The 53,699-nt window shown below is 40.6% G+C and overlaps 1 protein-coding gene across 6 annotated transcripts; it reads right to left on the bottom strand.

The window, feature by feature from the left end:
* Positions 1-14,544: 14,544 nt before the first annotated feature.
* On the bottom strand, positions 14,545-52,300 carry LOC140104822 (activating transcription factor 7-interacting protein 1-like). 6 transcript variants are annotated; one of them, XM_072128556.1, is made up of 16 exons: positions 52,176-52,300; positions 29,735-31,122; positions 27,862-27,954; positions 24,973-25,118; positions 23,751-23,885; positions 22,266-22,331; positions 22,007-22,101; positions 21,163-21,248; positions 20,903-21,040; positions 20,223-20,816; positions 20,044-20,117; positions 19,602-19,671; positions 19,288-19,443; positions 17,120-17,311; positions 16,517-16,620; positions 14,545-16,367 (listed from the first exon to the last, which is right to left on the bottom strand). In XM_072128556.1, exons 2-16 carry the CDS (start codon positions 31,113-31,115, stop codon positions 15,951-15,953), a joined length of 3,747 nt encoding a protein of 1,248 aa, XP_071984657.1. In that variant the 5' UTR covers positions 31,116-31,122; positions 52,176-52,300; the 3' UTR covers positions 14,545-15,950. The 6 variants fall into 6 exon arrangements, with proteins under 6 accessions (XP_071984657.1, XP_071984654.1, XP_071984658.1 ...); XM_072128553.1 differs by lacking the exon at positions 52,176-52,300 and adding an exon at positions 44,355-44,467; XM_072128557.1 differs by lacking the exon at positions 52,176-52,300 and adding an exon at positions 44,134-44,258.
* Between the last annotated feature and the right edge of the window lie 1,399 nt (positions 52,301-53,699).

The raw sequence follows: 53,699 nt of genomic DNA, 5'->3' as shown, positions 1-53,699 counted from the left end.
CTGTATACAGCCAGCCCCCTGTATACAGCCAGCCAGCCCCTCTGTATACAGCCGGTCCCCCCTGTATACAGCCAGCCCAGTATTTAGCCAGCCCACCCAGTATACAGCCAGCCCCCCCCCAGTATATAGCCCACCCCCCAGTATATAGCCTGCCCTCAGTATAAAACCAGACCCCCAGTATATAGCCAGCTACCCCAGCATACAACCAGCCCTCCCAGTATGTAGCCAGCCCCTCCAGTATATAGCCAGGCCCCCCTGTATACAGCCAGCCCCCCAGTATACAGCCAGCCTCCCTGTATACAGCTAGCCACTTCCCTACTTCCCCACTTCCCTACAAAAAAATAATAAACCATGAGCTCTCCTTTCCAATGCTCCCCCGAAGCTCAACTACACACCACACCAGCCCCAAGTCACCGGGGAAAAAAAAAATTAAAAAATTTGTTCCCACAAATCACCGTAAACTTCAGATTTGTGACGAACCGAAGTTTTCCTGAAATTCAGAACAAATTCCAATTTGGTAGAATCAATTTGTGTGAATTGTTCATTATTGGAAGTTACAAAAGTGAAAATTATTATTTTTTCAAAAGAAATGCTCTGACCATGGTCTGGATTCTCTGTTGTGTTTTTTTATATCTTAATTTTCATACCTTTTCTTCAAGAACCTGCTCTGTATTTTTTAACTTCAACCTGAAACATTGTATGATTATTCTAATTTCTACATAACCATGTCATGGGATGTTACTCTCCACATGGGGAGGATGACAAGATGGGGAGGATGACAGGATATAGCCTGCCCTTCCTTTTCTTTTTTTTTACAAATTTTTCCAGATGTATGCCATGTGTATTATTAGGTAAAGAATTTTATAGGGGTATTCCCACGAAGACAAGTTTCTTAAATGTACTCAGGATAACAAAATAATACAATCTCTATTTTACTGTTATTAACAAAAATACAGCATTTCACACGACCCTGTAACTTCTGACTTTAGGACATCCTGGAGCTGAGTTTCTACAGCTTTCTGCTCTGTGTACTGTAGCCACGCCCCCTGCACGGAGCTCAGAGACACATATACTGATTACTTCCTGCCAGGATATTGTGAGCAGAGAGGAGCTGCAAACTACAATGAGATAAGTAATCCAGGGGAAGGGGGAGGCAGGCACACATGTGTGAGATGTAGCAGTGCTCACCGTGTAATAGTGTAGAAGTCTGTCATGCTTCTGTCTGTCAACCTCTGTCTGTCAGCCTCTGTGTAATGTCATGCATCTCTCATCTGTCTCATCTCTCTTTCTATTCAGAGAAAGGGAAAAAAAGCAGAAACGCGATACGGGCGCCACATGTGTGAATGCAAATAGGCAAGACAATATATTCTCTTTGCTTTAAATGGAATATTGCTCACCTATTTGGGTTGTACTATCGGTACAGCACGAGGAGAAGGCTTTAAGCGGCGTCTCGAGTGGTATCAGGCGGCTTTCCTGGACTTCATGTCAGCGGGATTGTTCATGAAGAAGATGCAATGTCCAGAATATAGGGTTCCAGGATGATATGTAATTAAATTATGTAAATTATTATAAATTATTACATAATTGCACAATGAAATTTGAGAATTTTCTTTTGTGGGAAAACCCCTTTAAGTAGAGCACTATGGAGTTAATGGTGTTCTACAAATAAATAATAAAAATAATAATAATTAAGTGCAATAGCATTTGTTTTATTGAATGGGGTTTTTCTCATATGTTGTTTACACATTTAAGAAGATATAAATGACTTTTTGTATTGTATTATACTGTAAAAGCAATAGTTTCCACTTGTCGCCTTTTCCTCTTTTACACATATTATATCAGCTTTTCATAAACCTGCAATGGAGATGTGTCTCACTAAGGGGTTACTTCTCATTTAAAGCTCACATATCGACAAATCACAGAACACATAGTTCATATTCTTGCTTATATCCCTTACAAAATGTTACACAATTCAACACGTAGAAAATTTCTTGTACTACCTCAGTCTCTTAAAGCGAACCTGTCACCACATTTTCACAAATATAGCTAGTGACAGGTTCCTATAGAGCCCTAGTAACTATGCAACACCCTTATTTTAGCTAAAAATAGTTTCCCTCAGATCCCCATAAAATCAGAGTTCTAATCTTGCCATCCATATCTATGCATCTTTTGAGCAAGTCAAGGAGCTTGGCCTAATTTCATCAGGGTGACATCATCACAGTTCCTTAACATTAGTAAACTGTACCCCATGTACATATCTGACCACATAAAACAATCCCAGCTGCTTGAATAGACTTCTACTCCTCTCCATGCAGGATGCTCTGATTTTATGTGATTCAATATGCTGTGATTTCATGAGCTATAAGCTTGGTGTAGAGTTTTCTAAAGCTAAAAAGCTGAAGGACCTGCGATGATGTCACCCTGGTCCCATGACATTACAATTGCATACAGAGAGAGAATGGAGAGGAGCTGCTGGATTCAGCCTGAGGATGCCATGCCCACCTCAACTTGCTGTAGCCATGCTTAGATACCGGATAAAACTATAAAGTTGAATATATGGGAATCTCAGGGGAACAATTTTTAGCTGTAAGAAAGGTGTCAGTTAGTTACTGGGGCTCTATGAGAACCTGTCATTAACCTGTATTAGTGATAAATGTGGTGACAGGTTCCCTTTAAATAGTCCATTTCTTGAAGTAAAATCATCTTGCATCAGGTTTACTAGCTTTCCCTCTTTTACCATCAGCTAATCATAAGGGTGGAGAGTAGGGGGGGTTACTCCCTTTTTACCCACATAAGTACTAAATTAGTATTTTAATGGTGTATAGGTTAAGAGGTGTTTCTTACACATCAATCTATTTATCTGCTCCTGTTGTAATTGCATTTGTGAAGCGATAATAATAAAGAGTGAAATTTTTATACACAAATTTACTGGAGTGCTGGATGGAACTTGTATTTTCTATTTATGAAGACCTCCAAATATATTTATATGCAGCACCTTTCTCAAATATTTAAAATGTATTTGTATATTTTACTTATTTATACTAGCCACGCTATTATAATTCGTTGTGCACTGTACCAGCGAATATATTTACATTTGTACTACACCTCCCAATATATATTTATTAACATATATAGTTGCCCCCTAATATATTTATTAATACACAGGAAATCCTAATATATTTCCTAAAATAAAATATTGCCATACTGGGTTTTTGCAGTTTTAGCAAATGGCCTATTTAACTGCAAATAATGATTACATTTGTAATTCAATATAAATATTAAAAATTTTCCATTTTTTTAAGGACTCATTAGACTTTTGTTTTAGGCAAATATATGATGCATGCAATAATATACTTTTTTAATAGTGAACAAAAAAGATAAAAAAAATGTCTATTTTTGTCATTTATTTTTAAGACCATGTGGTCTGAATAAAATCATCATCAAAACAAGGATCTCTTACTGCTAATCTTAGAACTCTTTCACAGGATCCATGGAGTCATCCAGCATGAGGCTGGATCTTCCATGGGCCTATAACTTACAATTTATCCCACACTTCCCTTACTGACCCATCTCTTCTCACTAAAAACATAGTGAATGGAAATAATTACACTTATGAAGCTGAGTCTGCATTTTCTGAGCTAAAAATGTCATTTATATCTGTCTCTGTTCTTCATCATTCTGATGTCTCCCAACTAGTCTTCTTGGAGAATGATGTCTCATCCATTTGTGCTATAGCACTTCTCTTTCAAATGAATGCTAAAGGGAAAGCAGTGTCCTCTGCCTTCTTCTTCAAGATTTTCTCTCCCGCTGAAAATAGCTATAGTATTGGAGACAGCAAGCTTTTGGACATCAAATTGACTTTGAAGGAGTGAAGATATCTGTTCGAGGGATCTGCACACCCAGTAATTATTTATATAGACCACAAATGTCCAAAACTTTTTCAAGGTCGGTGGTCCCTGTTCTTTGTTACATTTGATTTTGACCGTTCTGGTGAGAAAAACATATAAGTGATCCTTCTTGTCAGTTGTTTCTCTTCAGTTTAAAGGAAAACATTTTTTTGTTCTGCTGACAGGAAAAATATTCTCTCCTGAGAACACAATTCTATGTTGGGTGGTTAATCTGGGACTCGTAGGGTTAAACTTTTTTACCCTTCAATATTGGTAGCCTTCTATCTTCAAGAATGTACGTGAATAGTTCCATGTATGTTCGAAGTGTGCCCAGAACAAGAGTTCCCATTCTAGACATAACCCTACTAGTTCCTAATAGTTCCTGGTAACCGTTAGAGTAAGGCTCAACAGGTAGGTTAAATTATGTAACTACCGACAACAAAGACACAGACATTGTTTGCTGCGTTTTAGGGAGATCTCAAAAGTTCTCACTCAAATATCTTTTTAATACACATCCCTATGATGCGAGTTTCTCAAGTAGACACAGGGAGGAGTTCTGGGTGTTAACAGGTGGTACAATTATACGTGGCAAATTACACAATTTCCTGTGATTTGGTAATATCTTGGCAATATTTAGAAATCTGGAATTCTTTACTTTTCTAAAGTTAGACCTAAAAAGGAGACATCTGATGCCTTAACCCCTTCACGCTCCATGCTGTACATGTACGGTGCAGAGGTGCAGGAGGTGTATGAAGAGGGCTCACGGGCTGAGCCCTTTCTGAGCCCTCTTCATACACAGGTGGGGTTTGTTGCATATTACAATAAACCCCCTCCGCTAATTCCCGTGGTCGGTGCTTGCATGGATCACGTGTATTAACTCAACCGATGCCACCAGCAAAGCTGCCAGCGGCATTTAAAAGATGGCAAATAAAAAAGGAAGAAGAGAGACCATACTGGCGCCACCTGTGTGAAATCAATTTGAGCTCAATTAATTTTTATATTAATATCAGTGCGCTCACCTTTTTTGGTTGTACAGTCGGTACAACACGTGAAAACAGCTTTAGTGTTATGGTGGTTTAGGCGGCCGTCCTGGACTTAGTGGCGACAGCGTTGCCACAAAAAAAGGTAAAGTGTGTGAATCGCGGTTTCCAGGGTTATGCATTTCCTAATCACTCGTATTCCATCCTTTTCATCAAGTAGTATCTTTAATAATGAGCTATGTAATACGCGTTTCGAGCCTGACCTAGGCTCTTCCCCAGTTACATCAAGCTTAAAATTGTACAAAGGTATGTCTTGCTTATAAACTCATGCTTTTGGCGCGAAGATCAGGGAGAACTTACGCCAGCATGACATCAAAATGTAAACAACAACATATATATAGTATTGTCCATTCATAAAAACAATCGGGAATTCCTGTTACCGTATATATATTTAAGTTGAAAGACCTTAAAAAAGTGCATAATAAGAGACATATAAGAGGTATGTAAGCAGAATAATGCTTGATAAAATAGCAACAATCATATTAGAAAATTCATAAAAAGTTAGTTAAAACCACGAGGAAAGTAGGTGGAGCAAAAATGCTTGTGGTCTGGTATGTTTGGTTTTATAAATATACCTGGGGTAGCTCAACTGGGTAATAGATATATTTTATATGATACCTTACCTATTTAAGAGGTAACGCTGTATCATAGCGTAGAAATTGAGAAGGCTACGGAAGCTGAGATGGTTCAAGGGAAAAACTCGAAGTTACGTAATGCTTCACTATAAGTATTGCGGATGCCCAGATGGTGGAAAAGGCAAAGACTCGAAGTTCCGTACTGCTTGACTACAGCCGGATCCTGGCATATCTGGCAAGGTAAGGAGGACCTATAATCTAGTATTTTTATGGAGTGTGAATTTGTGAATGCTAGGGAAAAAATTGGCCCTAAGCTCGGTGGGATGATTTTTCATCAGGGTGAGAGAGGCTTTCTGTTTGGGTAACTAGTCTTGCCTGCTTAACAGCGTCCGTAATGATCACGTTTGGATACTTTTTTTCCTTGAATCTGTTTTCTAAAATAAGACATTGTTCATTAAAAGTTTGAGTATCAGAGCAGTTTCTTCTCAATCGCCTAAATTGGCTGTATGGGATATTTCGTAACCACTTTTTATGACTGTTGCTTTTAAAGTCGAGATAACTATTCACATCAACATTTTTGAAAAATGTTTTTGTGGTAAATTTATTCCCATGGTGCCCTACTATGAGGTCAAGGAATCCTACTTGTTGTGTGCTCTGGTTGAGAGTAAAAGTGAGGCCCCAATCATTCTTGTTAATTTTTGTGCAGAACTGCTGGAGACGTTATCACCCTGCCAGATAATGAACAGATCATCAATATATCTTTTATACAGCTTGAGAACTACATCTAGGAAAACTCAATGAAACTAAATTTCAAGCAATGAAAACGTCGGCTCATTTTGCAAAAAATGACACCTAACACAGCTTTGTACGCCAAAGTATGAAAAAGTAATTAGCGTCAGAAGATGGCGAAAAAAAAAATTCTTTTTCATACACATTTGTTTAATTTTTGAAAATGTATTAAAACACAATAAAACCTGTATAAATTTGGAATCACCGTGATCGCACCGATCCAAAGAATAAAGCAGACATGTTATTTGGAGCGAACGGTGAAAGTCAGAAAAAACTGAGCCCACACGAATGAGACGTAAACAGGTTTTTTTCCAATTTTCTACATTTGGAATTTTTTGCCTTTTTCACAGTACATGGCATGGAATAATAAACAACGCCATGGAGAAGAAAATTTGTTAAGCACAAAATAAGCCCAGAGCATACAGATCTGTACACGGAAAAATGAAAAAGGTGGAGAGCGAGAAATGAGCGGAAAAATCCTGCGTCCTTAAGGGGGTAATAATATCATGAAATGTCCTTGGCATTCTACAATTATTATAACTGGATAATTGTGCAACAAATGGGGTAAAGATGATAACACACTTTATAAGTGGACAATATGGAAGCATAATAATAATAATAATTTTTATTTATATAGCGCCATCATATTCCGTAGCGCTTTACAAATCATAGGGGACAAATACAAATATAATAAAACATGACAGAGCAAAAACAATCGTATGGAACAAGAGGAGTGAGGTCCCTGCTCGCAAGAGCTTACAGTTTATGAGGAGGAGTCAAGTCATTCTTCTTGAGGGAATAGAACAAAATATTATTCGTATATATGCATCCTAATCCTGTATATATGAATATGCAGACATTAAAATAAGTTCTGACCATTATTCTCACATAACCTATTGCTATGGATTTCATCACTTATCTTACTTCCTCTGAAGGCTGCAATACTGTCTGGGTCATTGTGGATCGCTTTTCCAAAATGTTTTCTGCGTAAAAAATTGCACTTCATAGTGATGGTATTTATTATTCCATGCCGGGAGCTTTGCCAGCAGGGATGTGATGGTTGACCGATCGTGGGTGTTACCAGTAAGCCTTTGCTGCAATATGCAACTAAGACTAACCAGCTATGCAGAGGGCTCGGCCCGCGAGTCGTACCCTGCACCTCCTATTAGTTAGCTCACTTTATGCCAGGAAATTGGGACAAAATTCTGTCGGGTCAGCAGTATTTCTTGTGCACTGACCTATTTTGGGGGGGAAGGGGACACGAGGCCACGCCCCAGTCTTAGGCCAAACCCCTTTTATCGAGCCCTTTATAAATGTGGTGCAGATCGTTTTTCAGTGCAAACTATGACAGAATTCTGTCGTGGACAGAATCTCCCCCATTGTGTCTGCACAGACCTCCCTTTCACATTGGGGAGAGGTTCTAAGCTGTTTGCCAGAATTCTTGAGTTAAAAAAAAAACCCTGTCTGAAATGCTTTATGCAGCAGATTTATTATAAGTCATCAGATACCGATGAAGACTGGTCTAGTCCTACTATGCAACACATTAATAGATCTCCCCCAATTTTGTCTGTCCAAGGTGTCCAATTTACTTCAAAATTCTGGAGAGCCCTGGATCAACTTCTAACAGTAAAATTGGATTTCTTTTCTGCCTACTATCCAAAATACAACAGTCACGTGGAACATGCCAGGCAGATCCTTGAGAAATATCTCCATCTCTGTTGAGAACTGATAACTGGCTACAGCTACTTCCTAGTCATACGGGTGAGTCTACTCCTGCATCTCTATTCATACTTTCGCTCTACATATGTTGGTGAACTCTAAAGTTCCTGCAGCTAAAAAAAACAAAACAAAAAAAAACCCAAAAACCATTATGAAGATTTGCCTTTGTAAAGCCAACTTTACAGTCTCAAAGGCCATGTATGTTCCACTGAGGATTCTGAGTAAGGGATATAGAATTTTTCGACATTTGGGAGTCTATTCCTTCCTTGAAAGTTTTTCTATTAATAGTATTCATGAAAGTAGATGCCTTATTTGTGTAAGTACTGATGCAAAGGTTTCCTTTGGAAAACCTATTTGCATATCCCTATATCAGGATCCCCAGTTGAGCATGAAGTCATGATATTCAGGACTATGCATGGCTGTAGAGGTAACCTATACAAAATCTCCATATGGAGCGAAAGATAACCTGTCAGTAGGATTCGGGACACAATCTCCCACAAGGCACTGTGTATTGGTGGTTTAGGGTCCCAAATTGTCCTGTAGTTTTTGATCCAAAAAACTATATACTTGTATTGATCCGGAGCTCTCAACACATGTGCAGCGAGGTAACAAAACCGGCATAGTACATCTTGGCGTCACTGCGCATGTGTTGTTATTATGGCATATGCACAATTCATGCAAAAAATGCATTTGAGTGAAAAAAAGCAATCGTGCAGCCCACTGCATTTGAGATAGCCTAGTCTCCATTTCCTAATAACCTCTAAAAGTTGGCAGTCATCCATGAAGATGAAACTAGATCATTGTTGACTGGATTAACAAAGTTATTCAAGTAGTATGGTCTCTCACCTCCCTTAAAAATGCCTGGAGTTGTGTGTCATTATTTGGTTTCAATGGGCATTGGTCAAAATGAAGCAGTCATAAGTGTGGGATGTGGCCAAAAGACGTCCATTTCTATGTCGTTCTGTGACTCTTCCAGTCTCTCTGTAGTAACCTGCAGAGGATGTTTGTTAAGGAGATCGCACTGAATAGCCAAATCCCTCTGGCAATATGCACAAAATTTGTCCTGGCCACAGGAAAACAAAAGCATAGTACTGGCCACTAAAACTTTTACTAGTAAATTTAAAAACCACTTCTTTCTAAATAATAGTACACACATAAACATTAAAAAATTGGAGCAGTCTTACCAGGTCGGGTGTCAGGCTTCAGGATAGATATCCTTATGAGACCTAAGGAGGGAATTGGTATGCACTCTCCCTACATGCTAAGTAGTCCCTATTGCCCCAAATGCTCCAGTCCTGACAAGGACAGTACCCATGTCGTCCCTAGACCAGTGTACTGTTTTGCCCTAAAGGTACAACCAAAAAAGTGCTCCCCGTCCCTCCCTTCCCTACGCGTTTCATCACCATTCACGGTGAATCATCAGGGGGCTAGTGAGGACTGAAAAAGACTCCAGGAAAGGGAGAATAATAGTAAGTCTGGGGGCCCTAGGAATCCTGGATATAGGTTACACGCAGGCCTTCCATGGTGATTCCCCAGAGAGGTCTGGTCCACCTTTTTCTAGTGGTATACCTTGGCTAGTGAGCATTAGCCTATTGTGGGCACCTCCTTTATATACAATAAGCCCCACCCATGCGTAAGCTCATAGGGTGGTGATCAATTACCTGCATGTGACTGTTTATCACTATGCTTCCGGACGCCATCAGAAGTATCCCGGTTCAATCCGCAGGGTGTATTTGGAGAAGCGTGCCATTTTCCGTGTGTCGCACATCATCCACCTCTGCTGAACCGGAACCTCATACTATGCGCCGGAAGTCATCAAGGTGGCTGTCAGGAGAGATGCGCACATGCGTATTAGGGGGCCCTGCGGTTCAACCTGTGGAACGCACGTTACCCATCTCTATGCGCATGCCACCGATATATCTATCTTGCTACGGAACACTAAGGTGTAGCAACACCTTTAAACCATTTAGCGGCGCTTTAGTTATTGCGCTGTGTGTCACCCTATAATCAAGGAGATTGCACTGGTTTCAGACAACATCTTGACTACTGTCTGGGATTTTAAGTATTAGCCAGGGGTCACGCCGGGGGTCAAGCACTGTCCAGTTAATGTCACGATTCAAACTTCATTATTTTGTAACCTGCCTGAAAGAGTTTCTCCTTGACACTTGAGTTTCTCCGATATGGGTTTCTATTGGATATCCCCAATTCGATCAAAGAAAGTTTGGCGCGGTCCGTTCCGTTAGTATTTTTTTATTATATACAAAATCAAAATATAATAAAAACATAAAAAGCAAAACGCGTTTCGAACCCGTAACGGGTTCTTCGTCAGTTGCATTACATGGTGTGTATTGGTAGCTCATATATAAAGCAATAGTGTTTGGTGGGTTGATGACCCGGTAACCAGGTGACCTAGCAGTATTAACAATAGATTGCCGAACAATCAATGAGGGACTCCTCTAAAACAATCTAAAAACCACTAAAATTAACATTTTTTCTGAATATCATGGACATAAAATGCTGATCTATAGGTGAAAGAACCTTTATAGTGTATTGCTGTACTTAAATTGTGTTGATAGAGTGAATACCTTGCTGCATGATTACTCACTATCCGCTATGCAGTCTGGATCCTTAAAAAAACTACTAAAATGGCTTCCCTCTGTTGTGAGAACTACAAGTACGGAAGCACATAGGGACCAAAATTTCTCCTACGGAGGCTTTGGGAGACCAAACTAGTTCCATGGTTTTCACTTCAGAGTTTACTGGATAAGGTAAGTGGACTACATGATATTGAATGCGCTGCGAAGAGCCTATATACTTGTGTATGTCAGTTCTTGCGTTATAAACTCCAGGGTAAAGCAGTTTAATAGAATGGGACAAAAAAAAAAAAAAAAAAAAAATTGTGTGTTCAGATTTTAAACTAAAATCGTTTCTGTGACCTCATTTAGTCCATCGGGTTTTAAGGTTTTTAATCTGTAGATCCAGTATATTTCCCTTCTTTTTAAAACTTCGAATCTACTGGATACGTCTTCAGTTATGTGGTCTATTGGTATGATATTAAACTTTCCTTCATTTTTATGTTTTATCTCCATGTGTCTCGACAGGCTGTGTTTTTTATTTCCATGACTGATGTTAAAACGATGTTGGTTTAGCCTGCAATGTAGGGGTTGAGTTGTTCTGCCAACATATTGTATTCCGCACTGGCATTCAATGAGGTATACGACAAAGCTTGTCTGGCAATTCATGTTCATATTAATACTGAATGTTTCTCCCGTTGATTTTGAGTGGAACATGTCTGAATTATGGACAGAACTGCACAGATATGGACACGTATGTGAAGCAAGCAAAAATAATTGAGGACAGACTCCTGGAGAAAAAATATCCAAAAGAAATTGTCACCAACGCTAAACAAAAAGCAAGCCAAAAAAGCCAACAGGAGTGCCTACAATCTGTAAAGGAAAAAGTAAAAAAGGATAACAGTAATAACACCAGGTTCATCACAACATACACTACCAACCATAAAGAGATAGAAACCATAATTAGAAAACATTGGCATATCCTTTTGAATGACCCTTATTTAGAAAAAAATATTTCAAAAAATCCACAGTTTACTTACAGAAGGGCCAAAACTTTAAAACAACGGCTAGCCCCCAGCATTCCTAAACAGCATAGGAAAACTAATCATACAAAGACCATAATGAGCAACACAAAAGTCTCGAGATGTAACAAAAAAAGATGCCTATGCTGTGAAACTATCAGACATAATTCAGACATGTTCCACTCAAAATCAACGGGAGAAACATTCAGTATTAATATGAACATGAATTGCCAGACAAGCTTTGTCGTATACCTCATTGAATACAATATGTTGGCAGAACAACTGAACCCCTACATTGCAGGCTAAACCAACATCGTTTTAACATCAGTCATGGAAATAAAAAACACAGCCTGTCGAGACACATGGAGATAAAACATAAAAATGAAGGAAAGTTTAATATCATACCAATAGACCACATAACTGAAGACGTATCCAGTAGATTCGAAGTTTTAAAAAGGGAAATATACTGGATCTACAGATTAAAAACCTTAAAACCCGATGGACTAAATGAGGTCACAGAAACGATTTTAGTTTAAAATCTGAACACACAATTTTTTTTTTTTTTTTGTCCCATTCTATTAAACTGCTTTACCCTGGAGTTTATAACGCAAGAACTGACATACACAAGTATATAGGCTCTTCGCAGCGCATTCAATATCAAGTAGTCCACTTACCTTATCCAGTAAACTCTGAAGTGAAAACCACAGAACTAGTTTGGTCTCCCAAAGCCTCCGTAGGAGAAATTTTGGTCCCTATGTGCTTCCGTACTTGTAGTTCTCACAACAGAGGGAAGCCATTTTAGTAGTTTTTTTAAGGATCCAGACTGCATAGCGGATAGTGAGTAATCATGCAGCAAGGTATTCACTCTATCAACACAATTTAAGTACAGGCAGTCCCCGGGTTACATACAAGATAGGGTCTGGAGGTTTGTTCTTAAGTTGAATTTGTATGTAAGTCGAAACTGTATATTTTATAATGGAAGTTCCAGACAATTTTTTTTCTTTTGCTCCAGTGACAATTGGAGTTTCAAAATTTTTGGTGTAATTGGACCAAGAATTATCAATAAAGCTTCATTACAGACATCTTACAGCTGATCATTGCAGTCTGGGACTATAGTAAAGCATCCAGAGAGCTTCACCAGAGGTCACAGTGGGCAGAGGGGTCCGTCTGTAACTATGGGTTGTCTGTAAGTCGGGTGTCCTTAAGTAGGGGACCGCCTGTACAGCAATACACTATAAAGGTTTTTTCACCTATAGATCAGCATTTTATGTCCATGATATTCAGAAAAAATGTTAATTTTAGTGGTTTTTAGATTGTTTTAGAGGACTCCCTCATTGATTGTTCGGCAATCTATTGTTAATACTGCTAGGTCACATGGTTACCGGGTCATCAACCCACCAAACACTATTGCTTTATATATGAGCTACCAATACACACCATGCAATGCAACTGACGAAGAACCCGTTACAGGTTCGAAACGCGTTTTGATTTTTATGTTTTTATTATATTTTGATTTTATATATAATAAAAAATACTAACGGAACGGACCGCGCCAAACTTTTTGATCGAATTGGGGATATCCAATAGAAACCCATATCGGAGAAACTCACTGTTCCCACACCGGACGGGTAAACCCACCGGAACCCCAAGAGGCTGCAGACCGCTCCAATTTTAACAATACCTGCTATATGTGTTGTGCCATTTTGCGCAACTCAACAAGGTGAGTGTACACCTATACAAATTATTGATATCCAGCTTTCCTGAGTTAACCTACACATTCAGCGCCCTTTTTTCTTGTCTCCTGTCCCCACTTTATCTCCTTGACACTTGTTATAGAGCAGCGATGGCGAACCTATGGCACCGGTGCCAGAGGTGGCACTCACCAGAGTCCTTTTTGTGGGCACCCAGGCTGTCTCCCCAGGGCAAAGTTCACCAGAAAGGACTCCAATCTTCCTGCAGTCCCAGACAACTTGAGATGCTGCTCCCTAGGTGACACATCCTTGACCGATTGGAACTGCAGGAAGAGTGAGGTGGTGTGAACAGGGTCGGATTATCTTTGGAGGTCCCCCTTGCTGGCCCCATGATTCTTCCTGTATAGAGAGACCCTGGAGAGAAGCTACAATAATAGTCTGAATTTGCCCTCCTGCTTTCATCTGTATTAGTGTCCTGAGGGGGCCAAACAGTTGAATGTTGTGGAAGAACAGGGAGCAATAAGTTACTGTATAAATTATCATGTTGGCACTTGATAGTAAATAAGTGGGTGTTGTAGTTTGGGCACCCGGTCTCTAAAAGGTTCACCATCACTGTTATAGAGGATTGTTCTCTTGTTCTCCAACATTGCTTATCCCTTGTTTTGGTTAGTAAGGAGCTTAACTTTTTCCCAGAATGTGCTGGTGAATTCATTATGGCCAATAGCATTGCAGTATTCTATTCACGCCTCTTTGATGACTTTTATGTCCTTTTTTGATATACGACTGTGGTTGTGAAATAAAGGGGGAAGAAGAAGATTTTTACATGCACTAAGAGACTGATGTGTGTCTTGGTTTATGTTCAAATTCTGATACCGCGACAACCATGAAATGGTTAATTTGAAAGCCCTAGATAAAAATCTCTAACAATGTTCTAGGACACCAAGCTCAGTGGCCAACTGCATCTTAGAGCATCCTTCTTGAAGCCTCTAAAAGGCAAGGTAATGATGATCAATTGTTAGGGGTCATCTTGGTCTTGAAATTATTGGGTTCATGGACTAAATATCCGTTATGAATTTTGTTAAACATCTTGTTAGAAAACAGCAAGTTGTGCAAAAAGTAATGAAACATTGACGTGTGGATTCAAAGGTTTTGAGAAGGTGACATTACATTTACTATAGGTTCCACTAGCCAAATAGCCCTTACTTTTTGTGAGGTGAATTTCAATTAAAACTAAAAACACAGAAAACATTGACATTTGTAAAAAAATATTTATTTACATACAACGTAACAATATCTTTCAAGCAGAGTAACAACTAGATAACCAGTGCTTACCTTCTTAGAATTATAGATTATTACATTGAGAGTTGAAGTGATATTTAGAATGGAAGAATTTGCCAACTGCAGAAGTTCTAATGTAAAGTTTCTTAGTAGCAGCTGAACAAGCTTAGTCCTGGTGACATAGTGTGTACTGCAATACCATTAAGGATTTAAAATATGTAAAGGGGCTTGCCTTGCACATTGAAGTCGTCACCTGAGTTGCCGGAACTAACAAAACTAATTCCTATGTTGAAATTCTGTGTAAAGATTTTGCAGCTGGACAAAATCTATATGTATACAAAAATACTTCTCAGAAAAAAAGAAAAAGCAAAGATACACTGTACATATGCAATTTCTCCAAATATAATAAAATTTCCATATTATGTAAGGAGGAACATTCAAGTTGTAGAACTGGTAGATGTGCAGCAACCAATACAACTCAATGTCCCATTTATTTTTAAAAACAAACACAATTACAATGTAAACTGTAGAGAGAACAAGTGTGCAGGACAGATCAGTCTGCACAGCTCCTGAACGGTTTTGTTTTTATTTAGATTTTGAGGGGAAGTGGTGGTGGGGAAGGGGGGAGGAGACCAGAAGAAAGTGGACGTGCAACAGAAAAAATTAAAAACATTCTAAGGTTAAAAGCAATTGCTCTTTGGCATTGGGGTATGGGACAAGGACTAAACACAGGGGAAGGTGGAGAACAAAATACTGAAAGACAGTTCCTTTGCAATTTAAGGCACAAAAGAAAAAAGTTCACAGAATGGTATAAAAAAAGAAAAAAAAAACAAACACAAAAGAAAAGTAAAATTGTTTGTTAATTCATATTACATGTCAAAAGCTGTTGATCAGTGTAAAGTCCCCAGCCAGTGGGGATTAAATACAAGTTTTGCCTTCGTGTATAAATAAACCACAAAACACTGGATTTCCTCTGTAATACTTAGTGATTTGTAGCTCTTAAAATGACAAGTATCAAAGCAAAACATTCCAATTCTTTTCAGAATGATATAAGAAATATGTAGCCTTGATCAGTAGTTCAACTTGCACAGCTTTTATAGTAGCTTTTAAGCTATTGCCAATCAAGTCAAGTGACTGTTTTTGGCCTTTCAGGATTTGTGTAGTCTGGGAAACCAAACCAATCCACAGACTTCAGAACATTGGTCTTCACAAAAAGTCATTTCAAAAGCTCTTGGCAGAAATGCAGTCTTATGTGTGATAATAGGCAAGTGCTGTACATGGTCTCCATTATGAAAACCCAGTAGTTCAACAAAAATAGAGATGATCTCCTCCATGAAATCTAACAGAAAACGTGAGAGCAGACGTTCCACTATTTCCTAACTGCTCTGAGTGGCGATAACATCTGTTGACTGTGGATCGCAAAAAGGTCCAAAGCGGCCATAAATGTCCTTTGCCTGAACAGCAAAATAATATTTGCTTCCAGAAACAAACTGCGTGAGAGTACATGCCATTGGAAGAGGTAGCGCTTTAACTTCCCCAATTTTTTTCCACTGTGATGAAGATGTTGCGGTTGGGTCTTCATGATAAGCATATAGATGGTAGCTATCCACTACTGCACAGGTGCGATCTACCTCTAATACACTCCATGATAGCACAATCCCATTTTGGCTTTGTACTCTGGCTAATTTTAGGTGAGGTTTTTGTGGGGGTGAGGTTGAGGAGGCTTCTGGAGGAAGGCGCTGAGGTTGAGGGGCTTCAGGAAGTGGTGCTGGATGGACCGGCCTTGCAGGTTCCTACAAGACAAAAGATCATTTTAAATACTGTGATCATCCTCATTACCAGTAACAGAACACAATCGAATATAAATTTAAAACAACAAAAAATACAGAAAATACTATATTATAAAATAAAGGATGGTGATCAAGCATGAGTGGCTACTTACTTGAGGAGGTCGATGATGGACTGTGAGCTGTGGTCCAGTAGATCCCACAGGCATCCCATTATTTACTACATAAGCAGTTGTTTGTGGCATTCTCACAGGTACTCCTAGAGATGAAACAAAAAAAATGAATAATTTGTTGCATATAAAGCATTTAACTGTTGACCAAAGCTGGCAGAAGGATATGGTCAGATTCCCCTCTTCCTCATACAAAATCAGCTTGCTTGGCAATGCATACAAGTGGTCTAGAAGGAGAGATTGGAATAAGCCTCTGCCTGCAACCACTATCTCAGTGGCTTAATTTATATATAAAAAAAAAAAAAGAGCATAAAAAGATTAAGGGATGTAAAAATTTATCCTTTTTTAATGCATACCTAAATACCACATATGACATTATTCACAATGCTGTATTGCACCGCAATGGAAATTCATAAGTGTTAACAGATGCATTATAGTATCTAATGCGAATTGTGATAGATATAAATGTTAGACTAGATGATGCTAGACTGAAACCTGTTTATTGGCCAAGTTTATCCTAGAATTTTAGTGCATTGTACAATTTCTGTCAAAGGTCAAAATATATGTGTGTTTCTGGCATAACCTTACCTCCAGTTTGAGGACTGATCTGCCGTAGGTTTTGGCTTTGCATGACAGTGTTGCGCACAGGTGTCTGCACGGGTACAGTAGGGAGGGCAGTTGAAGTGTAAACCATATGTTGGTTGTTTGATGCTCGAGGAGCTGCGGCTCTTGGTGCCGTCTGAGTCCCGGGGCGCTGTGTTATATTAACTGTTGTTTGAGCTGGAAAGGAAGAAATATGATGGTTAATAGGCTTTACATTCTAAACAAATAATATTTGTAAACTAGCACCGTTAGGATGTATTCACATTGACGTTTGCCAGCCGTACCGTAGCTGCTCACCCTCGCCCCTCTCCATAGAGAAACATGGCGCTGTATTCCTAGGACATCTTTCAGTTTAGGGTCTCTATTATGTCAATGGCAGTCTATTGTAGAGATATTTTATAATTTGTCCATTTTAGGCATATTTATTGCACTCTACTAATGCAAAAACTGCAGCACAAATTTGGCATAAACACAATGGCTCACATTTATCAAAAGTAGTGCAAACTGTTCTATGTGCCGCAGATTCATCAAATCTGGCTCCCCCTGCACTGCTCTGGAAGTGGGCACCATTTTTTTGGTGCAGTGTTCATGCTGCAGAATTGTGGTACACATCCAACTACCTCTTGAGGGATCTTATAGCACACAGTGCAAACACAAAACTGTCTGACTTTGCACTAGAAAGCATGTAAGAACTCCTTAATAAATGTGGGCCGACGAAAACTAATTTCTCTGCAATTTCTTTACAAACCAGAATCTTAACACAGACATTATTAGTGCTGCCATCTATGTCGGACAAGTGGCAACAAATTCTAAATTACTCCTGATATACAAATAGTAAACATTTCAAAATGAATTGTTTCATTAATGCTACACCACATTATGTGTATATCTCATAAGCTACATGTGGGGTGCATCACTAGGCGACTTAAGGTATGAATTTGTCGCCACATGATGGACAAACAGCAGTGCTGATATCTCAGCTTTGTCTAAATATGTTAGGGATGTGTACCCAGGCAATAGCACAAAATTGTAAAAAAGCATGGCATAGAAAAAAAGTGATCTGCCCACAGAGAGGAGGCAATGACCGTAAGGGTCGAATTCACACGAGCGTATGCCCGCCTGGGCACGTCCAGCACACTGAAGAGGAGGAGGGGTGACCCCTCCCTTCTCCATAGAGATGCACAGCATATGCACATGCGGACGGGGAGAGATGGGATAAAATAAGTAGGCAAATATATTATTCTAAGTTTTTTTGGTTATTTTAATGAATATTTAATATTTGGTTACATATAGTTTTTGTGTGTAGGAATATATATTTTTGGTATTTGTATCCTACATGAAATACTTCTTTAGTTAATCTTATAAAGTAGCATTGAATGTAAATTTAAATAAAGAAGAAATTGTTTTACTGGATCCCAAAGGATGCTGAACATTTGCGTGAATTCCTCTCCCGGTTATTTCCCAGGTTCATTGTAAGCAAAAACTAAAAGAGGTTTAACACACAAAACAGGTGCCAATCTTTCCATTATACCATATCCTTGTGTAGTTTTCATTGCACAACGGATGTAAAAAAAAAAAATCTGATAAAATAACCAAAATAAGAACTAACCTATATGTACATATTACAAAAAAAATTGAATGCAAAAATATGGCAACATATCTGTCACCTCTGCAAAAGCAAAGTGTTTTTTTCAGCTGATGTTTATAAGCCTTACCGTGAGCCTGACAACAGGGAGCCCCACAGCTCAACTGATTCTATCTGTGTAGTTGCCAAATCAGGCACAACAGATTAGGTTAGTTTAAATTGTCAATTCTGGCTCCTAGGATGATCATGACAACATATATATACACTTATATGAAGCTGGAATACACCCCACTAATAAGCAATAGCCTAATTTTCAATTAACCTTATGGTACAGCTACAGGAAAATTGAAAACAGCCCATTGTTGAAGTTAAAGCAGTGGGTCATTTTAACTCCAGCTGTTTTATGCAATGTGTTTGAATAGCGTTTTGTGAATAGTAACATGCAATGTCCTTACATTAAGATTGTAAAGCACATGTTGCAATTTACAAATTTTTTGATACATTTGCAAAGTGTTTCAAAATGCTTCAAAGATAAAAATGTAGAAAAAAAAAAAAGTGTAAAACGTACCTGTTGGTAAAACATGTATAGTGGCTTGAGAAGGAAGACCAGCTGGTGCAGAGGAGGTCTGCACATTGTTTGCCTGCTGAGGCTGCATTTGGCGACTCATAGGTTGTGATGACTGACCGCTTGAAGGTAAAGATGAAGTGTTGCTCCTTCTTGAATCTATGAAAACACACACACACAAAAAAAAACGAAATTAAAAAACGCTTCCATTGACAGTTCAAATGGGAATACATCAATGTCAGAGCCATATGAACAGAACATAAAATACATTTTTCTTTTTAAAAGACACTTTTTTTTAAGCACCAACACATACTTACCCTTGGTGGATAATTCCGCTTCTTCATCATCCAGGGTAAGATCAATCACGCCGGCAGCACGCTTTACACTCTAAGGAAATATGAATAAATTAGAACTTCTGGGAGCACAAACGGGGAGGGGATCCAGTAGTATTCTATCAAATTATTTCAATTACTAGGAAATATTTCATTAGTTACATTCCCCCCTCCACACACCCCCAATATAGTATGTACACTCAAATATACATAATAGACTTTCATAAATACATATATTGTGTACGGAGCATAAACGTATGGCAGCAGAGCTGAAGATCCATCGTTTTACCCAAGACACTTTTGTTTAGTTTTTGTTATGTTTCACAATAAGAACTACATTTAAATAAAACAGGTTCTTGAAGGGATTGTTTAAAAATTCCCTAATAAAAAAAGCACTGAAGCTAACAATATATAATAATTCACAAACCTGTGCACTAGTGTCAGCTAGGGGACGCTTGTTTGAAGGAGTCTCTGCTGTTGGTGTCCGATTAATCTGCACATCTGCAGTTTAAATGAAATATTTTAGTATAAAATAAGAAACAACTTTATGGTTATTCTCTACAATTACGGAGGACATATGAATCCAGAAAAAACAAAACTACTCACCAGATCTGCTCCCAGAAGGTGATTCAGTTGTGGTGGAGTTGTTATAAGCAGACACTGGCGATTTCAATTGTGGCACATTTCGAGTATTTGTCTGATTGTATGCACTGGATGTTCCAACATTGGGCAGCGACTGCCTGGAGGATAGCGCTATTGAATGTGACGTTGGCATATTCTGCACGGCCATTGGGGAATTAATAGAACTCATTGAAGAATTTCGCTGGATCCCCGAGTTGGACATTGAGGGGCTGTTCATTGCTTTAGTTACAGGTAGAGACACTGGGGTTTTCGTAAGATTGCTGACTGCAGACGGATTCTGTACAGGGATAAACTCCACATTGCCAGATTGCTGATTAGTCACTAATGTCCCTGTAGCACCTTGTAGGATCTGTGGTACATGGAGGATTACTGGTAATGACTGCAGAGACACAGACACTGGCTGGGTGTTACTAGTAGACACCTGGTTGTTTCCAACAACAGTTGTATTAGAAGATGAAGGAATGACGGGAGTCATAACTGGAGCTGAAGTAACCGGTGGTAGAGATTTGGATTGACTGCTCACAGTACTCTGAGATGCTCCAATACTGGAAGCATTAACTGTTAAGAAAGAAAATTACATTACTGCTTAATTAAAAAATAAATAAATAAACTTTCAAGTTTAAACTATTAAGTCCTGAGCTTACTTTTCTGCTGAATTAATTTCCAGTCAGGTGGTGGCCTGGTTTGTAGGCTGTTACTGGCAGGAGACTGGTTCACAGGCACATGCGTAGTGTTTGATGAGCGAAGTGTTAAATTAGAAGAGCCTTTAGCAGAGGATGAAGCTTAAAGGGAAAAAAAAAAAAAAAAATCATTCTTTCACCCACATATAAATGGACATTAGTTGAGATCAAATCTACATGAAATATTCAAAAGTGACATGTTTGTACCACATGGAGCATCTCACCTGCAGGAGAAGACTGGACATTAACTGTATTGGCATCTCCCACACTTCGCTTTGTTTCCAACATTTGCCTCACTGTTCCAGAATTCCTGCAGATAAGAAACAGAATTGCATGACATTAGAAGATCAGCACTACAAAAGGTAAGGACTAGAGCTGTAGGAACACTGACCACTATTTGTGCCTATTTTCTATATTTTTACATTTAAATAAACACAAAAAAATTGGACTGAACACAAAAATGAAAAGAAGCAACATGATGGGAAAACTAAAACATAATATATGCCTGCCAATCTCAGTATATCAAAATTAATTATGTACCGTATATACTTCATTGTAGGCAGAGTTTTTCAGCACAATTTGTGTGTTGAATAAGCCCCACTTGGCTTATACTCAGGTATATAAAAAAAAAGTACAACTCAGTGCTCACCTTTCAAACACCCCCGCAGGTCCTCTTCTCGATTCCTGTGAGCAGGCAGCAACAGATCTGTGCACACACTATGATGTCAGCTGCTTACATCAAAGTGTGTGCATGCTCAACGCGCATGGACCTGTTGCTGCCTGTGCACAGGAATAGAGAAGAGGACCTGCGCCCCCCCCCCCCCCCCAGAGGGTTAAGGATGAGTAATGGGTCTATGCCCCAGCACTTTGTCAACTCTGGATAGTGACATAGACACAGACCCATTATCCTGTGCCCATTCAGAGTTAACACTGGCAGCAAGCAGGTAACACCCAGTTGTCAATTTACTCATAACAAGTGAATTACACAAGTTAAAAAAAAAAAGTTACTTGATTATGTACTGCAACTTTAAAAATAATTCCGCACAATGCAATCATATTACAGCTTACCTGAAATTGCCCATATTGGTGCTTGGAGCAGGATCATTTACTGCAGTTTTCATTGGTGACGCAGCCTGGGTGACTGTGGCCTGGGTGACTGTGGCCTGGGGAGGGGAGGTGCAGAAAACAAATGTCATTTTTTTTTTACTACTCATTTAATTTCAGTCATTTGCTAAAATTAAATAAATGGTTAACATGTCATCTCATAAAAGGAGTCTGATAATACAATCGCACTAGGTGTGTTTTACTTCAGATAATTTATTTTTACCTCAGGTTTCTTCTTAAGGTCCTCCTTCGCTGCTCCAAAACGTTTTGTTAATCTACTTATTTTAGCCTAAACATAGAAAAAAAAAAAAAACAAAAAAAAAAAAAACACAATTAAAAATTACATTTGGGAGAAAGACTTATTTTATGTTCATCATCAACAAGACAAGGTTATTTGATTATCTGACAAGGGCTTGTTTTTTGCAGTAAGAGCCCCCCCCCCCCCCCAACGTTCCACTGATTTCATTTGGGTTAAAGGGAACCGGTCACCAGATTTTCACTAATAAACCCAACAAGTAGTTGATTTATCACTAAAGATGGGTTAGGTGAATGTGCATATGAAACTGGTGGGGTCGGTACCTCAAACAAGGTTAAGAATCACTGGTCTAAACTCATGGTGTCAGTTTCATTGTAGGATATGAGTTGAGCCAATGCAGAAAAAAAGTCAGCGCTATTTTTTGTTGGTACTGAGAGAAATGGGGAGCAGCGCCAAGCATGTAGGTTTATTTTTTTGTTGGCTCCTGTAGAAGACGAGGTGGGGTTTTCCATTTTATGTGCTGAAAAACTCGGCTTCTACACAAGTATATATGGAAGTTTTTTATGCTCAGCCAAGATCATTACAGCCAAAGCAATACCACTTTTTCCAGGCAGTCCCCTACTTAAGAACACCCGACTTACAGATGAGCCCTGTACTGTACTTTACCCCTAGGCTACAATAAACAGCTATAATAGTTGGAGTTACAATTATAAAATATATAGTTGCATATATATGCATAGTGACTTGCATACAAATTCAACTTAAAAACAAACCTACAGAATCTTGTACATAACCCGAGGACTGACTGTAGTTATGGGTAAAACTGCAATAATTGCCATTTTTTTCTCTGAATTATTTAGGTATATAGGGAACTTACAAATATGATACCATGATTGTCCATACTCCTGTACTGTAGTGCATTACTGACCTCCATAATTGGCAAACCAAGAGGCCATGATCAGGCCTCTTGCTGCTCATATAATTCAATGCAATAATACAATAACATCTGTACTGCCGTGTATTATAACGGTGGGTTTTACATTGACATTAAATCTATCAGTCCATTGGCTTGGTATAACAAATTTCCATAGTTGACAAACATGGAGGACATGATTGGGCTTTCAGGAGCTATGGCAACCCTAGGGTTGTCAGGTTGACAAAGGGAAACCCTTCTCTCTGCCTGTCTCCTTAGCTACCGTGTTCAACCTTTTTGGCAGTTATGGGGTTAAACGGTACAGAACCAAGCTTTCTCAATTCAGACGACATGCTTCAGGAGCCAGGCTGCGTGTTACAGCTGGTCTGCTGCTGCTGATGTCAATAGTACATTCACAGTATCAATGCAACCATTAGGACGAGTCCTAATTTGTTAAGTCTCAGGTAGTCAGGACAAGCCAACTTATCCTACATTGGCAACGTTTTAAAGTAAAGTGAAAAATTTAAGGAAAATGTTACCTGCATAGAATGAAGAGCCTTCTCATGTTTCTTGCTTTCAATTTTCTCCACTCTCGATTTCAGTTCTGCTATTTCTTTGTCAAAGTCTAAACATTGCAAGGCACTAAGCTTTTCTTCAAACATTTTCTGGATCACCTAAGAATGAACATTAATGGAGGATTTAATAGTCTATGATTATCATTTTCTACAGATTATTTATTACAGGAAAATGCCTTTATCACCCCATCCACAGTATAGGAGATATCAGTCCTACCAGATAACATGCTCAAGGAAAGATTCAGTTGACCTAACTGAGTAACTGACCAACTGACTGACCAACTGAATTACCGGTTGAAGACATCCAAGTACACGGCTTCATTTAACCAAATTATGCCATAAGAAATTTTCCACTACTATCCCCCTTCTAGGACAGAGGTGAAGACTATCCCTGCCATTGCTTACTAGCAGTGTCTCACCAGGGTTCCTATGGCCCACAAATAAAATGGACTCTGGGATCCCACCTACAGCTACAAAGAAATATTACATGTGAAACCGCAAATGTGTTTTTCCCATTGTGTTTGCAATGGGAAATTTAAGTACTACTACAGTGTGAATACAGCCTTAGTGCCCAGTGCACAAGTTGCAATAAAATTGTGTTTTGAAACTTATCTTCAATAATAAAAAGTGTGTATGGAGCAACTCCCTTAGTTTTCCCCTCACATTATGGCCCCATTACATTGCTTCCCCTCCATTCTCCCCCCACTTACTTATTGGGGCCACAGCCCCCCCCCCCCCCAAACTCATAATGCCCCCCTCTCCTCATCTTGTTTTTGTGTAATTAAAATAATAAAACCTTTATGTGGGCTATGAATCTGACAGGAGTGATAACATCACATTACACCTATAGGCTCTGCGGCACACAGCAGGATTACAGGCGGGTAATGATACAGCTCTCTACATTTATTTTATTCAACCATCTGTAGACTGGACACAGATAGAGTTAGAGTCCCAGAGGGGGGAGAAGTCAGCAGGTGTCACGGCAGATACAGATATTAAGGAAATATCCTCAAACAGCATGTCATTTTTTTGAGATGACTACCTCCAGGCAGAATGCAATTAGGACACCAGCAGTGATGGGGTGTGAATGAGTTTATGCTACATACAACATAGAATGCACAACAGATTTACTGTTGCAAGAGCTGTAAAATATTACTAACATGCAAGGGCTGATATTAACTTGTACCTTCTGCAGTTTCTCATTCAGGTCATCGCCCGCTGTAATTTTAACCTTTAGTTCTGCCTCATACTCTTCACCTTCAAATCGCCTCCTTTTTGAGGTTTGTCTGTCCAAATCTTCGGATTTAGAACGCTTTCTTCTGGAGTGATCACCTGTAAATGATTTGGAAAGTGAGCCGTTAAAAATGACACCCTGCACAATATTAGGCTTTTAAAAGAAATGTGCATCTATAGGGTCGTTCATGGTTTTTTGGAGTTTGCGAAATATTAAAGGGGTATTCTCATCTGGGCATTCACATTCAGTTTGATAATTATGCCATATATAAACATTTCTTCAATTGGATGTTATTAAAAAAAATGTTCCTGTGTGAAGATAATTTCTCATAAATGTAGTGATTTGGTCCCTTAGAAACGAGATAGCTTCCTCGGATACGGCCACCTCTGCTGGAGTGATTGCACAAATAAACACAAAGGTTTTTGTATATGAAATGTCCGGGAGTTACTACATGTCCTACAGCCGTCCTGTGGTAATGATCGCTGAAGCCAGGTGGTCAGGCCGGACTCTATAGCTCATGTCTGGCCACCACTGCCAGAGTGTGACGTGGTCGTATCCGAGGAAGCTATCTCGTTTCTAAGGGACCATATGGCTACATTTATGAGAATTTATCTTCACACAGGAACATTTTTTTTTAATAACATCCAATTGAAGAAATGTTTATATATGGCAGATTAGTGAAACTGAATGTGAATGCCCAGGCGAGAATACCCCTTTAAATACTGCAACTTCACAGAATTGTGTTGTACACTGTATGTTAAACGCCCCCCCCCCCCCTCAAAAAAAAAAAAAAAAAAATGATAGTGCACACTTCCAGAGCAGTGCAGGGTGCACAAGATAACTGAAGACTGTACACCAGGATTCAATAATCTGGCGCACTCTACACACTTGAAAGGCAAACTGGACATTGGCCCAGATTTATGAAAAGCACAAATGTTTTCTCTGTACCTAATAAACCTCTACCAGTATTTTGTCAAATACAGTAGATCAACACGGTCACGTTTATTTCTTGGCCCAGCGTGGGGACACCATTTTGAAAATCAATTTGTTAGCACAATGTCAAGGAGGTGGAGAGCAAAGAGCAGAAGTCAAACTCCTCCTGCCTTTGAAACCCCATGGATAAAGCAGGATGATGCTGCCTTGGTTGCGGCATTGTCTTATGGCGGTTTGCGCTTCTCTCACTCCTCCAGACCAGAGAATAGGCAGGGAGGAGGGGTAGGCATACTCCTCTCTCCACGATGCACTTTCCAGGTTATACCTCCTGTACCTTCTCTTACTTTCCCATCTTTTGAGGTCCACACCCTCAGACTTTTCCGCCCATTCTCTCTTCGTGTGGCTGTAGTATACCGTCCTCCTGGCTCACCCTATCAGTTTCTTGACCACTTTGCCTCTTGGCTCTCTCACTTTCTATCCTGTGACATTCCAATCATCATCATGGGAGACTTCAACATCCCTGTTAACACTCCCATTTCCCCTCCTGCCTCTCAGCTCTTAGCACTGACTACTTCTCTCGGTCTTTCACAACTCTGCGTTTCCCCCACTCATAGTGAGGGAAACATCCTCGATTTGATCTTCTGACCATCTTCAATATCTAATTTTACCAATTCTTTCTTTCCACCTTCAAACCATAACCTCCTTTCTTTTACTTTCAATAATCCTTCACCTTCTCAGAATCCTTCCACCCATCATTCATACCGGGCCCACGTGCAATAGATACTCACCCACTCACAGAAAACTTACAGTCTGCACTATGCCACATATCCTCTTTCACCTGTCCAAACCTGGCTACTAACCACTATAATCACACTGTCAGAAGTGTGCTAGAAGAGATGGCACCGCTCACTATCCGAAATTTTCAACACACACGCAGGCAACCTTGGCACACTGAACAAACTCGTTTCCTTCGGCAATGCTCCACTCTGCACTTCACCTTGCCAAACAGGTCTTTGATACCCTTCCCTCCTTACTAACACCAAAGGTGCAGCCACCTGTCACAGACATTGGGGCTGAAGATCTGGCCACCTACTTTAAGGATAAAATTGATTGTATTCGCCAGGAAATAATTGCCCAATCCTCTCACCCCACTAATCCCCTTCCTTCTGGTGCACCTTGTTCACTCTCTTTCTTTGAGCCAGTCACAGAGGAAGAAGTGTCCAGGCTCCTTTCCTCTGCTCGACCCACTACCTGCATCAGCCCCATCTCCTCACATCTCGTGCAGTGTCTCTCCCCAGCAGTCACTTCTCACCTCACTAAAATCTTCAACCTCTCTCTTCTGGCAAGCATGCTGTTATCACCCCTTTACTAAAGAAACCTTCAATAGACCCATCCAATTCTACCAACTACAGACCAGTTTCTAACCTCCCTTTATACCAACATTTAATAACTCACTTCAAAGTTGATTTTCAGGATGATGCCACTGAGCTGGACCATGAAAGAAACATGATGTGGAAGCTACTTAGCGGCTTGTGAACATACCGGTTGTGGTTTATCAACTACATTTCCGCTGACAGGTTCAATTTAAACAGTTTACTCCTCTTTGCACTTACTGGACTACAGAGTTCTACAGTTTCTGGTCATAATGTGACCTGCAGCAGTTCTATCCAAACTGCTCTTTATTGAATGCTAGTTTGAGATATAAGTGGTTAGGTCTCCTCCTACATGGAGATTTTATGTGATCGGACAACTTACTGAGGGGCTATGGTTCTTGCCATCAAGATGGAACTACCGTATATAGAATTTCAGAATGAAAAGGAGATTTTGTGGTGGTTTTTGCTAATATCATTGGCAAACTACAAAAATCTATCTATGAACCGATGTGAAAAGGAAACTGGTAAATCTTACTTTTCTCTGCTTGTGGTTGATCTGCATTCTCTGGCTCTTTGTGTTCATGTTCAGGTTCTTCCTTTGGCTCTTCAATAACTTCTTTTACATCACCTACAGCAATAAAAGGGTTTTACATTAAAATTAGTTTCCTATCATATAACACAATTATCAATTGGCGTCAGCTCCATACAGTTAAATGGTGCAGAACGGATATATGTGGCCGTCTGCTCCATTCATGTCAGGGAGTGACAAGGGGGTCCAACTGAGGTACCTGGAGGCCGCTATGACGGTGTCACAGTGAAATAAAAGGAAAGGAGGAAGAGGAGTTAGGGGCTTGAATAGAAAAACTATATGCAAGTATACTACATGAATAAAGATGTACCATCAGTTTCGCTATGCACCGTGATTTCAACATTATAGAGCTATTAAAATAAAAATTATGCGAATTAATCTGGGGCATTCCAGCTACATCGCCTGTGCACAGTGCATAGAGCAGGTGACGTCAGGTACCAGGTGGGACTTGTAACCAGGGGGGAGAGAATAAATTAAAAGAGGAGTCGATCTGGTGAAGTAGCCTGTACTGAGAAAAAAATATTTCCCCAGGAACTTGTTAGTCTACTATCAGTAAAACTACAGCAATTTCCTTTTAGAAGCTCACTATATGATTTTGTATTTTAGAATAAGCATACAATGATGTACCAATGATAACTATAAAGTGTTCATAAAATGCTTTTAACTTTAAATATAATCCCATTCCTCTGCACACCAACAGAAATTTTAGCACTACTCAGCCAATAGATTACAACATATCACCAAAAAAAAAATAAAAAAAAAATTAAGGCCCAATTCACAGCTCTGTGAGCGTGCATCATGGCATCATGCACACGGGCCGTGATCGGGCCACAAAATTTGTGGAACTGGGAAATCTAAGGGTGATGCCCACACAAGGCATTTTTAGTCCGTTTTTAAGCATGAAAACGCATCCTTTTTTTTCTGTTTTCCCAATTATCTGAATAGATAAACAGGTTGTAAGCAGCCAAACACATGGTAAATGACCAAAAATGGACGAGTTTTCAAAAAATACATGCATTTTTAAAACAGGCTGAAAATGCATGCTTAAAAACTGACCAAAAACACCATTTGTGGCATCACCCTAGAGCAGTGATGGCGAACCATTTAGAGACAGAGTGCCCAAACTTCAACCAAAATCCACTTTTTTATTGTGAATTGCCGCCATGGAATTTTATACAGTAGCTTATTGCTACATATTCTTCCACATCTTCCAATTGTATCGGCCCCCTAAGGCCAACAGTACAGTTGACAAGAGGAGGGTAAATTCAAACTACCATTGTAGCTTCTCTCCATGGCCTCTCTGTACAGGAGAAGGGGTGGGTCCAGAATGAGAACCTCCAAAGATAATGCACTTCTGTCATCACAATCTCACTTTTACCGCAGTTCCAAACAGCCAACAAAGTGTCACTTTAAAATAGCGCTGAGAGCAGCATCTCTTAAATTGCCTGTGACTGTAGGAAGGGTCAGTGTTTGGTGAACTCTGACTCCGCAGAAAGGGCCACCACTGCCCTAGAGTCTGATAGGTGATTAGCGGGGAAGATTATCAGCCAGTTTACACTATGGATGGAGTTGGAAGTTGACAGCACCACCTGTAGTGTAGCAGCTGTCCCAGGTGACTGCAGGAGCTGCTCCCATTCAGGTCAATAAAGTAGACCCATAGTGAGCCTGAATAGGTGCTGCACTAGAAAGGTATTTATTTTCTGTCTGTAGTGTAAATCAACCGATCGTCAGGCTTCCATGTCACAATTGCCTATTAATAATTTCGGGCCAGAAACCTGCTTATTGCAATAAAAGCAGAATAATATAAAAAGGTCAGTACCTTCATCAGTGGACACCTTCTCCTGCAGTGGTGAGCTTTCCTCGCATGGTTCTTCTTCATCCGAAAGGACTAAAAATGCCTCACTTGGTAAGGTCTCACTGGTTTCGTGCTTTGCTGGTGAAGCTGCGATACTTTCAGTTTTCTCCTCCTCTTTATCAGGGTCAGTTTCAAAATTTCCTTTCTCCTCTGGAAAACACTTGGGTTCATCTCCAACCGGTGCAAGTTTTTCAAGAATAGGTATAATCTCTTCAGTTTCCATTTCATCCGCATTTTCTAACTCTGGCACAGTTTGCACATCTGGCAGAGATTTATCACATGAAGTTTCTGCAGTTACAGATTTTTGCTCTAAATTTTTCAAGTTCTGGTCAACTTCCATGCTACTTGATATAGCCTCTTCCCCAATATCATTTTGATCCATCTCAAGATCTGAAACTTCTCCTTTATCCACTGAAGAGGACCCATTTTCTTCCACACTGACAACTGGTAAAACATTTACATTTTGTGACTCACTTACAGATTCTGTACTTTCTTGCTCTTCACTATGGTTTTCTTCCATCTTCTGTAGTTCTTCATTACCAACTTCAGTCTCCTGCTCCTCTAATGAGACATCATCCTTTTCTACAACATCAATAGAGTCTACATTCTCATCATCAGGAGGCTCATTAAGGATTTTACCCTCTTCTATATTACTCTCTGTTTGGTCAACAGGACTCTCTGATATAATGTCCTTGTCCTCAATTTCAGATTTTTGTACAATGGAATTCTCCACAGGACTTTCATCTTCCAATTTACTTTCCTCTTCTGACATGCTGCAAGTCTCCTCCTCATTGGTTATTTTTGGGGAAGTCTGCTCCTCTGGAAATTCAGCTTCACAAGAGACATCCTCCAGAAACAGTCCATTTGAATAACTTTGTTCTACACTTTCTAGGGGAATATTTTCATCATTTTCTCCAGACATGGTCTCATCAGGTTCTTCTATATTTAAGCAGGTTTGGCCATTGGTCTCTGTAGGTTCAATTTGATCTTTTTCTTCCTGACTTGCAACACTTTCTATAGGGTCAAGATCCAGTGTCATCTTTAAGTCACCACTTTGTTCAACTTGTTTTAACCCTTCTTTTATGTCAGACAGTGTTACTGCAGGAACCTCATGAGAGTCATGGTTCATATCTAAAATGCCATTTAGATTCTGTGTGTCCTCCATAGGTTCTCCGTCATTGTGGGTATAATTCATATCTGAATTACCATTAACCATCTTATCCTCTGTAGATTTAAGCAGGTCCTCCTTAGCTTTGTGTACAGATTCTAATTGTTGGCGGTCACTTGCTTTCATTGTCTTTCGAGCTTTGAAGATTTTCTTTTGAGGTTCCACTGCTGTTTCCATCTCAAACCTATAAAACAAGAATAAGTCAAATTAACTAGCATCCAGTAAGCACATAGGAGGTACACTGCAGCAACAAACATCCATAGCAGCACAGAGTAGGAACCTATAGTCTTAGACTTCCTTACCCTGCCTTGTATTGGGCAATGTTCTTGCAAAAGCAGTGGTAATAACCAGTCAAAATCTGCCCAATTTTTAGGCTGGTTCTTTTTTTAAAAAAAATCAACAATAAAACTTTATTAAAAGGGCTTTTAGAGATACAATGCACATAGTGAATAAAGCATATAAATAGGCTGGTTCTTTAAACAGCCAGCACACAGCGCCATGTTCTTCAATGGGCTCATACAAGCGGCTGTGCTTCTCATGTCCCCATGTAAGAGCCATTCTACAGTCATGGCTGTGGGTAAGGTCCTTACACACTGATGACACATGGGCTGCAGCCAACGCACCACATGCCCATGGTTTGCAGATCGATATTGCACACATTTGCACACCCTTCAGTTGCATCATTCCCCTGCCTCATCACATCTCTCCTAGAAAACTACTTACTTCTGCAAGTCGGCTTGTGTAGGTTACCTACATATGTTATGGTACGGCTAGCAGATGGCCAAAATTAATTTTTATAAATTTGTGTGCAAGTAGCCAGAAACAAGATTTTAATGGATTCTCAAACTATAATCTATATGAGTGATCCATCAAAAATGTTTCCCATGTGGCTATAAATCAGTCACAAAAAAACTGAGGAAAAGTATAAAAAGTGTCACTTCTCCACCACACATTTAGCAGCCAATGTGAAATATTCAGATTGTGTTATAGACTTCACCTAATGCAATGAAAATGCCAGATTGTGTTATTTAAAATAGAACATAGCTTGAAAAATTGCATAATGCACTTATATTTCCTTTAATTTTACTCCATATACAACAAATAATTATAATAATAATCCATCATCATGTACATACAAACATGTGTCTTATGGCAAATAAGGTAACAAGCAGTAGACACCTTAGCTAAAGCTTCTGGATAGAAGGCCAATGGCCACACCAGCCTTGAATGGATATCAGCTGTGAAAGACTGTTACCGGTATTTTCTACTGCCGATTTGCGATGATCAGTTTTTAAACCTATAGTGTTTAAATCATTAAAAACGGTTCTGACTAGGACATCTACACTAACTGATCAGTCACACGGAATGTTACAATAACGGACAAAAATGCCGAACTAGGAGGCACAAAAGCGCACCTGTGACCCTAATCTAACAAAACTGCATTTGGGATAAAGCCTTAGTACAATGCAGGAGTCATCATCATATAAAACTCATTTTGGAGCCTGGGATCCTACAGGACAACAGCGAGGAGCGCAGTATGTGGTTACCGTAATTACCAGACTATAGGACGCGCTACGGAGGAAGAAAAAAGGTCTTAGCGCATCTCAGGCTGTAGTCAGGAGGGTCCAGTGCGACCAGACCCTCATGATCGCTGCCATGTAAATCGGGCAGAACGCTGACCAAGCGTTTCGTCTGATCTCAGAGAACAGTCTCTGCCCCCTCTCCCCGACACCAACACCAACCTGTAGTGCAGGGAAGAGACACAGCCTGACTAGGAAGGAGGACCGCACGGAGAGACGAGGGGAGATGCTACAATGGAGTTAGCAGAAGTAGGTGTGATTTCACTGGTCACGTGCTACCAGAGATCATGTGACCGAAATTATATAAGAGGGACTTCCTGTTTCCTGCCTCATGCTGTGTATATGTGGTGGGGTGCAGTGATCAGCCAGTCCCTGCTGTGTGTGTATATGTGGTGGGGGTGCAGTGATCAGCCAGTCCCTGCTGTGTGTGTATATGTGGTGGGGGTGCAGTGATCAGCCAGTCCCTGCTGTGTGTGTATATGTGGTGGGGGTGTAGTGATCAGCCAGTCCCTGCTGTGTGTGTGTATATGTGGTGGGGGTGCAGTGATCAGCCAGTCACTGCTGTGTGTTTGTATATGTGGTGGGGGTGTAGTGATCAGCCAGTCCCTGCTGTGTGTATATGTGGTGGGGGTGCAGTGATCAGCCAGTCCCTGCTGTGTGTATATGTGGTGGGGGTGCAGTGATCAGCCAGTCCCTGCTGTGTGTATATGTGGTGGGGGTGCAGTGATCAGCCAGTCCCTGCTGTGTGTGTATATGTGGTGGGGGTGCAGTGATCAGCCAGTCCCTGCTGTGTGTGTATATGTGGTGGGGGTGTAGTGATCAGCCAGTCCCTGCTGTGTGTGTGTATATGTGGTGGGGGTGCAGTGATCAGCCAGTCACTGCTGTGTGTTTGTATATGTGGTGGGGGTGCAGTGATCAGCCAGTCCCTGCTGTGTGTGTATATGTGGTGGGGGTGCAGTGATCAGCCAGTCCCTGCTGTGTGTGTATATGTGGTGGGGGTGCAGTGATCAGCCAGTCCCTGCTGTGTGTGTATATGTGGTGGGGGTGTAGTGATCAGCCAGTCCCTGCTGTGTGTGTATATGTGGTGGGGGTGCAGTGATCAGCCAGTCACTGCTGTGTGTTTGTATATGTGGTGGGGGTGTAGTGATCAGCCAGTCCCTGCTGTGTGTATATGTGGTGGGGGTGTAGTGATCAGCCAGCCCCTGCTGTGTGTATATGTGGTGGGGGTGCAGTGATCAGCCAGTCACTGCTGTGTGTTTGTATATGTGGTGGGGGTGTAGTGATCAGCCAGTCCCTGCTGTGTGTATATGTGGTGGGGGTGTAGTGATCAGCCAGTCCCTGCTGTGTGTATATGTGGTGGGGGTGCAGTGATCAGCCAGTCCCTGCTGTGTGTGTATATGTGGTGGGGGTGTAGTGATCAGCCAGTCCCTGCTGTGTGTGTATATGTGGTGGGGGTGTAGTGATCAGCCAGTCCCTGCTGTGTGTGTATATGTGGTGGGGGTGTAGTGATCAGCCAGTCCCTGCTGTGTGTATATGTGGTGGGGGTGTAGTGATCAGCCAGTCCCTGCTGTGTGTGTATATGTGGTGGGGGTGTAGTGATCAGCCAGTCCCTGCTGTGTGTGTATATGTGGTGGGGGTGTAGTGATCAGCCAGTCCCTGCTGTGTGTATATGTGGTGGGGGTGTAGTGATCAGCCAGTCACTGCTGTGTGTATATGTGGTGGGGGTGTAGTGATCAGCCAGTCCCTGCTGTGTGTATATATGTGGTGGGGGTGTAGTGATCAGCCAGTCCCTGCTGTGTGTGTATATGTGGTGGGGGTGTAGTGATCAGCCAGTCCCTGCTGTGTGTATATGTGGTGGGGGTGTAGTGATCAGCCAGTCACTGCTGTGTGTATATGTGGTGGGGGTGTAGTGATCAGCCAGTCCCTGCTGTGTGTATATATGTGGTGGGGGTGTAGTGATCAGCCAGTCCCTGCTGTGTGTGTATATGTGGTGGGGGTGTAGTGATCAGCCAGTCCCTGCTGTGTGTATATGATTGATGCTGATAGTTATCCCCCTAACCCCAAAGGGCACAACATCCTAAATGGGTGAGGGTCTACCCGATTGGAATCCTACTCATCAGAACACCCCAGCAGTTTCTGAGAATGGGGTGCCTTTTCTTACTGTGTGAAGCAGCAGGTGTATTCCATTCATAGATAAGTGCTGGAAATTACAGAACAGCGCTCAACAATCTCGTGAATGGAGAGGATAGGTATATTTAAAGGAAACCTACCACTTGGGATAGGGTTTCTAAGCATCAAATGCCGTGCCCCAGCTCAGGGTGAGCTGGTGCCGGCGCTTATCTTCGTTATGTTGTTAAATGGTTTTAAAGCATTTAAAAACTTTATTAATCTTTATATTCGAAGTAGCTTCTCCGCAACGTGCTTTAAAACCGTTTAAGAACATAACGAAGATAAGCGCCGGCACCAGCTCACCCTGAGCTGGTGCACGGCATTTGCTGCTAAGAAGCCCTATCGGAAGTGGTAGGTTTCCTTTAAGTACCCTGGGGGAAATTTTAAAAAATATAAAATAACCCCTAAAAATCTGTTTTCTCCTTATTTTATGTGTAAAATAAAATAGCCAAGTTAATGGGTTTTTACCAGGTCAATAACAACTAAAAAGTACCGTAATTCAGTTTTTTGCCTTTAAATATAACATATATTATATAAATAAAAATGAGGTCCCTGGTGACAGGTTCCCTTTAACACTCAAAGACAGGTTGCAGAAGCCCATCAGACCTGCATTGCAATCATGCCCTTCTGCTTTAAGTATTTGTTTTGGAATAAAATTGTGTGTTGTAACTTATCTGGCTTCCTGACACAATCCTCTGCTAAGTCCCAGGGGTTGGCTTTGGTTAGCATGCATTAAAAAAAAAATATATATATATATATATCTCATGTGACTTAGTCTGTGCTGCTCACTTCTCATCCCTAACCTTTGTACTGCTTCACAGGAATAGAGGTCACAGGCTGGTGAGCTGACATCAGTGGGGGAGGGAGGAGCTGTACAGGAGCAAAGGTGGGGTCTGAGAGATCAGGAGTGAGCAGCACAGACAAGCAACATGTTTTTGAAATGCTTAAAAGAGCCTAAATGGCTCCCTAAATTAATTTATATGAGCCTCAGTTCAGCCTGTCCCCCAGATTTTTATCAGGATAAAGGAGTTGTGGTTAGCCCATTGTTCAGAAGAGTCGGCTTGTTCATCGCTAGTTGTCAGAAAGCCAGGTAAGTTAAAACACACAATTATATTGTAATGAAAATGCTTAGAGAAGGCAGAAACGACATATTTGCACTACAGGTGTGATGGGCTTCTGCAAACGGTCTTTAGTGAAAATGAGGTCTCTGGTGAAATTCTGGAGTAATTTTGACCTGAAATTACAAATTTATTTAGGGGTTTAGACCATTTTCAGGCAGTTTCTTGACTTTTCCGAAAAAAAAGTGACTGGGCGTCATAAAATTTAGACGTAAACTAGACTAATTAATAGCTGGCCTAAATTACTAAACTACTCCAGATACATCCAGCACTAGATTGTTCACCAACACTTTTTATACATCTTCCTTGAAGTGTCCAATAACATTGTTCTAGTGACCCCGTATAGTTTGGATCTCGATTCACATTTAAAATTTAATCTGGAAGCAGAATACTGCAAGCTTATATTTTATGACAGACATTTATCATACGCCAGGGTATGATGAAAGCCACCCTAGGAAATATCTTTGGCCTCCTGATCTATCCAGCGGCCGGCGGCATAGAGGGGAAAATAAAACAATTCTTGGTGGTTCGCAAGGATTTGAGATTATTTCAGGGCCGGTCATACTGAACCTGAAACTGCCATACGAGCCCAAATAAGTGCCCCTTATTAGCTCTAACCTATTGCATTATGAGAACTATTTTTAGTTATTCTGCAACAAAACCAAACTTAAACTAGTCGATTAGATTATTGCTCATGTTGCATCCTTGATAGTTAGATCTCACACACACACACACATATATATTTATTATATACACACACATACAGTGTACCTTTAATAACAATGAATAAAACCTGTATTATCCACTATGAATAAAAACTAGACAGAAGAGCCTGTTCTATTCCATCAATATTTTAGTTCCCATAAGAACAAAATAAAATAGGCAAAGAATTGAAATGTAGCATAAAAAGTGGGTAAAAAAAAAAAATCATACCAGAAAGGGAGCCCCCTGCAGCCATAGTGCGGTCAAAAGATCAGTTCTCCTGGCAAATAGCTGTACCAGCCCTGTCTGATGACAACCAAATCAGGGAAGAATTTGCATAGGAGCCACCATTGGTTTTTATGCCTCACATTATACAAACCAATCAGGAAGTGTAGGAGACAGCTGACAGCACAGAGAGGGAGGGGATGGAGAAACCTGCCTAGCAACAACAGTAAGAATAAGACCAGGATGTGCAGATTGTGGCAACATTTTACATCAGACAGAAGAAATGCTGCACATGGACACGGTTTAACCTCATTTTACCACTAAATGATACAGAATGTAAAAAGAAAGTTGTAATTAGTGGAGCTTCGCAGGAAAATTCCTTTAAAAGGGATCCTGCGACCAACTTGTTAAATTACAAAATGACCTTATATGGGAGGATTATTGTGTTCTGGTGGGGTCTTTATAACCGGGCAGCATGCCAGAAACATGATGTTATATTCATAGTCTTCCTCCCAAAAGCCTCAAAAAGCCTGATTTCGTCACTCTTCTTCTAGTCTTCCCCCAGTCAGGGAGTTGGGGTGCAGGGCCCAGCAGTCACCCTAGCACGCCTCCTCACGGCTGTTTGGGCATATAACCCGGCCTCCTTCCTTCTCTGCCGCCCATGCCCTGGCTTCCTTCATACGGTTGAAAAAAAAAAAAGACACATGCCCATCAAGATCACCCAAGGTAGGGAAAGGATTTAGGGGAAACAATTCTATATAAGATAACGGTCTATGTTATTTAGGTTTAAAAAGGCGTCTAGACCCTTCATGATGCTCTCCACTATACTTTTTGGAGCATTCATATTAATCATATTCAAATTAATTATGTCCCCTCGTAGTCGTCTCTTTTCCAGACTAAATAAATCTAGTTGTTTTAATCTTTCCTCATAACTGAGACCATCCATAGCCCTTATCATTTTTGTGGCTATGTTAAACGCTCTCCAGGTCCTTCTCAACAAGGGACAGTCCCAGATTTACTCCCCCGGGGGGGGGGTTTCTCTGCCCAAACAGTGAGGAGCCGTACCAGGCCGACTGGTGGGCCTTGCACCCCAATGTCCTTACTGGAGGAAGTCTGTGAATATAACATTTTTCTGGCATGCTGCAGCGTAGACCGGTTATAGAGACACCACCAGAACACAGTAATCCTGCCGCATAAGGTACATATTATAGTTCAACAGGGTACAACAAGTCAGTATAGTGTTGAGAAACATATTGGTCAAAAATGCATTTTGCCAGTAGCCATGTGTTGTGCATTATTAATCATTAAGGAAAAACAAACACATGATATCACTAATAAAGACGCATTTGCTAAGTTTTTAATGCATTAAAAAAAATATATGCAAAACCACTCCATGAGCAGCAAAATTACTTACAAATCATTCTTCCACACACCTCAATCTGCTGATACCAGTGACATCAGAAAATAATACTGATAGGAACAAAGATATCCACACAATAAGGCCGGTGAGGCGTTTTTGGTGCATTTTTGTATCCTTGCAAAATGCAACAGTTTTGCACATTGCCTTTTTAAATAGGTTTTACTATTTTTGTTTAACCCCGTAACGGAAAATAGTGCCCAAAGTCGAAAGTCAATCCCATTTTGAAAAACATAAAAAAATCCAATAAAAAGTGATCTAAAGGTCGTACAGTCCTAAAAATGGTGGCATTGAAAACATCATCAAAAGTTACAAAAGAATGACACCACCCACCGCTCCGTACACTGAAGTATGAAAAAGTTATTAGTGCCAAAAGAGGGAAAAATGAAGATTTTTTTTTTTAACTAGAGGTTTTAAATTTTTGTAAATGTATGAAAACATTATAAAACCTATATAAATGTGGTATCCCCGTGATAAGTCTTTTGAAGGTGGGGAGTGAAAAATGAAAATGCAAAAAATGAAAGAGGGCCTGGCGACAAGAGAATGAGAAGAGACTAGTATAATTTTTTTTCTGCTTAAACATAAAAAGGGTAATTTGGAACACTAGACTACCGGTCCAAATCATGCAACCAGATCACTGCGGCTGTACGTGAATGAGTACGGCTGTCTGAATGAGGACCAAGCTATGATTTTTTTGATGCATAAGTAAAGATCTATAGAAAATAGACCATAGTGCAGCTAGTCCCTGGGTTACCAGCAAGATTACTACAGCCTGGGGCTAAAGTACAGCAAATAACTAACATTCAGAGAGCATCACCAGAGGTCACAGTAGGTAAAGAGGTCCGTATAAGGCGTATAAGTCGACTGTGATAGCTCAGATGTAGCAGTGCGGAGAATGTCATTGTGTGTTATATGCATCTCATGGATTTCATGTCACATCTTTGATCTGTCTCATCGCTCATCTGTCAGATACCAGTAGAATGTTCAGAAGCTAAATAAAAGTGTAGCTATACCCTGGACCCTGATAATTTAACCACATTGTCACACTCTGGGATTTTACACTGACCATCACTTAATGTTCACCATTGGTCAACTAACGCAAAAGGTTCATCTGAATAAGGTGAAGAAGGTCCGGCCTCATCCAAGACACCTATAAAAGGTATAATAGGTCATTTGTGAACCTTCCTGGCTTTGCATAAAGGGATAACCATGTCATGCAAGGAACCAGTGGCCATACAACTTGTGTAGCGTGTAACAAGCTTGAAAGGTAAAATATGCTAAATGAGGCAATGTAGTATTGTTAACACTGAGCTCACCACTAAGTATTTTGCTATACATGTAATAGCGTATCAACAGCCACATCACAACCTATTGTGGCAGACATCTGCAGGAGTTACTTTAATGCTTCTTTAGGGGGAGATTTCAAGAATTTATTAGTCTTCTGTCATATATTTGACGCACAATGTTACGCCTGACAAAGTATGCTCCTTCTTTGCCACCTCATTGTTGAACAGGATTAAGAGCCTTATGTCCAATTGACTTCTATAGTCCAAATAAGAAACTGCTCAGAGTTTATTCTCTGTGGCACAAGATTCAAACACGACCAAGAATGGAACTGTGCCATTATTATTTATTCATGTAGCAACAAAATGGTAGAAGTAATCCCTTAAGATTCCATTGCATATCGAATGTGCAACGAGCACTTCCACACCCACTAGCCCGTAAGGCTCATTTGCATAATTTTACAAAATAAGATTACCACAGTCACGGTGCCTAGATCTTTGAGTAAGGGTTCCTGGTTTATCATGCTTGATTTTGATGGTAGATTTCCTTTACAGAATATGTTGTGAACCACTAATGGAGCCAATGCTCTGTATACTGACTGCAGCCAACTCAACACACAGGAAAATGTTGTTTTTATTATTATTTTTTTTAATATTATATATTAACCCCTTAAGGATGTAGCCATTTTGTAGCTTGAGGCTCAGCCCCATTTTTTGTATTCTGACTTGCGTTGCTTATATGGTTATAACTTTTGAAGACTTTTACCTATCTTAGCGATGAGATTATTTTTTTCCCCCACACGTTATGCTTCATTTTAGTAGTAAATTTTGGCTGAGAAGTTTTGAGTTCATTTACAAAAAAATTAAAGAAAATGATGATTTTTTTCTTTGAAAAATTTGCCATTTACGAAATTCAAATTATCCTCGCGCTTCCAGGCAGATAGATTTACCACCTAAATAAGTTGCTGAATAACATTTGTCTACTTTATATTTTCATAATTTTGAAATGTTTGGATAATTTTATTTTGATGTCACGTGGCTTACAAATCGATTATCGGTTTTCCATATTTTCAGAATTGACTATTTTGGGGATAAATACTGTCTTGAATGAAATTTTAAATATTTAGCATAAAAAAACACTATAAATCAACCCATTTTCAACCCATGACCTCTCCGCACTGCCACATGGAATTATAAAGTTGACTTTTTATTCTTATATGCTCTACACATGAATATGTTTTCTTATGTTTTACTAAATTTTCCAAATAAAACCCTAATGTAAGAAAAAAATATGTTCATTGCAGTCTTTCAAGTGACATAACATTTTTTACTTTTTTGGCTACGGAGCATAGTTTGTTGTTTTGTGGGACATCTTGTACTTTGCAACAGTATCATTCTGAGTATATATGTTTTTTTAATTACTTTTTGTGGGATTAAATAAGTAAAAATCATAATTTGATGGGTTTAACTTTTTTTTACACCGTTTATCTTGCAGGTTCAATAATTATTTACTTTTAGTCTACAGGTTGATATGGACGCTGTGATACTATATATGTGGGGTCTGTATTATGATTTAGACAGTTTTTTGCGTTATATGTCTTTATATATTATTGGCCTTATTTTTTTATACCATGGGACATGAACATCTGATCGCTTGCTCATGATAATACCCTGCAATACGGATGTATTGCAGGGTATCAGCCATGTCAGTCAATGGACATGCATAGGCTGACATTGTGCCTTTAAGGTGACGTCAAAGACGCCATCTTTCAGGCACTGTCTGCAGACAGCCCTGGGGTCCCGATTGGGGTGTTGACTGTTAGTTACAGCAGGCACCCCATGTATACTGATGCCGGTTCCGTTCTTCAACTGGGCCGGCATCATATATCGGATGCAGAGCGAGAAGGGGTTAAAGGACTGGGGGCCTTTATCATTGCAGGAGCTTAGATGCTGTGAACCACTAATGCAGCCACAGAGAAATGCCTATTCACTTACTAATCAACTCAGGCAATTTACCTTTTTTATGGGACATCCTCACATGAATACTCACTGGTACTGTTTGGTTTCCGTTTACAACATTGCAACCATAAGTGGACGGGACGCAGCCCAATCACATATGTGTTTCCAGTGAACCACATGCGAATGGTAACCAGCACCTGATGTCTTGTATTCTATATTGTACACGCAACCCAAATGCATGACCGAATTAGGTGGAGGCCTCTGGGTGTAAAATCACGGTCCAACTTAATGTGGGAGGGTCAGTCGTACACATTTATATTCTAAATTATCATCAATATTCTAAACTTTTTCCTACTTAGATGTTAGCTTAGCTGCTGTCATAACTAGCATAGTGGCAGTTAGGCCTCATGCACACAACCGCTGGGGACACGTATATCAGGCTGCAAAGTTGCGGCTGGATATATGCTCCCCCATAGACAGCTATGGTGCCCAGGCTTGATACGCCCACCGTTCCGTGCCCACAGAAGATAGAGCTTGCTCCATCTTTGGCCATAAGAACGGCCATGCAGTGCGACCTCCTATTCAGAGGGGAGGGGTGAGTAGCGCTTATCCCTCCTCCACAGCAGTGTGCCAACATGTGCTTCCCCGGGCGAGCACACGTCCATGTGAATGCACACTAATACTACTGCGCAAGTCATACAAACCACTATTTCTCTGAGAGTCCTCTCTCCTACTCTCCTAGATTTGCCTGAGTGATCTGTGAGGAGCCCAACATTGATTGGTCAAGACTTGGCTGGCAACACACAGCTGTGAGCTGACTGTTGGACATTGCTGGTGGGGGCCCCCTTATGAGTAAAATGGTGTGCGCCCCTGTAGCCCTCCCAATAATTCGGCACTGCAGGCATGTCCATATTTAGCAAGGTGGTTAAAGGGTTGTTCAATTCAAATGAGGAAAGTCAATTCATGGTCATGTGACATCCATCAGATGACCAGGAGTGGTCTGAACATCTTCTGTGCACAGTAAGTGATGGTCTGCCAAATCCACTCCTCCTCTGCCTTTTCATACCTCGCCAACATTACGTCTGGCGATCGAAGGATTTACTGTTCACATTGACCATTTTCTCTTTCCCATTGCAACAAACTTGCACCCTCAGAAGAACCAAGCATGCATGTTACAGGGAGATTAGCCCATGAACTGTTCTGCTGACACCCATGTTTATTTCCCCCATTATCCTATTTTTTGCTGCATTGTTATCCAGGTACGAACACAGGGTCCCTTTTTTCTGAATGTAATAAGCAGAGATCGTCCGTTTTATGCATCGCCTTAAAGAGGTTAATCGTGTCTTAAAGAGGTTAATCAAATACAGTGCGTTTCCTGGAAAATGTTCCTTGACCATTGTCCATTGGATGCTGCAGTTGTATAATCGCACTGAGCAGCCACACACCTGGAAGGTGGGAATCATATTTCAAAATTTTAAATGCAGTTGTGTAAATATATTTTTATTAATGAGATTTCTACAATATTAATTATCCTCAAAAGCCAGTATCGGTCACCACTTTCCTGAAGTGGTGTATTATTGAGCAGGTTACCCTGGAAATGAACGTTTATTTTCAGAAACTTGAAAAAGAGTAATGGAAAAATTTTGGTTTTCATTTTAGATGATCCATTGTCAGTTTAGATAGGTCAGCAAACTAATCTCCATTTAAAAAAAAAAAAAAAAAGAAAAAAGTACAATACAGTCTGTCAACACTAGAGTGCGCTGCAACAGCAACTGACAAAAAGTAAAGAAACATAAGTAAACAAATTGAAAGTTATTGTCGTGCTGCATGTTTTTCGGGTAGCACGGTAACAATAACTGTGTACAACAAGAAAAATGCACAATATCTGAAGTATCTATATTTTGGATATTAAAAAAAAAAATCATAAAAGTATAAACACACAGTTTAATATAAAGTCCCTCGTGGGTGGCGCTTTGGCATAATGACCTCTCATTCAGTAGAGTTGCCACTCCCCCAAATATATTATCTTCATGTTTTCTAGACACCAACCTCGCAGCTTTACGCCACGTTCCCTTAGAGTGCTTGAATTGCGTTTTAACGATTTCAATAATATTGGGAGGTACTCTTATGCATTTGGACATAAACCTGCATTTGGATGGTAGCAACCCAGAAACGCAAGCGTTTATGTCTGAATACATATGTATTCGGGGAAGATTCACTCCTAACATGCTCGAAATGCACCTTAGGCTGTGTTCACATGATGTGTTTGGATTGCATTTTGAAAAGAAGCACACCATCAAACGCATATGCGTTTTGATCTAAACCTACGCGTTAAACAGCATCACGTTTTGCATTGTTCAGGCTAAAAGAGACGACTGTGGTTAATCTGTGAATCATTACAGTCCACTGGGAAGAAGGGACTCCTTGTATCTTATATCATTATGATGCATGGAGTCCTGTCCCTGGCACCGTGGTCTGCCATGAAATTCGGGCCACAGATGTCTGAAAGAGCCCTAAATAGTGATCTCTGATGTTCAAAGGCAAAACACATGATGATATTTAACGCTTGCATTTATGTCAAAACGCATTGGTGGTGCGTTTCCCCGATGTATTTCAAAACACATTGCAAACGCATCATGTGAACGCAGCCTTAAGATACAGTGTCATTAGCTATAGAAGTATCATTATAAGGATGTGTGCTCATAGAACAGTATAAGAAAATACTAAAATAAACTGCCTTACCTGACACAACGCCTGTAGACAAACCGCCCGTTGCAACCCACATACAATATATATATTAACTTATAAACAAAATACTGTGTGTATCAATAAACATATATATGTTGTAGTGAAAAAGACTGATCTACACAGGCAATATAAAAATCCAAAACATCAGCCAATGCAAAAAAAAAACCCAAGGCAAAGTATAATCTGTAGAAGAGTGAGACTGCTCGTGTACTTACTATGGTCTGGACTCTTTGTACTGCTTTTCTGTGCTTGCCATCTAAGAGTACTGCAGCAAATGTGTGCAGCGAGGCCCCTCCTACCCCACACACAGCAGCACCAGCAGACTAAACTAATCTCTCACAGAAAAGACAAATAGGACATGATGAGGCAGGGGTTCCTCATATACTGGCCAATAAGAACCTGGAGATAAGGACCTGTAGGGATATGCTAATGGTTCAAAGCTAAATCAGAGGCTGAGCCTCCAAATCCCATGAAAACCACAAAGTATGAACTTTTTGTTTAATACTGATTCTGTGAAGAATTTGACATAAACTACTGTTCCACTTCTTGTATTTAATCTTTCAGGAAGTGCACAGCAGCACAGGAACAGAAAAGCCAAGCAACAAATCACCACTGTTCGTTACATTAACACCAATAGATAGATGACAACATAAAATTTTAATCATAGCAAATAAATAATAATTTCTAGCTATATGAATTACCTGCAAAATACCTCACACAAACATTTTTGTCCTGAACAGTTGGCACGTGTGTCACCGGCCTAACACTTTACATTTTTGGATAAAGCGTCTTAACTTTGCGTCTTCTCCCTTGCGTTTTTTGAGGTGCGTTTTCATTGCGTTGCGTCTTTTGAAAACGCATACGTTGTGGTCTGCGTTTTGAAACGCAAGCAATTACATGCACAAACTGCAACAAAAATACCACTCGTGTCATCGGCCTAAAATGTGACGATGTACCAGCACAGAGCTACCCATTTGAATCTGTAGGAATAATCAGATATCACCCTAATCTTCCTTACATAATTTTTTTTTAATTCATTTACTTGAACACTCCATGTTTTAGATTTAATGATTTAGAGATGTGAGAGTGACCTGATTCGAGGACATGACATTCCCCTGTTAATCTTCTTGGCAATAAACATGGGTGTGTCCCCTGCATAGTCAGTCCTGATTTTACATTGTGTTTGGACAAACTGCATTGACAAGAAAAATTGTAACACCCAGTTATTGATTTCTTCACACATTTTATACATTGTGTGAAGGACTCTTGTATCTGACCATCTGTCTTTTCTTTTATGTACCCCATATTCTGTAATGTGCTGCAGAATATGATAAACTATATAAAGACGATTTCTTATTTCCAGGAGGAACAGCAGAGGAACACCATAATGTAATGCTCTAAGAAAGGATCCAAAAGGATTCAGAATGGTTGCTATCTGTGAAATGCAAACAGCTCAAAGCAATTGGAGTTTACAGATTTAGGTTCTAGAAATCTGCCGTCTGTAAACACGGGCCAAGAATTAGTGCCAATTTGTTTCTTAAGCCTTTAGAACCACAAACCTAATTATTGTCTGGGAGTCCTTCGCACTCATTTCAGGCGTCAAATCTTCCCTCCTGCAGGCAGATTTCACAATGAAGTAATTATAATATTACAGAATATTATAAGTTTTCAGGTTCTGTTATTGAGTAGTCTATAAAGAAGAAAATCCCTAATCTCGAATGAACCTTGTGGCATAATACTCAAATGTCATGTGATCTACCCCAGAAGATGGTAAAACCTCAGAACGGATCTAGTGCAGCGGAGATCTACTGGTTATGACTGAGGATCTAGAGCTTGGTAACAGCAGCTCTTTTGTGTCTTGTGAGGTGACTCACTGGAAAATTACAGCTCCACCTCCTGCATTCCATCCTCCCTTCCCCCAATGTTTTCTCATTAGCAGGAGCTCTGCCTGGATTTTTGCAGAGAACAAGATCCCAAACACCCTTGCAGTGCTGCAACAAACCTGACGGCATGCATTGGTTGGAAACGCTGCAAGTCACAAATCAACAAGGTTTCTGTCAAGGTCACAGCAATGTGAGAGGCTTCCTAAGATCAGATCACACTGGCTGCAGCAGCGACCAAATGTGTGGCGTAAAATAAGGTACAAAAACAAATAAAAATGTACAACAGAACTATAGAAGATTGTAAAAACATAAATGTACAACAACAAATGCTCCAAATAGGTTTTAATATAGGCGATACTTTAAGCCAGTTTGATGTCTTCAAAAAGCGGTAAGAAAGTAATTCTGGTAAGAGCACAACACCGTAATTGTGAGAGAACAATTTTACTCAGTTTTTTCCTCCCCAATTAAAGGTTGCAAATTGTAGTTCATACAGATCTATAATGCAGTTATATTCATTAAAGAGGTACCTATTAAAAAGAGGGCCTCATCAAGAAAGGGGGCTTTTACTAATAATGGGGTCAAATAGGGGACAGTTATTAAAAATGGGGGCACATACTATGAAAGGGGGGCAAAAAAGGGCACTAACTATAAAAGGGGGCAACTACTAAGAAAGGGTGCAAAAAAGACCAGTAACTATAAATGGGGCCACATATGAAGAAAGGAAGGGGGCAGTAACTCTAAAACGGATAATTAAAGGGCTCTTCTCACCTGGACATTAACATTTAATTTAAAGGGGTATTCTGGGAAAATGAATGTCTGACACAAAAACCCATGATGATATAAATAAATGAATACAACAATACTCAATGTCATTAGTCACAAAACGGAGCTTAAATAGTTTGATTTTATGATTTACAAAATTTATGGCCTCTCTATAGTAGGTGGAGTTATCATTAAGATGGCCGCCACTGGAAACTACAAGTTCCATGATCCTTTAGTTCTCAGTAACTCCTCCTCCCTCTATGCTCTGCTCCCAGTGATGATCTAACAGACTGTCTTGCTCTGTTACCATTGTAATGATGTGTAACTGCCATCACTACAACACCGGCCATGATGGGTACACTGCAACTAACCGACTACAGCCAAATGTAGTGGTGATCACATGACCTGCCCAGGCAGGTGCAGGACATGTGATGTGGACATGTGACCAGCGGCCATCTTCTGTCCTGTGTATGCTCCGCAACGGACCGCGTGGAGGAAATTAACGGACTGATTAAAGAGCCAGCAGCATTTTAATTCTCCATCACAGTCTATATTACCAGCATTTTCCGCTAAGGGGAGCAAAATTTTAAATAACAACTAATTACACATTAGCTTATATTATGAGTACCCATTTGTATATGAATTATGCTTATTCCTGGAATACCCCTTTAATTCATCTGTCCTATGGTAATGAACGTTAAATCCAGGTGGTCAGGCAGGACTCAATAGCACATGCCTGGACACCACTGACTGGGAGTGGTTGTATCCAAGGACAGCTATTTTGTTTCTAAGGGACAACATAGCTACATTTCTGGGAAATTATCTTAACACAGGTATATTTTTTAAATAACATGCAATTGAAGAAATGTATATATTTGGCAAATGAATTAAATGTTCAGAGGATAATACTCCTTTAATTTAAGAGAATGGAGAACAACCTAAAAGAGAACCTAAACCTTGGAAGGAAGTGAACAATTAAACTAATAATGGTAAGGTGGGAACTTATCCGAAGAAGGAGAAAATTAGTGGGTGCTAAATTCAAAAAGTAGGGAGACACTAAAGTTCCGAGTGTCATGGTTCGCAGGGACGAAGCGTCTGAGAGTCTATTGGCTGAGTCTGTGGATTCCCTGTACCACCGCGGGGGATAACGATGCTAAGTGGACTCCTGGTCTTCGCCAGAGCCCGCCGCAAAGCGGGATGGTCTTGCTACGGTGGGGAGCCACCAGGTTGCTCCATGGGTGCGATTAGGCCCCCGATGGCAGCCAAGGTAGGGAAACAGGGCAGGCAGGGCCACGGGAAGGCAGGACCTCGGAAGACCACAGGATAACTGGAACGCAACAGGATTATAAGACCGCCACAGGAACACGGGAAAGCAACAGGAACACTGGAAAGCAACAGGAACACGGGAACGCCACAGGAACACGGGAACTCGGAGGCGTCTGGAAACGCTCAGGAATCACAGAGGCGTCTGGAAACGCACAGGAGGCTTTCTCTTCAGTAGAATGACCTGAAGATCCGGCAGGGGATGCTGGGAGTCGCCAGGCTATATAGCAGAGCCAGGAATGCCAGCGCCAATAAGGAGTACGCTGGCCTTTTAAATTCTTAGAGAGTAGGCGCACGTGTGCCCTAGCAGCGGAAGCGCGCGGCCTAGTCAGGAGGCAGGATCGCGGGTCACCCATGACACCGAGACGGCAGAGAATGCACTAAACTTCTGAGGATGAGACTAGTATTGCCCTTGGGTCCAGTGAACTTAAGTTACACCACTGCTAAAATGGTTCCACAATAAATGTAGCACAAGGCATGTCAGTTTCTGGTGCACACAGCTTGATAACAGAAGGCATATGAATCTCCCCATCCCCTGATCTTCTGATGCTAATAACTTTTTTACAGAGCTTTGTAAGGTGTAATTTTTTGTTAGATGGCAATTTAATTGCTACCATTTTTGAGGACTGTATGACCATTTGGTGTTTCGGAGATTTGGGTGCTATTTTCCGTTATTGGGTTCAACCAAGAAACTGTTTTTATATTTTGATAGATAGAATTTTGAGATGCAGCAATATCAAAAATGTTTACTATTTCATTAGTTTATTTGCATATGAGTTCTAAGAAAAGGGGGGTGATTTGAAAGGGGGGGTTAAGTTGTTTTTTACATTTTTCTTTTTATATTTTTTAGACACCCCCCAATGAGCCCTCTCCATACTCCCTTAACAGACAAATATGTCAAAAGTCGTGAGGGGGTTAAGCTTGCACACACAAGTTTTACACTCGTGACATGGTCAATTTCATACATTGTCAAGCAATAGAATTTTTAATGCAGCAAATATTAATTACCATTGTAATGATGTGTAACTGCCATCACTACAACACCGGCCATGATGGGTACACTGCAACTAACCGACTACAGCCAAATGTAGTGGTGATCACATGACCTGCCCCGGCAGGTGCAGGACATGTGATGTGGACATGTGACCAGCGGCCATCTTCTGTCCTGTGTATGCTCCGCAACGGACCGCGTGGAGGAAATTAACGGACTGATTAAAGAGCCAGCAGCATTTTAATTCTCCATCACAGTCTATATTACCAGCATTTTCCGCTAAGGGGGACAAATATGTCAAAAGTCGTGAGGGGGTTAAGCTTGCACACACAAGTTTTACACTCGTGACATGGTCAATTTCATACATTGTCAAGCAATAGAATTTTTAATGCAGCAAATATTAATATATATCATAATATACATGCTACATCATATATTTGTAGACAAACACAGAAATATTAAAGGGATTGTCAACTTCCAGCAAATAATTTATATTGTTTGTGTAATGAAAAATTAGGCAATTTTCCAATATACGTTCTGTATCAATTCCTCACAGTTTTATAGATCTCTTCTTGCTGTCCGTCAACAGGAAGTTTAATTGTTCACTTCCTGTAGACAAAACAGGTTGATAGTCATGTGATATCACATAGGTGCAAAGACACATGTCTATCAAGTTCAACCAAGGAATGGAAGAGATAGGATGAGGAAGAGATTTAAGGGAAACAATTCTTTATCAGCTCTGTCCAGATTGACTTTTAACCCTTAGTTCTCACACAGCACAGGGTATTGACTCCATGTAACTGGATTTCTTCCACTTATTACATGTTCCCTGCTCCTCCATGTGATGGAAGCTGCCAGGTTAGTAACCATATACATCCTGTATGTGCTCTGTGCAGTGGAAACTAAATGGATTTACTGCTAAATTACTTTGAGAAAGAACACAAGGCATCATGGGATCTGTGGGCAAGCTAACTGGACTCAGCCTGAGGGCATAGACTGACAGATATTAGTCTCCGCCCACTTCACCTCTAGTGAGAAAGATTTTTGTAAAACACTTGCAGAACAGAAAATGCCATAACTTTGGAAAGAAAAGGACGAGCTGCACAAAGTAGGCGTCGTTCTGTTTATTTTCAAAGGGGGAATCACATATAATAATTTGGTAAAATCACTATAGCTTTACAGTTACGCTTGAAGGTACCAGCTATGGCTGTTGGAGCTCTTCTTCTACGGCCTCATGCACACGAACGTGTAGATAACATTAAAATGGCTGTATATACGACCAACATGCGGCCCCATGCATTCCAATGAGTAATACTTGGCCGTAATATCCATGTACTTGGCCGTAATATCCATGTACTTGGCCGTAATATGCACCGTACTGTGACATATAAAAATATAGAGCATGTCCTATTTTTCACTGTATTTCCATTTAGTACGGCTCGTAGAAGTCATCGGGAACATATACAATATGGTGCATACGGCTGCTGCCATCCATCATTTGCAAGCCCACCGTATTTATACAGTGCAATATGTTGCCATACGATTGCAATAGGTCCCATATTTATGAACAGAATATAGGCTTGTATACATCATATGATCATGAACATAAGGCCTAAGGCTGGTGCCACACGTACCACACGTACCCGGTGGGTATGGCTTTGTCTGCGTTTGCAAACGCAGACAAAGCGGTACGTGTGGCACCAGCCTAAGGGTGGTGACACATATGGCGTTTTTAGTATGCGGTTTTTACAATCTGAAAACGCACTAACTAAAAACGGCCCAAAAACGACATACAAACCCCATGTGTGTCACCACCCTAAGGGTGTTTTTGGTCCGTTTTTCCCAATAATCTTAATAAACAGGTTGTAAGCAGCCAAACACATGGTAAACTGCCAAAAACGGACTGAAAACGGATGTTTAAAAACGGACCAAAAACGCCATGTGTGACATCACCCTAAGGCTGCTGCCACACGCACACGCACCGGTAGGCTGGGCTTTGTCTGTGTTTGCGCTTTCAAACGCAGACAAAGCGGTGCGTGTGGCACCGGCCTATGGCTGTATTCACACGACCGTCGGGGACACGTATATACAGCCACAAATTTGCTGTATATAAGTCCCTCATAGACGGCTATGGCACCTGGGCTCACTACGGTAAGTACAACGAGTGCATATAGCAGCCGTGTGGCACCATTTCCTATGGAGAGGGGAGGGCTCACTTGTCCTCCTCTCCAGCGCGCCTCTAGTACACATACATGAAGCTACGTCCGTACAGTAGTAACTCTGGCAGTTGATCGTGTGCAAGCCAGAAGGGAAGCTCCTCCCACCTCCAGAAGCGAGGGGGCGGGGCCGCACACCATTTTACTTAACTTGAAGGAGCCATTTTGAGTTCCAGTGAGAAAACCCATGAACACAGCTCTCCTATGCTGACAGGGAAAACCTGAAAAATAACAATTACCTGTGTAATAAGACCGTCTCCATTAAACTCAGAGGGAGCACAAGCAGTACCAGGAGGAAGCGTTCACAGAGCCCCTTCCTCAGTCCTCAAGCTCCAACATTCAAACTTTAATGTGAATTGCTCCACCCACTTCTAAACTCCACTTAACATAATCGGTCGTTATTCAAATTAACTGCTTGAAAAAAAAACTGCCAACTTTTCTCTTTGGCCAATTATATGCAACGCACCGCTATCAGGGCAGTAATGCCAATAGTACCATTAGGCCGCGTTCACACGATGAATTACGTTGCGTTTTTGACGTATTCCAAAGCCTTCAGCCTTCATCACGTGCTGAGCTTACAATGCGTCTCCACTGCATTTGTTAAAACGCAAATTCACCTCAGCAAGTGTACACGGTTCAATGCTTTGGAATGCGCCAAAAATGCAGCAAAAAATATGACGAAACGTGTGAACGCGCCTGAGGTAAAAGGGGCGTGGCTGCACCAACCACCACTGCTCCAATTTCTTCATTTTCCTCTGCCTGTAGCTGAATAAGAGGAGCACAGACTGATAATCAGGCACTATACATCTCAGCACTGCCAGCAGGGCGGGCTATCTGGTTATTATGCGTGGGCTGGCTCACCTGCTTCTATGTAAATCCACCTTCTCTCTCTGCACATATACCTCAGGCTTAGATGATGAGAAACCCCGCCCTAGCAGGCACTGATTGGCTGCTGTAGTTGTCAATCACACAGTACGCGGGCTTATGGACCGCAGCTTCATCATACATTACTAAGCGAGTATGTGTAAGCCAGTCAGCACGGGGGAGGGCGGGGACTGTCATCTAAGCAGGAAGTCACATGCCACGTGTCAGTGAGGCAGCCTGAGCTGTGTGAGGAGCTGGGACAGTGTCATGTATGCTAGAGTCAGACACAAGGTATGCAGGAAATATAGAGGGAGAGTCACCCAGCTTTCTACTGCCTCCAAGTGCTGTACAAGGCTTCACTGTCAGGGTCATTATAGTTAGCATCTGGCTGACAGAAGCAACATTCATGAAAAAACAACAAGGCTTTTCTAAACTGCACAGTGGTAATAGGTTACTGCTTCCCTAAGACCTGTGTGTGTATGTATGTATATTATTCAGGCAGTCCCTGGGTTTCAAACAAGATAAGGTTAGTTCTTAAGTTGGATTGTATGAAGTCAGAACTTGAGTATTCATGAGGGTGAAATAACTCTCTACACCAGCTATAGCTGCTCTATTTTTACGCCAAAACCAGAATACCAGTCGGACATATAGAATCCCCAAAAATGTCAGATTGTGACGCAGCGGTACAATTTTGCGCCCAAAAACAGAATAAGGGTGATATCACACGTGGCGATTTTGGTCCGTTTTTAAACATCCGTATTTGGCAGTTTACTATGCATTTGGCTGCTTACAACCTGTTTATCTATTAAGATAATTGGGAAAAACGGACCAAAAACACCACTTGTGGCATCACCCTTAGGTAACATGCATGACGTTTTGAACACGTTTTTGGCCCGTTTTTGAGCAGTCCGTCAAAAAATGCATGCGTTTTTGACGTTTCAGTAAAGAAGAAGGAAAAGGGCTGGCACTCACCATAAAATTAAAGAACTTTATTCCATCAAAAAAGGATAAAATAGCCGCAGGAGGGAAGGTTACAGCAGGAGACGACAAAAGGCAACGGCCCGTTTCGCGCTTCATTCTGCCTGAATGGACGGCGTTCTCACCTGCGTTCTCTCTCGCATGCGTTTTTGACCAGTTTCAATTAAGATAATTGGTCAAATTTGTCAAAAACGCATGCATTTTTCAAAAACGCATGCGCTTTTTGATGGACTGCCTAAAAACAGGCCAAAAACGCCACGTGTGCCATCACCCTTAGGGTGATGCCACACATGGCGTTTTGAACCTGTTTTTGGTCTGTTTTTAAGCAGTCCGTTAACATCAACAGTCCGTTTAACGCATCTGTTTTAATGGGCACCCACCACCTTGGTTCTACCTATAAAGGTAGATCGGGTGGTAGGTGGATGAATGGGACGTGAGGACGTCCCGGCTATCTTTAAGAAAACTTTAATCGGGGGATATGTAAATTTTTTTAAGCGGCTAATGGGGCGTGGAGTAGCCGGACATGAGGCTACACGTCGCGGC

This window comes from Engystomops pustulosus, chromosome 10 (genome assembly GCF_040894005.1).
Source record: "Engystomops pustulosus chromosome 10, aEngPut4.maternal, whole genome shotgun sequence".
In the NCBI taxonomy this organism is placed as follows: domain Eukaryota; kingdom Metazoa; phylum Chordata; class Amphibia; order Anura; family Leptodactylidae; genus Engystomops; species Engystomops pustulosus.
This window is presented reverse-complemented; position numbering and strand designations above follow the sequence as displayed.

What these genes read in the sequence shown, in the direction of transcription:
- LOC140104822 (XM_072128556.1), bottom strand. Translation starts at nt 31,115, where the DNA reads ATGGAAACAGCAGTGGAACCTCAAAAGAAAATCTTCAAAGCTCGAAAG. An exon ending in AGGCTCTTCATTCTATGCAG is followed by an intron (nt 22,332 to 23,750) that starts GTAACATTTTCC and finishes TTCTATGTTTAG; the next exon opens with GCTAAAATAAGTAGATTAAC. An exon ending in ACCAATATGGGCAATTTCAG is followed by an intron (nt 21,249 to 22,006) that starts GTAAGCTGTAAT and finishes TCTTATCTGCAG; the next exon opens with GAATTCTGGAACAGTGAGGC.